Source organism: Trachurus japonicus, chromosome 11 (genome assembly GCF_045865225.1).
Source record: "Trachurus japonicus isolate A0001 chromosome 11, Traja_1.0".
NCBI classification, from domain to species: Eukaryota; Metazoa; Chordata; class Actinopteri; order Carangiformes; family Carangidae; genus Trachurus; species Trachurus japonicus.
Window position 1 is genome coordinate 23,189,832 of NC_140917.1, and position 72,089 is coordinate 23,261,920.

At 42.6% G+C, this 72,089-nt stretch overlaps 2 protein-coding genes across 2 annotated transcripts; both read right to left on the reverse strand.

The window, feature by feature from the left end:
* Positions 1–21,382: 21,382 nt before the first annotated feature.
* On the reverse strand, positions 21,383–49,644 carry trim71 (tripartite motif containing 71, E3 ubiquitin protein ligase). The gene is made up of 7 exons (XM_085791934.1): positions 47,652–49,644; positions 33,282–33,449; positions 28,955–29,089; positions 24,390–24,632; positions 23,200–23,697; positions 22,230–22,370; positions 21,383–21,960 (listed from the first exon to the last, which is right to left on the reverse strand). Exons 1-7 carry the CDS (start codon positions 48,399–48,401, stop codon positions 21,388–21,390), a joined length of 2,508 nt encoding a protein of 835 aa, XP_085648060.1. The 5' UTR covers positions 48,402–49,644; the 3' UTR covers positions 21,383–21,387.
* Positions 49,645–54,345: 4,701 nt separating this feature from the next.
* topaz1 (testis and ovary specific TOPAZ 1) lies at positions 54,346–67,154 on the reverse strand. The gene is given in 20 exon segments (XM_085791932.1): positions 54,346–54,873; positions 54,962–55,148; positions 56,260–56,463; positions 57,306–57,458; positions 58,427–58,592; positions 58,878–58,978; positions 59,100–59,283; positions 59,392–59,444; positions 59,551–59,671; positions 59,759–59,851; positions 60,031–60,182; positions 60,279–60,336; positions 60,579–60,665; positions 61,372–61,430; positions 61,559–61,623; positions 61,712–61,758; positions 62,204–62,298; positions 62,839–62,888; positions 62,985–65,664; positions 66,729–67,154. Coding segments are annotated over 20 exon segments (5,127 nt in total). The 5' UTR covers positions 67,102–67,154; the 3' UTR covers positions 54,346–54,674.
* Positions 67,155–72,089: the final 4,935 nt, after the last annotated feature.

Genomic DNA, 72,089 nt, shown 5'->3' on the forward strand with positions numbered 1-72,089 from the left:
GGATCAATCTGGATGGAAATGACAAACATTCTTAGGATCCATCCTCCAAGGCTTCGACTTTCTGTGCGTCATCCATCCAACTGATTGTCAGACCACATCTTCAAAAGTTTGTTATTTCCTGGAATCGTAATGTTCACTTGAGAATAATCGATTAAGAAGAGCGCCCAACTACTACAACTCTGCCTCTAAGTTTTGAATGTGGCATACAGGTTAAGACGTAAGACAACACACAGCCACTACTAATGGAAATGCCATTATTTTCGGAAGGGTTTTCTCAGCAAAAAACAGCGGCAATTATGCTGCTTCCTCAGGGTAGATACAGTAGGATGCTTCAGTAACTTGCCAACAGAACTGCACTAGGGCTCGATGGTTAGGGTTAGCATGCTAACTTCAGTAGAGGAGGAAACAGAAGATGAGGGGGAGTTAACATTGGTGTTTCTTGTCATCACAGGAGACAGTGGGTAAAGTTTGTTTTTTTTGCCTTTATTTGATAGCATAGGTGAGAGAGACAGCAAATGGGGAGGCAGAGAGAGAGGGAGAATGACATACAGCAAAAGGCCACCCAATGCCGGATTCAAACCGGGGCTGACTGCAGCGAGGACTATAGCCTCTGCACATGGGGCACCTGCTCAACCCACTGCGCCACACATCTTTGCCAAAGTTTAACTTGATAGCGATGTGTGATTATGAAAATTCAGTCCAATTCAATTTATTGACACTTTTATGAAAAAAACCTTTGTTTAACACGGGAGCGAGAAGCCGTTCTCCCTGTCATGTTGTTTGCAAAATAAAAAGGAGACACATTTAAAACAAGACAATAATTCTAAAAAGAGACAGCAGCAGTTTTGTTAAAGCAGAAGTAAGTGGTCCGGTCGTTTTCGCTAATGCTGCGTTCCAGGCAGGCTTTTGAAATCGTAAATTACAGCTTCAAGTCATAACTTACGACTTTGTAGCGTTTCAGGCAACCCACTCGTGTTTTTCCGACCTGTTTTACCTGTGAAAGTCACTATAACGGCCACTCGTAACTTCCGACCGGTGAACTCGTACCAGATCGAACTGGTACCACTTCACGGTCGGAAAAATACGAGTTTCCTTGAACGCACCATAACAGTCCTCGTCCCTACGTCACCACATTCACGGCGTTCCTTGGCTGCACACACAGCCCTGCATGCCGTTCTCTCTCCTCATTGGATAAAAACTGTAGGATACGATAAATGTTTTCTCTTCGGCTCAGAGCAGAGCAGAGTGACTGAGAGACCCGTGTTTCAGTCCAAACACTCTATGTAAGTGATTGCTGTTGGAAGATATAACTATTTAAGACTTATATTAACACAAATATATCACTTACTTCTGCTTTAAGTAGGCTAAAATAAAAATTTAAAAAAAGAATAGATAAGATGGGGACAGGATGGGGCAGCATGTAGCGAGCGTTCATATAGCTCTGATGGCTTGGGGGAAGAAACTGTTGCACAGTCGGGTGGTTCTTGCTTGGATGGGGTGGGAGGGGTCAGTCATTATGTTTGTATCATACTCACATTCATTAGAATTACCTGTTGTCCCTCCTTCTTTCAGCCTGTCAGTTCAATGCTACTAAATTTACAGGTCAGTTATTGGACATGTTGCAGCAAAATCTAATACAGTTTTTACAGCATGTTCTCCACTTTGACCCATTCAGTTGACTCACATTACGGTAATGGACCAGGAACGGCATGGGTGAAATGACTCACACAGATGGCGAGTTGTGGCGCACACTCAACAATGTGGTTATTGGGTATGATTCCACTCAATAATTTATAAAATTCATTTTCTACAGATTCTAACAGTTTCAGGGCACAGCTGGATGTTTCTGTAATCAAGGTCACGGTGGCGTAAATTGGATCATTAGTTTCTCTTGGGGAAAATAAAAAGATGAGATTTCCCCTCAGATATACTGTTGTAGTTCTGAAGTGGGCAGTACTTCTTCTACAGCCTGATCACATGTCTAATGCAGTAGGCAGTGAAATCCCATTGCATGTCAGCATAAATCTGACGCTACTGAGTTAAACTCATTTCATGTATGCAGCAGACCCCTCTGGGGTTTTCTAAAATACCTATTATGACATCGAAATCCCAGTAAAGTCTGGTGTTAATTTTGTGTAGAAACGTAATTTTGGACGGATGACTTGTCATTTGACTGGAGTCTTGTGCTGAAATGTTCTGATTATCAGCACATGTGGGACAGGGCATGATTGACGCTGCAGCAGTTAAGAACAAACCAATGTCTGTCTGAGGAGCTGCTAATTACTAAGAGTGGGTGATAGCAACTGTTTGGCAATTCTTCCCTAACTTACACCCGCTGTTTAGTTGTAGGAACTCCGGTAACACTTTATTTTTTTATTTTTTTAAGTATATTTTTTGGCGTTTTTGCCTTTATTTGATAGTCCACAGTATAGATAGACAGGAAAGGGGGAGGCAGAGAGAGGGGGAATGACATGCAGGAAAGGTCTGCCCAACGCGGGATTCGAACTGGGGACGCCTGTGTTGAGGACTGTAGCCTCTACATGGGGCGGCCGCCTCAACCACTGCGCCACGCACCGCCCCCGGTAACACTTTATTTGACGCCTATTTCTATAACGCATATAACCATACTTATAATGTTATAATGCAGTTGTAGCATTGTATAACTAGTTATAAATACTCAGAAATGATCATAATGCTTTATAACAATAATCATAACACACTATAAAGCATTTTATAATGGCTTATAAGGTCAAGTATTATATTATAATAGAGTTATAATTCTCTATAATGTGTTATGCTTATTGTTATAAAGCCTTATGGTAATTTAGAGTGTTTATAATGATAGTTATACACATTGATAAGCTTATTATAACACATTATAACTATATTTATAATGCATTATCGATGTGGGCATTGTCAGCAAGTTACTAACAATAATAACGTATTATAATACCTGACCTTATAAGTCATGATAAAATGCTTCATAGTGTGTTATGATTATTGTTATAAAGCATTATGATTATTTATAAGTATGGTTATAATGCATTATAGAGATAGGCGTCAAATAAAGTGTTACCGGATTTCCTTTACTGTTTGAGGTTTCATAGCTTTGACCCACTGTGGTGAATATCAGCATGAGTCCAGCGTTAATATCTTATTAAAAATGATTTAAGTGTCAACATTTTAAACTTCCTGTGTTCATGATGCCACTGATCATCAGTATTTTTTACTGTCAAAAGGATTTAACACAGTGTGTGTTTGTGCACATAGATAACACACACACGCATCCATAAAACATAAAAATGTTCTTCAGCACATTCACATTACTTGTCCTCGTTGCTGACAGCGGGACCAGCGCTGCAGCTTCTAATCTGTCAGTGGCTGTCTTGTTCGGTTTGATGGATGCATCCAGCGTCACCACATGTCAAAACACTGCAGCCTTGAGACAAAGCATATGGGAACTGTTTCTGCTGCTACAGGGTAGAGAGGTCACTGTATAGTGGATCGCTATCATTCAGGTGTACAGTAGAGTCTTGCAGTTGAGATGTGGGTCCTTCCCCCCAGTTACGTCCCAACTTCAAAAGCTCTGACGACTGCTTTTTAAGTCAAATAATCATCATGATAATGAAGCTTTTTCCTGGCTTTCCCTGTCACTCTGGCTTTATTTATGTATGCCCACAGACCTTTATAGTGACTTGTGATTCAGAAGTCTCTCTGGTCTTCATTAGAGGGTTTATTCACAACTTTTGTTACAAGGAAAGAGAGAAGAGAACAAACGGAAAAAGAAATGGACTCAGGGGAGGAAAAAGACAGAGGTTGGGGATATGGGAAGAGAGTTCAGATGAGAGAGACATTAGAGATGGGAGAAGATTTACACTTCAAATGTGCTTCTTATATTCTCCTCCACTACTGCACACATAGTAAAGGTAGAGCATAAAGTGCTTGACTGTATTAAACCGTTTGCACGCTGAATACAGGAAATCTTGAGCTGTGTATGGGTACACCTAAGTGTAATGTTTAAATATGCATAAAATCAGTGGTGTATAATTATAGCTGCAGCTCAGAATGACCACCGCAGAGAAATGGTCACAGCGTCAGTGTCAGGATAGAGAAAGATGTTTCAATGAGCCGCCCATACAGACTTCACTGCTCGAAACCCTCATGTTTCCTATTTACTCATCAGTAAGACTGAGTTTTGATGTAATAGAATGAGTGAAAACTGTATTTGAAACCACTTGGGTGTCTGTCTGTGAGACAGTTCCTGTCGTGAACGGCTGCTTGTCTGGATCCTTTAAAGATGATCAGTGGGAGGAGGATCAGAGAAACAACACAGTATTGTTAACCTCGTGCATTTTTAATGCACATTGCTTCAATATTTGATGGGCCGAGAGGCCTCACAGATATTGTGGCGTCAGCTGACAGATGTGCGCTTAACAACTCTGGGGAAACTCTCAGAGCTTTAAAGTTTCAGTCTCAGTTTTAGGACAGTGTCTATGCGTTTAGTGAGATGTGCTTTTTTTTCCTCCATGAGAGAGACTGAGAGGATGTTCAAAAAGAAGAGACAAATCAGGGTTTATGTATTCATTTATTTGTGGCTTTCCTTCTTTCTTCCGTCGTCCTTAGCTGATTTGTCTTCCCTCATCAGGCTCGTCTTTCTTTATACCTGCAGTAATTTAATGACTGTTTTGCGACACATCGGGCACGTAGTTTTCAACAATGTCCATCATGTCTATATAGTGTTTCTTTAATGTGATACAAAAGAGTCAACGCCATGACCGCAGCATATTCCAGTGTATCACTGACAGTCTCATTAAAACAGATTTGTATTTATGTCAGGGTGTCATTTGTCACATTATTTTGCAGCCAAGCCTGTCAACTTGTGGGAACAGGCAACTGGTTAAAAACTATTCAAAACCTTGTCAGTGCAGAAAGTGAAAGTTTAAATCAGCAGGCTCATTAACACTGTGTCAGCCACTGGCAATCACACACTAACAACATAAACAAATACCTACAATCACCTCTCACATCCTGTATTTGCTGATTTTGGTCAACAATAACATCTTATCATCACACAAGGTTAACATCCAAGTATTCAAGTTGTGTAGTCACTGTCCTTCTAAAAAGAAAACCACCACTGTGCGCACAACCACCTGAACTGAGTTGTGTTTGGAAACAGGTGAGATGAGAGCGATGACTGAACTGAAAGTTAAAAGATCCTAAACATCTGCTTGGAGCTGAGGGGAACTCGCTGTGTCACTGTGAATGTTACACTTTCAGATCACTTATCATAATTTGATCATTATGAATAATTAATTAATAAGTGCAGCTAATAGAAGCTATAAATATCTACTGTACATGAATTGATACTTAGTCCATAACTTGCTCTAGAATTAGAACCAGAAAGGATTTGATTCCACCTTTCCCTATTTTCCAAACCAAATAATGCATCTATGAAAGAATACAATGCATCCGATGAATAATAATCACACAACCATTTGATTTTAAAGGAATAACTTGTGGTGTGGCACTTAATCGATCAGTGATCTGTTACGCCAGCAGCTCTGTGTTTGCTGTACTCTGTTCCTATTGACTAAATCATTATCCCTGCAGAAGTGGCGACGCCACCTCAGACCTTTATCGTACCATCCGATGACTTTTAAATGTTGTGCACACATCGTTCAGCACAGTCGCTTTGTAGATCATTAACACCACTGCTCGGTGCCAACACTTCAGCACATTTTTTCAAAAGTGATATGAAAGCAATTTTCAACCAACTCTATCATCGTTATAAATTGTAACACATGGCTTTATTAATGTTTAATAATCATTTATATGCATTAAAAACAAAACAGTTTCAAATCTTCTTGGCTGACCTTATAGAAAACCAGAAACTGTCTTTTAATAACCTATTCACCTCTCTAATTAATGCTCTAGAATAAGCCATCATATCTGTGTAAATGTGAATGAAGCACTGAATTTATTACAACCAATTATTGGGTCTGAGTTAATAAGTTCATACACAGATTTAAAAGCGCTGCTTTAGCAGGAGCATCTGGATAACAACTAAAGATATTATTATCAAAAAGAAATCATTGCTAAAGTATGTATTGACTGATAAAAATATGACTTGTTGAAAAAGTGTACTGAACAAAAAAATCAGGTTTTAAAGTCTTATCTTATCTTATCTTAAAAATTGTCATCCAAACTACCTGAATGAGCAGCATGAAGAGATGTTAGTAAATCTGAGGTGTTTTAGAAAGTGGTCGGCTGGTGATATAAAGTGCATTGCAGCCATGCATTTGATCCCTGTTCATGTGTTTGTCGTTTTCTGTTTACTGTTCTGTTTCTACATGGGAAATGTGGTTTTGATACATTCAGAGAAGTTCGACTCCATCTGGCTATTTTCAGTTTCAACACACTTGTGAAAGATGTGGGGAGTGAATAAAATAATAACATTATTGTATTGACAGCACCACATGTTTATGCTTGACTGACTTGGGGGTTGATGTAAAAAACAAGAGGAGTTAGAAAATGACAAATTGGCTGGGTAAACTATGGAAAACAGACAAAATAAACACTCTCGAGAGACTGAGAGCTTTCCATGAAGGAAGACAAATACCAAATATAAAATCAATAGATAAATATTTATGCTGAAAGTGAAAAAAATGGGGATTTTTTTTTTTTACAGGAACAAGTTGTTGGATCATTAAATAGCCAGGTGCTTTTTTTTATCACCTTTCTTCCATCGTGGTGTGACTTTAAATGTGTGGAGCCAGCGGCCCCAAAAACTGAGCAGCTACTTCATTGTGTATGTAAAACTATAGCTGCAGCAGTGCAGTGCACATCAACCTTTGATGCACCTCACCACGGGGTCTTCTGCTGCCGTCAGAACAAATCCCTTTGTTCAAACAGAAAACTCCATGAATGAGTGGGAGATAAAGAGAGAGGAGCATGTGGAGGATGCAAAAAAAAAAAATAGAAAGAAAAAAAAGAGGGTTCGGGAGGAAAAGATCGTGGGTGATGTGAAGAACTTTGCAGGTGTTTGATCCCTGTTCGTGTGTGTGTGCGTTGGCTGACCTTTTCATACTGTGTGTCTACATGGAAAATCTGTCTTTGATACGTCAGGAGAAGTTCAGCTCCCTCTGGCTGTTTGCATGAGTGACACAAACAACAGCAAGAGACACAAACACGCATGGAGGGATAAATAATAACACAACTGTATGGACAGCAACATCTGTTTATACTCCACTGGCTTCTTGGGGAAGCAGCTGTCTTCGTAGAATGAATCTTCTTTCCTGTTGGGTTTTTTAGCAACATGGTGCAGTAGTTAGCCAAGTGACGTCCAGGCTTCAAAGTGTGTGTCGAATATATGTAACTTTTACCATTGTGTGTATTATTTTAGCGGTATATGTAACTGATGTAAGCCTTAGTTCAAGTTTGACAGCTTTTGCTGGTTGTTCAAATTGTAACCTACAACCTTAGAGAGAAATGATATTTCATAGTTTCTGGTTTATAACACTGGTCATCTCTGACTGGTTGAAGTTGCAGCAGTTTAACTTCTCCGGTCTGACAACTTGCTGATCTTATTTCTCTCGAATTGAATACATGTATTGCAGCCTAAAATTCTTATAGATGCTTTTTATAGTCATATATTTTTGAGGCCCATATCGATTGGTTCAAATATTTACTCAGAATAAAGATTCAATCATGTTATTCCTTGTACTGATGATATATACAAATATTTGTATTTGCCTGTTTTACATTTTAAACCAATAGATGTTGCTCTTGTTAAAATGAGACAGCACCACACAGTTTCTGGCTGGGGGCTTTCTGTGTGGTGAAGTTTGTATGTTCACTAATGTCTTGTGTGAATACGAGTGAAGCAGCAACCTGCAAGACTTCAATTAGGCCAACATAAGCGAAAGGAAATAATACATAAATATGTCAGGTCACATTTTATCTCCCTTTATAGATCACCTTTAAAAGAAGTTTATTCAGAAATCGTTATACTTTTATTTATTTATTTATTATTGTTGGAGCAATTTATTTATTGTTAGTATTTAGTGCTGTTTAGTGTAGTATTTTGTTTAGTGAGTATTTCGTTTTGATTATTCTGAATCAATTTATTTGATTTCATTATTAGATTTCTGTTAGTATTCTAGTTTATTATTTGAGTTTTGTTTCATTTGGGCACGTTAGGGGCCAGGGGGCACCTGAGATTATATAGGTAGGCTCATGGTAAGGGACCACTAGCATGCACCTGAGTGGGCAAATGGTTTTTTACCAGAGCGGGAGAGGCACAGGAATTTTCTTTGTTCTTTGTTCTTTCTCACTTTTCTGGTTAAATAAACCACGTTTTTTGTTGAAACTGGACATTTGTTTGGACATTATGTTTCTCCCATCGGAGTACACCACAACCCATGGTGCAACAGTGGCCCTTTGATTTTTATGATTTGAAGTTTGATTTGAAACTTTTATTTGTTTTGACAAATGGCTACTACAATTATTATAATTTTGTATGTGTGTGTGTGTGTGTGTGTGTGGGAGAAACCGGAGCGCCCGGAGAAAACCCATGCCAACACAGGGAAGCCCAGTACTGGTTCTGGTCATGTTGTTGAGGAGACCAGTACTGAATCCCTGTGTAAACGTCTGACAGTGGCCAGACAACAGTGTGAACTGTGCCACTGTCACAGGTTTACAGTAAGATGGCAGCCAGGATGCCCCAGAAGGAAATGTCAAAGTTAAAGTAGTTTATTTTAGAGTTGTTGTTGTTTTTCTCCTGAATCTTTTGCACATCTATATGTAGTTTTTGACACAATAGTTCAGTTTTCTGTTTTTGGTTTTACACCCTTGTGTATACTGTCGTGGAAATTCTAAACCGTTTGCTGTTGGTGAATAATGAAATAGAGACTTCGCCGGCGGACATGATTTTATTTCCTTGCAAGGAAAGGTCAGTTCGACCCAAGTGGGTGATGGTAAAGAAAAGACCAAGACAATGGGGTGACCGAAACACTTACGTATACCTGAGGAAACGCCCCCTCAGGTATGCCACACCCCTTTGTCTGCTGCAGGGGCCGGTCCAATACTCAGACAGTGTGTTTTCAATGCTCTTTTGTCTGTTGCAGGTATCGGCACCGACCCCCGAGGGTGTATTTTCACACCTGGGGCATCCTGCAGGGTTACATGTTAAGAGGTCTAGACATTAGAATACACAAATGGGTAACAAACAAAGGAGTTCTGATACCTTGGGAGGAAAGCAGGGGTTGGGGACGTCTCAAGTGATTAAAACAAAGGAATATTCAAATTTACCATTACAATACTTGCTACAATCTAGTGGACCAAGGTCTCAGGTGCCCCTCCCAGTTATGGACTGGCTAGTTGTTAACCAGTCAGGCACTGCCAAGAAGGTGATGGTGATGATGGAGCAGTCCATTTTGAGTTTCACAACCTCTACTCAAAAACTCATGATGGTGCCTATGGAGGCTACATCCACCTAAATATAAAGTCTGATCTCTCTATATAAGTTCTGTGATAGAGAGGTAACCTGTCCAGAGTGTGCCCTGGCCTTGCACAACATCAACAGGGATTGTTCCAGCCCCCACCGACCCTGAAAGCAGTTTCACCCTTAAATGATGACTGTGAAGGCTATAGCATATGATTCACATCATGTTTGACTTGTCACCTGTTTATAAATACACCAACATGGTTTAGGCAATGATAACCATCCATTCACAAACCGTTCCCTGTATCCGATCAATTTCAGGTTTCCATTATTTACTTGGATAGTGTTTCTATCTCTGGTGGTCTTCCTTGATTTAGTCTGAAATACAGTAGTGAAAATTCCAAACACACACGTCCTCGCTCTGCTTTTATGAGAATTCACTATTGAACTGTCCCTCGCATCCTCTGGGTATTTTTCTCATACGCACGAATGAAAGGACTCAAATGTCTGAACATGAGCGGGCTATATCTGTGCAGGAGATGCGGTGATCCACAGTCGGTCTCAATTTGTTGGGAGGATGGGCGGACGGGGTAATTTGCGCCAGCGAACACAGCGCCCAGAACAGAGCAGAGGTCAATGAGCTCTCACATGGCTCCATCTTGCATCTGTCGCTTTGTATGTTATCAGTCCACTGCCCGCTGTAATGGATCGGCCTAGGTGTGTGTGTACATGCACGCATGCATGTGTCTGTGTGTGTCTAATAAACGTCTGTGATGCATGATGACTAGGTAGAATGGTGGTCAGCCTAGACAAACTTGAGGTTACAAGGCCACAGCGAGTCTATAATCCCATCACTGGTTTATGTCCCCCCCCCCCCACGTTATTCACATTGAATCACATTCTGCCTGACGACGCTGCTATAGTGGGGTTGCCATGACTCCCTGACAGGAAGGTAGGAAGATAGAGATGTCATGATCCAATTCGCCTGTGGAACGGAGGACATTAGGTAATGCGATGGCTATAAGTAACCACATGTGCCACAGCTGCTTCGTCAACACAGTGTCATCGAAATTCACCTGCATCAAACTTAAAAAAATAAAAAATGAAAAAATAAATCATAACCAGCTCCTGCTGGCTAGAAGAACATGAGCCAAAGTATGACTCAGCGTGTCATCTTGATCTGTCTCAGCAGAAAATTTGGGATCATCTTTTGAGCTCAGTCAATTGCTTTCATCGAGTGCTAATGCAGAAAGGTGTGCACATGCATAGGGTTCGTGCTGGATGTTTGACGAAGTGGGACTGTCTAAGTGTGTATGTTAAAGGGATTCTTCAACATTTTGGCAAATTGGCCCATTGCAATAATCCCTATAGTTTTAGGAGTAGGCGGAGCAGAGCCGCAAGCTGTTCAGAGCTACCCTACGAAGGCTAATGGGATTTCTTGGTTTCCCTTATCAAACTCATCAAATACACAATCCAACAACTCCAAAACGCTCTGGTGGACAAGTTGTGACCTGCACATTCACCATGCTATGAGATAATAATGGAACGTTACGAGATGGAGTTGTTTTCGAGGTAAATGCTGAGACTGCTTGCCGAAAAAGTGCCCCCGACAGAAACGCGCATCAGCGGTTTTGTATGAATTTACCTTGAAAACAACTCTGTCTCGTAACGTTCCGTTATTATCTCATAGCGTGGTGAATGTGCAGGTCACAACTTGTTCACAAAAGTGTTTTGGAGTTGTTGGATTGTGTATTTGATGAGGGAAACCAAGAAATCCCATTAGCCTCTGTAGCGTAGCTCTGAGCAGCTCACGGCTCTGCCGTAAAAATAGCTTGCACTGACAATTAAAGGTAACGAACCTACTGCTATGACTATAGGGATTATGGCAATGAGCCAATTTGCCAAAACGTTGAACTATCCCTTTAACGTCTCTGCAAGTGGGTCAGACCACTGGATTGGCTCAGAAGTGGGCTCCTTATTCTTTCTCTGACACAAAGGCAGCGCCATTGTAATTTTAGGTGTTGGAGACATTCTGATGAGGGTACAATTATATGTAATGAATAGATTTGGAAAAGATCAAGTGGGTAGGAGAGGGTACATGCAGCAGGTTTCTCAGCTCGCAGAAGAAACGGGGCCCAGCAGCGACAGAGAATAAACAACAGTCGCTGCTAGACATAAGGATGGTTTTAACACCTTATCCCCAGCTCCCTGCAGAGCTGAATCTGTCTGTACGCGTCTGTCCACAGCTCTGTTCATGGTGTAAAAAAAACATGCATGAAAAAAAAGACTGACACAACACACAGTATATATGACACTACAGACATATAGGCATGATGTATTGACTTTCACATCAATACTGTTCATCAAATCCAGAACATCCATCAACAAAAAGTGTTTGTTTTTTTGTCTTTTCACTTTGCATGTTGTTATGTCTGTGGGTGAAAGGCCTTGTTATCTGGTGTGCGGGGTTGTTTTCTGGTTTCCTCCATGATGAGACAGAGCGTAAACACTTCTGGGCTGTGAGTTGGAGTCAATGTGCTTGAAAAGTCTTTGAAGAGAAATACAAGACAAAATCAATGTCTATCTCTTTCAGTCTGTCTCGCTCCCTCTGCTGCTGCTGATGCCTCACATCTGCCCCCCCCCCCCCCACCCCCCTCTCCTCTTTTCTGACACCTCCTCAACTGAGGGATGACTCTCCTCAGGACCCCGGGTTTACATGGGTTTGAAGGCACCTCTGGAGGATTACATACTTGATGTCGGAGTCACGACTATACGTCACGCCCTCCATCACGCCTTAGCGTCAAGACTACGTCAGCAGCCACACGCCACGCTCTGTACGGGAGGGGTCGGTCAAATACACCCACGCCTCTGTGCCTCAGGTTAATGTAGAAAGAACAGCAAAGCCCTCTGTTCTGTCTGACACAAAGTTTAGGAATCATTTTGTAGTCAGCTTTTTCACCTAGAAATGTTTCTGTCATTAATGTTTTCATATTTACTCCAAATTGTGTACAGAAAAGATGGGGAAAGAGTTTCTGAGATGTTACTGTAGCCTATAAGAAACCATTGTTTGATAATTCATTAAAAAAAAAATGAACTGAATGCACCAAGAAAAAATGTAAACGAGAAGTTAGTGGTACAGTGATTTTTTATATTTGTCAAAACTAAATTATTGTGAAATATTTATTATTTATTTATTTAAAGTCATGGCCTTTTTCTCTGTCTGAATCTGGGTCCAGTTCTCTAAAACCCAGACATTTAATTACAGATTATATGTAATACAGAAGTAGGCTACAGTATGTTTTCACCCCTCTTCTCTTCATCTAACTCTTTGGTGTTGCTTGCGATGCTAATGACAAAAAAAACAAGATGCTCTGAATCTGTTGGATACGTAAATAATCTACTGTTTCCTTCACCATTTGCATCAGCCAAAAAGTTGATAATACATCAGTGTTGTGCTCGTGATTTCTAGCTGCTGTCACCCAGTGGACAAAAACAACAGTTTCTGCAGGGTTAACAACCCTGCTAACTTGCTTGAACTGCTGTGTGTGGCAGTCACAACAGTAAACAGTTACCTCTGAAGCATTTTACAATGTTGCCCTTAAAGAAAATAGTAAAATGACAATCTAATTTTCATTTTCTTTGCAAACAGGAGCTCACCATGCAGCTGTCGGATTATAATAATGAACCATGAGGTTATGAAACTAAAATGTAATAACAAAGTAGCTAAAAAGAGATGAAGGAATTTTGAAATAACAAAAAATCTTGGAATTTACTCACAATGGTTATAAGAATCTCCAAAACTGTGGACAATAATTTTTTAACAAGTCATTTATTTCATCATGTCTTTGTATTTGTCCAGGATGTAAAGGCTGCAGACACAAAGGTCTTTTTTACCTGGGAGCCTCTTCTCAGTTCAAACTAACAGGTATAACTGTGAACACATCATCCAGCTCTTTGGTGACCAAAGCTGACTAACACCACCAAAGCGAAACAAACCAGATATCCCTGCTCTGCGGTGCCTTCTCAGTCTGCTGCAGCTAATTGGCTCCTCTGAGAGCCGTGTACCCATACACACAGAGTGGATGCAGGCATCAACACAAACACACACCAACTGGACCTCCCAGCCATCTGTTGGGGCCTCGCACGTACAGGTGCTCCCTGGCTCCTGCTTTCCTCCGCTCGGCGCTCAGGAGATGTTCACAGGCCCCACCAGCCGGCTGTTGTGTTTGATCACAGGCGCTGTGTCGTGCCTTGTCATTGTAATTTTGCAAAAAGACCTGCGGCTCACGACTCATCTCTACCCAAACAGCCACTTTTCTCATTGGCCTCCACCCCTTCCACCACCACCACCACCTCTTCTCTTTACCTGAGTGCTGGAAAGATACACTTCACGGCAAGAGATCTCAATCAAGCAGATGCTCCACAGCATATTTCACACAGCTTACATTCTTATCAAGTCCTCGTTGTGAGCCACCACAGATCCACTCCAGAATAATTAGCCCACGGTGTTTCTCTCAGGGTGAAATGTGAAATGTAGCACTGCTGACATCAAGTTGTGGAGGCAGGGAACTACACCTGAGTGTGTTAACCCTCCATGTGGCTGTTGGGGGGGATTTGCCTCAGGTCATGATGATCCAACTCCAATAACGTTAACTGTAAAGCCTTTGGTGAACACAAGGGAGAGCACAGGTGTAATTAGTAATGTTATTAATGGCGCCTATGCTGGGTGCAGCAGTGAAGTCTCTGACGTAGTGGTGGTGCACTTCAGTGGAACAGAGCATCATTTGTAACAGCTGTGCTTTTCATTGTCAAACTGTCCCCGGTGGGAAACACCTATGATGATAATGACCTCAAGAAATCATCAAGGCTGAGTGATTTATCTGTTGTTGTTTTTTTACTTTTACTAGGCCTATACATGCATATAGGTTACTCTTGTACCCATAGATCCCCACATCCCTACTACATCACATGTACAAATAATCTATGATAATAAATTACCTTACTCTGTCTCTGCTTATGTCCAGCTCAGGGACTTACCTTTAGGAAATTTTTTTAAATATTTTTCTATAGCTCCCACTTTGGTACCAGTTTTGTAAAAATATAGGCTGTCCTATATGCCACTTGTCATTGTAAGCGTCATTTATAGGCTCTATACATTTAATTGTCTATTCATGTTGCTGACCGAGAGTACCATGCTGTGATTTTATTTTATATTAGTGTGATGTCATCTTTTTGTGAAAATTTGATTGGTTCATTTGGGTCACCCAGCTTATTTAAGATGCTCTTTCTTTGTACATTGTAAGACTACCTGATGAAGGTCTGTCTCATATTCATGAGACCACTATATTCTTTTCATGGACCTTGTTAAGATGCATACATAGGTGTTAGGCTCAGGTATTATTTATAAAATGACTTAATAAACCCATGTAGAATGAACAAATAATGAAAACTAGTACAGAGAAAAACAGGCTGCTGTACTACCAGCATGTGCAGCTAGAGCAGCATGTCTGGTGTTGTTTTATAAATGCCCAGCCAGTCTCTTCTGTTTCCACCTTTTTTTTTTTTTTTATCGACATATCGTTGACATGACAACGTTTATAAAGCAGAGCAGCCCGTTTCCATCTACAGGCACACAATATGTTAAAGTCTAACTGGAGGTATATTTTTACCAATATGTAACCAGCTGACAAGAGGTTGAACAAGAGGCCAAACAGCCTCCAGCTCTTCGCTGACCTCTGACCTCTCTTATGGCAGCCAAGTGGAAACACATGGTTCTTCTTCTCTTCCTGTCATCTCCACTAGAGGGGGTCGACAGTCTGCCATGCACTTACCCATGTAGATGTACATGAGGTCATGTTTTTGTTTTGTTGAAAAGTCCCATGAGTCAAAACAGTCAAAAATTAAATCATATGGTGTTTTCTAAAATAAATGTAACTGATACTGTATGGCAAGAGCAGTTTAAAACAGTGTTATTGAAGGTTTTTCAGGCTTTTTGCTTTGAATCCAGATCAACCCATAAAGTGTTGCGATGTTAAACCGTTTCATGTTTTCCCATCATGCTTAGCAGCGTTTGAGGGCTGCCAACTGTGGACTAAAACTGGACTGGCCTCAGCTCAGTTTAAGGTCTGAGAAATTAATCTTGACATATTTGAAAGTGGTTCTTTAGGATTTCTTAAAAGCCCGGCTCTCTCTCACCTCCAGCACCCTAACACGCCTGACCGTGCACTTTGGTGCACTTAGTGCTGAGGTCTCCTACTGCTCATTTGAAAGTTGCTTTGAATAAAAGCATCTGTCAAATGAGTAAATGTAAATGCACTCCCTCTTGCAAATCACAAGCTTAAGAAAACATATCAGTTTTCTTTTCTTTTTTTAAACCACAAACATAAAACACATTTTCTACATAGCTGCATGAATTCATAATGTGTCTGTCTTCTCTCTTAATCCTAGTGCTTTGAAATTCAACAGACTAAGTGCAATTTTCTCACAACATGAGGAATGCCAACTTTCTTCCCCCAGTCAAACCAGTCACTGTCCAAACTAGTTTCGGACTCGCTGTGAAGTGTTTGTCTGTCTGTCTTTAGCAACTTTGGCTGTTTGCTGTGTCTATTATATGAACTGACAACAGACTGAGAAAACACAAAATGAGGCACTGATTACCTTCTGTCCTCTTTGCACTGAGAGACAATGAAGCAGCCTTCGAGGGGGATCAGGAGTGACGTGTGAAAGAGTTGACATGACATGACTCGCATGGTTACATTGTGTGTGGGATGTAACGTGAAACAGTTATATTAGTTTCATTTCACATTTGTGCAGTTCAAGAGCAAAAAAAAAAGAGACACACAATTGAAGTCAAAGAAATACAACTTTATTTAAGTGTAAACAAAACAAAAAGAAAGACAAAAAAACTGCATAGGAAATGTTTAAAGTCCACAGAGTACAGAGAGCAGCAGGTGGCCAATATATTATAGTCTCCTTTGCCTTATTTAGACTGAAGACCTGACAAATGCACTTCCACTCAGCACAGTATGTGAGTGTGTGTTAAGAGGGAGGGAAGTGTGCTGGCAAACACACACACACACACACACACACACACACACACACACACACACAGGGTTTTCACAGACACGCACACACACACACACACACACACACACATCAGCATGGATGAGGAAGCGCCAGCAGCACCCATCTAAACTCAGCTGGCCACACTGGCTCTCCCTGCCTCTTGGACTGTGAGGAGGATACATTCAGTGGATTCTGCTCAGACAACAGAGATGCAGCGCACAAACACAACGCCCACTCCACACACATCCTGCTGCTGGGAGAGCAGGACACAACGCGAGACATGAGTGACGACAAGATGAGCTCAACCACCTCAGGGACAAACATCCCAGCTGATGTTAAAGCTGGTTTATAAATGAACACGGTGCTGCATGTTCCACTAAAAATAACATGATTCCACCTTAAATATTGCTGGTGTGGAACATATAGCGAGGACTCGGAGCCATGAGGTGAGTGTGTTGTGCGTCTCTGTTGTGTCTTGTGATGCTCCCAGCAGCTGGATGTAGCGAGTGAGCATCAACAAGATCCCATCTAACCCTTTTCTTTACAAAATACATTCTAAAAGGACCAATGAGCATCGAGTGGTGAGAAGCATTTGTACTTTTTTGTAAAAGATAAAACGAGAATTGGCCAGAAAAATAAAAGAAAACAAAGATTAATCAGGGGAAACTAATCAAAATATTATTTTTTTTTTCAGATTGAGAAATAATTTGTTTTTATAATATGTAAATGGACACAAAGGAATCGGACTAGTACTGAGAGGTCATAACAAGGGGGGAAAAAGTCATTACATCATCACTACGGGACAAGTTTCAATGAGACACCTGCAGAGCAGGGCTGCTGAGAACTACCTGAGTTTTTTTTTTTTTTTTCCTTTCTAAATTTTTCAAACCTTTTTCTTCCTTTAGTTTCTCTCTTTAGAATATACAATCATTAAAAGGAGGTCTACGACCTTGCACATGTCACCTGGTGCAGCTTTGCTTTTTCTCTCTCTTAAAGCAGTGAGAGGCCAGAAAAAAAAGAAAAAAAAAAACTAGCGAGCAGGAGTGCAGTGAACTGATCACATGCTCGGCAGCCGTCACCGCACTTCCTGGATTTTTTATACAGACGAGGAGGGGAGATGATTACTCGTTGGTGCTGGAGAAACTTAGCTGCTTCTCACATGACGGTGAGAGTTCCTGTTACAAGGTCAAAACACAAAATGGCCGCCTTATGGATTCATAGTTGGAGAGGTACATCAACACTCGGCAGGAGGCTTCGGTGGCCTCCGCAGGTTACAGGGCTTGAGTGTGAAAGGACAACGTGTTAATATATCTACCCATGTTACGCATATAAGAGGGAGTTAAAGAAAATTAAGCACTAGTGGTGGAGGGGCAGTGATGTCAAAACTCTGCCTCCACTGTCTGTCAGTGACCGAGGCCTGGCTGGCTCGACAGCTTTGTGCTCTGCGGAGCCTCTAGAGAACAGGAAATACAATCGCCAAGGTCAAAGGTTAATTCCATCCAATGCAACATTAACACACACATACACATCTTTGGGTATATATTTTGGTAAAATCATCCCAATAGTCACCTAACCCACCCCTTCTGAGTTTTCAACACCTATCTGAGAGACGTCAGTATAATACAAGGACTTTTTAAAGCATGCAACAAAATGAAAAAACAAAAAAAAAGGTTTAAAATACATTTTTCCTCTTTAAGAGTGAAGACCTACGAATCTTAAAGATAGAATTCTGCAATCTTAATTAAAAAAACAAAACAAAAAAAACTGATGCAACATGAATGAACATTTCACAGAGTAATACTGAAAACCAACAAAAAAAAAAGGAAAAAGAATCTTACTGGTGAAACTAGGTGTTGGGTTCAAAGCAGCAGGGTGTGTAGACTGAGACTGGCTCACTGCCTGATGTCGCCACTAGGTGTAATAATCCTCTGATGTGTTTGTTTGATCCACAGCCAGAGTGGTTTAGTTTAAGCGACATCAAGCGTCTGAAAATCCACACTGAGAAATCAGTAAATTGTGCTGAAATCGTACTTGTGCGTTCAAAGTGTTTTTAACTCCTTTAAAAGAGGCTGTTTCCTCTTTCCATCACCCCTCGCGCACAGTAACAAAGTACGAATGGAATCTGCATGTTCATCATCATCATCATCATCATGAGGTAAAGATAAACGGGGCACAGCCCTCTTAAGCGCATCCAGTCAGAGAGCGAGGATTTGTCCCCAGCTGCTCTGGCTGAACTTCTGTATCTATGATATAATGGTCCAGTGACATTTATCGTCTACTACAGCGTGGTCCAGATGCCAGCCCTGTTTGGCACAGAACGCTCACAGATCATTTTGGCACAATGCTTTCCTCTGAAATATTTGGTTTCTTGGTGATAAAAAAAGGCATAGTTTACCAGGCAATTTACAGTAGATGCAACAAATCGAAAAAATCTGTTCAGGGCTGCGAGATGGAGCGATGACCATGATGTAAGTTTTTTAATTCAACTTGAAACAGTACCATGATCTTTGGTCCTAGAGCTATGGGACATGTACTGCACTGTAACACACGAAGATTCAAAGAATGAGGTATATCTGTAATGCATAAATATCCAATGAGGTATGCTTAAATAAAAGAGTACAAATGAGGTATTCAGAATGAGAGTAACAAGTTGAGGTATTTGAATGTTAAAATGCACAGTAGCTATGAGTGACATACTTGAGGTATTCAGGAGTTGAGGTATACGAGAAAAGGAGGTCAAATGAACGCTGAGGTACAGGATATCTAAGATATGAGGATGTAAATCCTGATCATGTGCAAACGGACCCTCTCCTCAGAGGGGAGAGCCTGTCGGTGACTCTTTTCATGGGTCCCAGGGTTCTTTGCTAGGCTAAGGAAGTGGCTGGCAGAGCCTTAATTGTCTTAGTGCTTCCAGTGGGACACAGATTGAACAAAGGGCAAGGGGATTTAAAACCCCACAATGCTTTCACCACAAAGAGTAACTATCTATTAATAAGATTAGACTGGGAAACAAAGGCTAATACGAGATGCTACTTGGAGCCTACAGAGTGTCTAATATTGAAAAGACGGGGGAATCATTTGATGGGCTGATGCGATACGACGCAATGGGGAGAAAGGGGGTTTTCTTTGGTGCGGGTATCCTCTGTTCTAGTCAAAGTACTCATGCACAATAACCGAAGCACACTTTATTCTCCTCAGCCTAACAAGGACAGTGCTATGAACTCAACTCTGTAAGTTTTGTGAACTTCAGACTTCCCAGCAACATTGATTATTTAGGAGAAAAAAAATTTAAGAGGGGGAGGGGTTAGTTTCTTTAACTGCCAAATCTACAGTTGGCCATTGTGCAGAGATTCTAACTTTGGTTGACTCCAGTAGGTGTATAGACCTCAATCTTTAGAGGAATTGGCCCACTAGCGCTGGAGATGTGTCCACAGCTCCGCGCAACAATAAATAGGGCGGGGCTAAACTGGACTGGACTACAGGCCCCGGGGCTGAGGGGAGTGGCTTTCAACCACAATCTAAATCCAGAGGATTGTAATGGTGTGAAGGTCTGTAATTTGATGTCATTAATGTCCTCTGGACGGCCAAATCTACTTGTGAGGCTTTTGTCACACAGCAGGCCTCATTAAAAAGGTGTCATTCCATTATATGATTAAATCTCTACGTTAAGATCACTAATAGATCCAGATCTTGGAAGATTTTTCTCTAAAATCCTTTGGTGGGTCCTCTCTTCTGGAGGAGATGCTGCTCTTCTTGCATACAAATCTTTGCATCTTAGTTGTTTATGCAGCTGACTGGATAGCGACAACACAGGTTGTCTTACTCTGTCCAAAAGTTCATCCAGTCTAATGGGACACGGTTTGGAGTAAGGGTGTGTGAGTGGGTGATCAAACAGTTTGGGTAATTTTATTACAGGGCTTATTTTGGGGGATTTTTGGGGATCATTTTTGATTGATTCCCCGAACTTTATATTTTAGCTCATCAATTTTTTCATCAAATCAGCGTTAGCCAGTAAAGCTAGAGGGAGAGCCTGAAAAGTACTGATCCTTTTAAATCAGTCCTACCGTGACCTGAGCTAATTTTGATTCTATAAAGTTTGGCATCGCTTTGCACACTCTTCTTAGGCTGTCATGACACTACAAACTCCACAGAGCCACAAAGAAAGAGACAAGGATCGATGCACAAGCCAAACACTAACTAGTCTAAAACATGAAAAGGACACTACTGTACCATAGTTTCCTCTTCCAGCGAAGCCTTCTAATGAGAATAAATCATGCAGCCTCTACAGTGGTCTGAGTATTGTCTCAGCAACAACATTCAGGAGGTTCACTTTAACTCATATTTCAAAAAAAGCACAGCAAGAATCCATTAATCCTGTGCAAATATCAACTGAAGAGTCTATTCTTTTTTGTCTCTCTTAAATAACAAACTATAGAGTTAGACTTTCTTCTTTGTAAAACTTCACGGACTAAAACCTCTGCTCACCGACTATGAGTACATTCATAAAGAGCTAAATGAGGTAGGTGTGGAGCAGAGGGTTAAGATTTCAAGAAAAGTGAGAAATTCCCTGAGATGGATACTCAAGGAGAGTGTAGAGAGAGAATTCAGAGCAGCTGAGACCGAGGAAGGGAAATATGGCTCTTTTTCTACTGATTATCAATTTGTAGAGGTCCCCTTTGTCATACATACCACAGATATCTGATTTGGAGAATATCAATGTAAACAAAAAAATCATCTATAGTTTTAATTTCCCTTCATTTCAACGTGCTCTCAATCCTCTCCGAGCTCTCCTCCTGTTGTGTCGGTTGATTCATTCTCTCTCCTCCGTTTCCTTCATCGAAAAAACTGCAAAAAGGTCAAACGGAGGGAGAGAAATTTGTTTAGAATTTGAGGATGCGATTATTTCCAAAGTCGACGACCACAATGACTCCGTCGGGCGTCACAGCCACACCGGAGGGGCGATCCATCTGTCCAAAGCCACTCCCCTGTGTGCCAAATTTGCATAAGAAGTTTCCGTTGGGCTCAAACACTTGGACTCGGTGGTTGCGGGAGTCCGCCACGATGATGCGGTTCTCCTGGTCCACGGCGACGCCCTGGGGCCGTAGGAACTGCCCGTTCCCGGTGCCCTCCGAGCCCAGGAAGCGAGCCGACTGGCAGTCCGGCCGGATGACCAAGAGCCGGTGGTTGTTGAAGTCGGTCACCACCAGGTGGTCTTCGTGGTTGAAGGCCACTCCTCTGGGAGAGTCAAAGTGTTTCCACAGGGCCCCTTCGAAGCCGTACTTGTTGAGGAAAGAGCCGTCGGGGGCGAAGAGCTGCACACGGTGGTTCCTGGTGTCTGAGACTAGGATCTTACCCTCGGAGTTGACAGCCACATCCCAGGGATAGTTGAACTGCCCATTCTTGGTACCCTTTTCCCCAAACTTCAGCAGGAACTGGCCCTCAAAAGTAAACACCTGTCAGACAAAGCAAATGTCTTAAAGCCCAATGTGTTTACATGTGGAGCACGGGGAGAGTAAGCATGAGGAGCCGTGTGTTTATACATGTATATATGGGTTTACAAAGTATCAGAAGCCAACATGCTTTTATAACTTACACAACTTTACTTTTTTTCCCACAACTTTCTTGTGGCTTTGAGACCTTCTGACAAATATGAAACGATGGACTTCAGCTATTGTGCAACATCACAGAGTAGGAGTAGTTTTGATTAAATGGGTTTTCATACCTGCACACGGTGATTGTCCTTATCAGCCACAATGATTCGTCTCTGACTGTCACATGCAACCCCAGCTGGACGATCAAACTGACCGGGCCGAGAACCCAGAGAGCCAAACTTATGGTGGAAGGCACCACAAGGCTTGAATATCTGGAGAGGGAGGGGGGACATTTTTTTAATGTTTACATTAGAACCATCACGATGAACAAGCTCTGATCTAAAGTGTTAACATGAGGCTGCCTGTTAAATAGGAAGGCCAGCCTCTGAAGTCTATTTTTTTTTTTTTTTTTTTACATACTGCAGACTCTCTGCTTGGCTTTTTATAGGTACTGTAATAGTGCAATAAATATTTTCAGCATTTAGTACCACAGTTGTTGGATACGACTCAAGAACATGAGTGTACAGTAAGCCGTCCAAAATACTGGCATTTTGTTCTATTAAATGCTGAAATGGCAGTAATTCATTTATTGCCTGTTTTCATCATTTCAGTGGCTACAGCGTTTGCATATGTGTGTGTGTGTGTGGTCATGTGGAAGAAAGAAAGTAGGAGGAAATTAGATTCATGTGCATTCCAGCTCAAAGTTTGTTAAGCAGACTCTCTGCTACATAAACACTTCAGCAGAAAAATCAACAGTGTGAAGCCAGCATTAACTAATGATTAATGAGAGAATGATAAACTTCATAGAACCACTCTAAATGCAATACAAGTGCAGATCTGTGGGGCATCTATTTGTCATGCTGAGTAGAGACAGACAGTAACGGGTTAGAGTAGAGAGAAGACAACGACAGAGTTGCATTGAGAGTATTGAATAATGAAAATAAAATAGACTTCTTTATATTTGCTTTAGCTGCATTTAATGGCTTAATTCATTTTCTCATCAAAAGTTTCTCATCATTTTCATAAGTTCTGTAAAAGAAAATTGATTCGACACCAGCAGATACAGAGAACTTATCAGAGAGACAAAGGGCCGTGCTGTACCTGTATACGGTTGTTGCTGCGATCCGCCACCACCACGTATCCTTCCTTGTCCACGCTGATGCCCCAGGGGCGGCAGAGCTGACCGTCTCCCTCCCCCTCGCACCCGAAGGACGAGACTTGGGAGCCCAGGGCGCCGTAGCTCCGGCCCGACTTGACGATCACCTTGAAGGGGCTTCCCTGGATGTGCTGGTTACACACCAGCGCCGACACCAGGTGCTCCCCCTCGCTTTTGGGCGCGTAGCTGACGGTGTAGGAGCCGTTCTGGTGGTCCGTCACCTCCGCCGCAGACAGGCTGCCGTCGCCCACCGACATGACGATCGCGGACACCGCGTCCCCGCCGGAGAGACGGGGCTCGCCGTCGTGGTCGTACCCGATCACAGTAAAGGAGGTGGGCTTGCCACGAAGTGCACTTTTCAGACCCTCGCCGTGGGCTTTGGTGACCGGGGCAAAGGCTCCACTGCTGATCAGGCCCATGGCCTGGATGGCTATGTGCAGAGCCTGTGGGGACGGTGATGGAGGAAGTTATGACCAGTGTTGGGCACGTTACTTTGAGAAAGTTATTAATTATAGTTACTTTCCCCCAAAAGTAACTGGGTAACTAATTACTACATGATAAAAGTAACGAATCACATGGAAAGTAACTATTGCGTTACTTCTTTATAAAATGCTCAAATATGTCAAATTACTTGGACTCCCCTCCCTAACCCCCGTTTATCCAACTAGTGCACTAACCAACTCACTCAGTATTCCTCAACACAGACAGGCTCCACGACGCATCGTATCACTCCGCCTCCTCCACACGCTGCTGATCTAAACAGCTGATAGGCGGAGTGATACAGCTCGACGCGGAGCCTGCCTGTGTTGAGGAGTACTGAGTCAGTTGGTTAGTTCCAGATAAACAGCTTTTTTCAGTTGATGAACTGAAACAAAAGTGTCCTACCCTTAAACGGGTATTATTATTTTCTGATGGGACAGCGAAACAGCGCATTTTATTGTCATAACAGCTTTATAACGGGGGAAACAGGAACTGTTTTGATTATTCGTTACTGAAAAAAGCCCTTATTTCGCCGTCATTCCCATCACTGGTTATGACATGGACTTACAACTAGTAATAGACCAGGGTGAGTAAATGTAATTATATCTGGTGAAAGGCATCTCATCTTAAAGACTTGACCACTTTGAGCACTCACCTGGTCTGGAGGAGTGAACATGAAGCGGTCGTCCTCCTGGGGCTGAAGCAGGCCGCGGAGGGCCTTCAGTTCGTGGATCTGGGTGAGCATTCGCTCCCTGGCCAGCAGCACGTCCAGGTGGCGGCCCTCGTCCAGCACCTGGCTGACGGCAGCGATGGTGCTGTCCAACTTGGTCAGACTCTGGTGCAGCTTCTCCACTTGCAGGTACAGAGACTTGGCCTTCACCTGACGGATCTTCTCCACCTAAGAGGAGACAAAGAATATGAGAGATAAACGACCAGATCACACGTTTACTGTCACCTGTTTCACTAAGTTAATACATGGTTTAGATGTTTCATTGATGTGTCATTGCAAAATCCGTCCAGGCGCCACAACACAGGCAGTGTTGCAAAAGTTTCTTGAATTTGAATTAAATCAAAGTATTCTTGGGCTGTGGTGAAAATGTAAAACAATCCAATCAAATAACTCAACAAAAAGTTTCAAAACGGACAGCCCAGATTTAAGTAATGGAGATAAGACTTGGTCACAGCAGGTCTGCCCACTGGGTGGCAGCAGTGTGCTCATTGGAGCAAGTCTGCCTGATATTCAGAAAGAAGAAGAAAAGTGTTTCACATGGAGCCAGTTTCCTGCTTATCCATGTTGATTAGGTAACAGTTTGTCAGTATTAACCAGTGAATCCAGTGGAAACTGGGTCAGGTGGAGAGAACTGAGACTGAACAAGACATAAGCATCAACTGAGAGTATTAGATTCATATACAAGTGGACTTACATAGAGGTTTAGATGGTGGGCACGGGTATAGTAAAATTAATCTCCATGGTAAACCTGTACATTTATGTAGCCAATCATTTTTGTCACTAGTATGAAACTCTTCTTACTTCAAATCACCTTTATTTCTGTCACTTGAAATTCAATCACATAAAACATTTAAGACAAGGTCATACAACATATCTGAATTATACACTGATTCAACACTTGATCAAATCAAAGGACATCATCTACGTCTGTTCTGTAACACCTCTGTGAAAAACAGAGCAGCAGCAGAAACAATGTACAACATACACAAAGTGTATCTGTGTAACAGTCTGGCAAAGTGAAAAAAAAGGCCAACCAACACTTAGCTGTGACACATTTCTGTTATCATGAGAAGCAGGATAAAGTTACAGTAGAGTCAGTGAGAATAAAGCATTAAAGAGGGTGGCAGAACCTGAGAAGCAGGGACTGGGCTTTTACTTAACGTCACCTAACAATAAGAGGACAACACAATAGGCTGACGGCCTCTATGGTTGGAGGGACTTCTGATAGTGGGGAGAGACTCTGAAAAAAACAAAGGGTCCAAAAGAGAGAAGTCTTTTGTTAATCCTTGACATAAGTGGAACTGCAATTTGCATCTGTGAGACTTGAGTTACACTTTATAGTCACTGAGAACAAAGACTCAAGTAAGTTAGGCCTCCTGATGGACAGATGACTAGTTTTAGTTCCTCTGTTGCAACACTCGCTGCCAGAGATGGTATGTATTTCAAAGAAAAGAGACGCCTCAATGTTCTGCAATGCAAAAACTTCCTATGGCTTACAACATCACATGCCACAACTGCTGTCTTATACATTCACAAAACACGCCCCAGATTCAGACGCATTTACAGTCTTATGCTTTACCCATGAGTCACATTCGGCGCCTGCACTGTCACGTCAGAATCTAGTTTGTTGACACGTGGCTGAGTCACGGCGCAGCACCTTCCTGCCTTCGGTTTCTGTTTTCCTGTCAACACAGGTGACCATCACAGCGGCCTAAAGAACAGGAAGCCAGCGAGAACCAGCAGACTCGTTTAAAAATACCGTGTACGGGGGCGTCGTTTAGCTCAGTGGGTAGAGCAGCACCCCATATGCAGAGGCTACCGTCCCCGCTGCTGCGACCCTGGTTCGGTTCTACCAGTGGCCCTTTGCTGCATGTCATTCCCCCCCTCTGTCTCCCCATTTCCTGTCTCTCTACAGCTGTCCTAGCAAAAAAAAGGCCTACAAGCCCAGAGATATACTTTAAAAAATAACATAAATACTGTGTATGTTTGGAGGTTTAACCAACCTTTTTACACTGGAGAAGTGGCCTCGCAGATTACACTGGTTTCCATAGTACCACATCTTCACAATAAATGTTTTGTTCCATCGGCAGCTCAATGGCAAAGAATATTCAGTTTATTACAATGTGAGAAAAGCTGTATGTAGTGACAATTAAAATGTCTCTTTTCTTTTTATAAATTTATTTTGTTATAGTTGAGTGTTTTTGTAACAGCAGGGGTCTCTCCATCACACAAAATGACTCAAATAACAATCTTCACACTCAGCTTTTATACACAGCCTGAATTTTTTAATCAAGTGTAGAGTTCACATGTGCAGACTCAAAGTGAGCACTGTAAAACCTGCTTACAGCGCACCACATTGTCACCTACCTCTATAAGCTAGGCATTCAAATTCATGAAATGTATACCAGTCAGTGAACAGGTCGGGGTTGGGTGTGTGTGTGTGTGTGTGTGTGTGTGTGTGTGTGTGTGTGTGTCTGTGTGTGTGTGTGTGTTATGGTTGCCTATAATGGCTTTATCAGGCCAGGGATAAAGAGAGCGAGTCCTGTAGTGGTGTAAAAAGGATTAAAGAGGGAACATGGGTAAATGAGAAGCTTCTTTGTGACACTTTGACCTGCACACACGCTCACGCTCACTCACACACTCACACACACACACAAAGCTCTGAGGTCCTGAGGAGTAAGACTTAGATCAGTTTTTACAATGTCACCGAACCTGTTCTTCTGTGGGAGGGGGGAGAAACAGAGCGGTGGCCTGGTGGGCGCTCTGTTAAATTACTGGTTTTTGTTCGGCCAGGAACAAAGCAACATATTTGCACGTGTGCGTAAATGTATAAATGCACATACACACGTTAATATCTGGTTTCAGCCACGGATCATATGATGGCAATTTTATGTTTGCAGACTCATACTGTTAGAAACTTGACTTACAATGTATGTCCTGCTGTGTCCTTTTTGTGACATTTTGTCATTATTCATTTATTGCCTACAATTTGGGGATTTGGGAGCCTGGTTATCCAGGGGTGAGGGGCCTCCAAGTGAAAGATCTTTCTTTCACCCAAAAACCCTCTTCTTCTCAGGGTAACCTTAAACCTGCGAGGCCCTTGCAGAGGGTTTCTAAAGAGCAAACTGAGAACCAAACTGTGAGCTCAACAGCTGGCTCCTTGATTTGGTTGGCTTAAGCTAGGCTTAATTAACTTTTAGTGACAAGCGTATGACTCTACTAGAAGCTTGAATGTGACGGCTCACCATCTCACAAGTGATGGTTCGCCGTCTTCCACAGTACTGTGCATTCATGTGACTGAAAAACAGTCTGTTGGAGGCTACTCAGAAGTGACGTGGAGGCAGGTGGCTGGATCTGGTTAGATACTGTATGTTATATACAGTACAGTGTGAACAGTTAAAAAGTTTTTTGTCACATCTTGAAAATATTTTGGAACGTTTTAAATGTGATAAAGATATTTTGCGTAATGCAGGAACTGGCTCCCATTCAGATGCTTTTCAAATATAGCTAAGGCTAATTATCTGACTTTTTGACATGGGTGTCAATCCATTTAAGAATCTCACTCAGTACGTTTACATGACACTTGAAAAAAACGAATTATTGCCTTAATCTGACTATAACTGGACAACTGAAGTGCATGTAAACACCTTAGTCCGACTGAAATCGGAGTTGAGAACTCCGATTAAGACACCCAGATAATGCGATTGGAATTCGATTTTCTCCGTCATGTATACACCTTAGTCGGAGTATAACTGGACAACGCATGTGAGCTGCTCCACAACAGTAGAGACGGCACAGAGAAGCCGCCCAACCCGGCAAAGTAAAGTAAAAAAAAACAACGTCAGTGCAGATTCAATGCATTTCACACAGCGCGACCAGCAATAGTGTTTTATTAAAAGAAAAAAGAAAAAAGAGAGAGAGAGCGAGAGGGGAAAAAAGGAAGCCCGTATCCTATTCTCAGCGCATCCAGCCCAGACTGACGCGTCTGGTTGGGAACTGCAGTTGAGAATTTATTATTAAGCTTACTAAGTTGTTTATATTCAGTTTTTTAGGAGGTGACAGAAAAGTCAACAGGACAGGCGGCGTATTAACCTGCTGAAACAACAGGTGACGCCGCATGAGGGGGCGGACGCCGTCAGTTATTCGATTTTCTCAGTTGCATGTATATTGAGACAAGGACAGAAGTCCGACTTGACGCCAAAATCGAATTTTGACCATAGCTCGATTAAGCTCTGCATGTAAACGTACTGACTGTCACTGCAGCCGTGATAACAACCCTGCTCTGAGGGTGCCACAACAACAGTCCTTTTGTCAACAGAACAGTTCATTAGCACCTGGGTGAAAAGTAGAGAAAACACTGTGCCTGTTAGTTATTGGCCAGTTGTACCACAGAGACCTGAAAACCAGTGGCCGGACCAGAACAAAACTGAAAACAGGTTTGTAAAACAAACATTGACTGGACTTTGATCAACATGGAGGAGGCAGCTCACCTTCCACAGTAGTTCACACTCCCGCTCCTCCAGTGCCTTCTTGTGTCTCAGAACAAGGGCCTTCACCTCAGTCTGCACCACCTTAGCCTTGATCTCCACTTGCTCGGCCATGGCCTGGACTTTCTCCATGCTCAGCTGGGGAAACAAAACACGGAGAATTAACCTCGCTGATAGGGCAGAAAATGAGTCAATATTTAAATAGTGACACAGAAAGAGAGACAGTGGATGCATCGTGGTGTCAGTCTGCAGTGGGGGGGGATCAGACAGGAATATCTGGCTCTAACACACCGCTGCCTGCTCTGTTTTATGGCTCAGATGGGATACGGATGACCTCCAGCGACAGGATGCAGGGGATCAGGAAACATTAAAGAAAGGACACTGTATGTGACATCTTCCTGGCAACACCTGCTCTTTATTTGTGATCTATTCCTTTCTCACATTGAGCGGCGCCTTCACAAGGGAAAAGGAAACATGGGTCAGGAATAGGAAGTCACTTCACGCTGCACAGAATGACGCAGCTTCCTACTGGACTAAACCCTCACTCGCTCACTCATTGTGTGCACTTTAAGATTCAAAAGCAGGTTTTCCTTTCCACAGAAATGCAAAAAATGTCTATAACATGCATATATTTAAAAGTGCATGAGCCAAAAGTTGGTATATTTGGTTAGATTCTAACAATGTAAGAATGGATATTTTTTTTTTACATTAAGTCAATAAACTATTCATGGTACAGCTTATACAGTAATAAAGTTCTTTATTTAACAACTGCTTTAAGGAAATAAAAATGTAAATATATGTATAACCAATGTTTTGATTTTGGTACCATTATCCAGGCGATGCAGTGTCAAAATGTTAAGTTACTTTTGGTCTTGTGTGTATAGTTGGACTATGTGTGTGCTGAGCAGGGATCTCTCTACACAGGATGATGTTGTACAACCGGGACAACAATGAAACATAAAGTTTCTTCATCACCTTTGTAAAAAACCAAGGTGGAATTTTAGGCCACACAGATTTACCTTTTTTACAACCAACAATTTAGGGCTGATTCACATTTCTCTCTTTGTCTCCCTCCCTCCTCCCCCCATGTGTTTTATCTGGCTTTTCCTCTGGCGTTTTCGGGGAGGTCACAGGGTGAACCGGACCTCACAGGGACGAAGGGGAGGTGGGATAAGGCTTCCTTTGTGATATTGGCCGCAGGGATCAAAGGTCACCTAAACCTCTACAGGTCATGATCTGCAACCCCTTGTCTCAAGACACATACCGCACCCACCCCCACTGCACCACGTCACAAACAAAGCCTGGCAGCATGGTCCTTTTCTCTTTCACCTAGCCATTTGAGGCCGGCAGCTAAAGGGTCAACTATATCAGGCCCCCAGAGAGGGAACAGCAGGGAGGGGATACTTTCTGAATTGGGACAAGGATGAAGGAGGTATGTCACTATCTTTGTCCAGCTGCTCATAAATGTCTTTTCTAACTGAGATTGTATTAATTTATTCCTATCCCTCCATGTTTGTCTTCCTCTTCCTCCATTTTTGCCCGTTATTCCAGCTCAATTCCTTTTTCATACTTCTTCTCACATTTTGTTTTCTGTCCTCTCCTTCTTGGCCTCATGATCTCTCTCTCTCTCTCTCTCTCTCTTTCCACCACAGCGTCGCCATCTTCTCTATTTCCGTCTTTTTCTCCATGTTCTCAGAAGAGCACAGCTTGGAGCACAAAGAGGGCCAAACTGACCAATCACACCGCAGAGAAAAGAGCTCTGGCCAACCACGAGGTCACAAGTCCAGGGTCAGGGGGTCAGGCAAGATAATGGGTGTGGAGTGGATGGAAATTTCCTACCTCAGGGGACAGGGGTGTGTTTGTGTGTTTACGTATTATCTGGCGTCAGCACTTACTATGGTGGCGACCTGGGACAGAAACAGACAGACTCACACCGACCATCACCAGGTATTACCAGATGACTCAGCTGCGCATAATATATCCTGGATCTTTTCATTACATAAAACACGCAGCTGTTGACTTGATTTCTGTTGGTTATGGTGATCGGGTTTAAGCTGTGAGACCTGGTCGCGGTCTGAAACGTTGCTGCATGTGGCCTTGAGTCCGGCGTTTGACCTTAGAAGGCCCGCGCTGCGATATCTTGGAATTTGAAGAACACCCAGGGTGATTTAACTCCCCATCCATTAAGGTACAAAGTCAGAGGACGGTCAAACCAAGAGAGCGATAGGTGAGGCACGAGCTCCGCTGAGGGGATAGTACGTGTCACCTGACCTCGGAGCAACACCTAGTGTTTCATGTTTCAGTCAAGTCTTTACCAAGGTCACAACACGGGCAAAGCAGACACATGAATGTGTGCATGTGACCTATAACTGCCCCGCCATAGGTTTATCTCCAAGACCGCAGCACAAAAAGGTGAATGAATGGTATTTGTTGTTATTGTTCAGTTTATAAAATGTTTATATAACATAATCTTAAAATTAATTTCACAAGAATTGGTATTTGTTCAAATTGATTTTAGCTAAACTTTCTTTAAAGATTTTGCATCATACAGAGTCTGCAAACCTTCATCAACCATTTGTCCATCTGTGGTGACAAATTCGAAATAGTTCTTCACTAGGGATGTCACGATTACTTGTTTTCACAATTAATCACAGTATTATACACCACAATTAATTAATCGTAAAGCTATAAATGCTGTCACTTTCCAAAAAATCGGAACCATAGAGGCAGATCATAACAGAACATAACATTGAATTGGTAGGAATGTTAGTGTGTCATTTGTAATAAAAAAAAAAAACGATTAAAATGAACTTAAACATTTGTTATAGACGAAAATTAATAACTTGAATATTATCCTGGGGGAATAATAATTAGTCATATTTTGATAGATACTTAAAATATTTTGTGTAACTAATTAGTAATGTAATTATATTTTGACTATATTTGATTTTACACCTTAATAGTGTTGTGAAATTAATTAATGCATAATAATCGTGATAATCGTAATACCGTGATTGTTACTCTGACAATAATCATACAAAGAAAATCTATAATAGTGACATCCCCATTCTTCACATTATTTACTGATTCGGTGTGATGACTGTAGGTGCAGCATGACTCAATAAATCTGAGTTACATACATTTCATGGACTGGAGTTAAAGGTAGAAACTAATGATTGTATACAAAACTAATTTTGAATTGAAATTGTCCATTACTATTATTGAGTTTTCCTCTGGGTACTGACGTTCAGGAGCAGACAGTGATGAGATGAGTACAACTAGGAAATCTGCTGCTCATCGCAATTGATAGCCAATATTTTTCTGTCTTTTTCTGTTGACTAATTAATAAGCACAGGTTAAACGATTCCATTCAGGTCGGTGATATGCGTCATCGTATGGACAAACCTAGACTCATCAATGGAGATCAAACTGTTTGTGAAACCTCTCATCTTTTCTCCACTCATTCATGTGCCATTGTATGAGCTGTAAACTAAAGGGGGAGGCCACCCCATTCATAATTACGTAAATGAAGAGAAGCAGAGTGTGTGTGTGTGTGTGTGTGTGTGGTAGTGAGAGTAAGAGGTGGGGTGGGGGGGTTGTGAGGGAGTGAATGAGGGGAGGGCAGAGTGTTCCACATCTTAAAACGAGGAGGGGAATTTTTCCCTTTCTCTGAAATCCTTTAAATGCCTCATCTCCCCTCCCCCATCCTCCTCTCCACTCCTCCTCCCCTTTGACCTTCAGCCCTGCCCCCGCCAGACCTCACCCCGTGCGACCCACCCCCTTTTTCAGGGCCAGCTGGACACCTCTAACCCCAGGCTTCCCAGCAGCCCAGGACTGGTCACTCTCAAACACATTCAAGCTGATCACCTCTAATAGCCGGGCACTCTGTGCTGAGGGACGACGGAGAGACACAGCTGCTCTCGGCGGCTTCTCCTTACTCTCTTCAGGAGATGGATGAGTGTCGATTTGTGTGGTTTGACCTTCATAAGGATGGTCTTTTATGGGAGACCTCAGAGGATTGTGCAGGGGAGATTTTCCCTTTGTTTAGCAAAAACCTAAATCAGTTGACCCATTAGAGTCCTATGAAGAGACACAGGACAACTATAAACAACATCTGGCCTTGTTTCTATGTTCTGTGAGATTGATTTTATGCTAATTCTTAACATCATAAAGCACAAACACCAATCCGGTATATATCCAATATAACACCAGTACTGGGAGTTGTTCTATACAGGTTGAACAGTCTTGGTCCCCGCCTAGAGGGGTAGAACGGCCAAACAAAATGAATAAACGACTGGGGGACATTTTCCTGCTCAGGTTCCTGTCTCACCTGCACGGCCTGTCGTCCCTGCTGTGCATCTGCCAACAGCTGGATGGTGATGGCTCTGCAGTCCTGCACGGCGTCTTGCAGGTAAACGAAGGTGTGGCCCATGTGCCGGCCCACGCTGCACTCCCTGCAGATGGGCACCGAGCAGGTTTCACAGAAGAACAGGAACACCTGGGAACACGGATCCATTAGTTAGTCCATTTCGTGAACGACAGCTTGAACCAATTTGAATACAAACTTCATTAATTAAAATGTCTGATGCACCAACAACTGACAAATCACTGATTCTTTTCCCTTCAGAATCAAATAGGTCAAACTGAGAAACCAAAACATTTAACTTTAATCTTCAAATTCATAATAGAAAATGTGTCTTTGCAACTGCAGCCTTTGATGTCTCATCAGTGGGGTATAAAATGTTCATTATTAATAGATCACTTTGATATTTTGACTAACTGTTCAGCCCTAGCTTTAATGCTTCCACTTAAAAAGCGTGAATAGTCAAAGAGACACTGAGAAGAGCTTAAGAAATATTTTAAATTCCATACTGTGAATAAAATAGTCCAAGGTGACCTCAAAGCAGCGGTAAATATTGACCTGTAAATTTTACTCTCCTTCAGACCCACAACAACTGCTGCTGTGGTATTGACCAGCAGTAATATGATAATAGACAGTGTTTACTAAAACAAGACACAAACACACATCTGTCATCATCCCACTTCTCCCTGTGACTCACTGCTGTGTTTTACTGTTGCCAGTCACTGAAGGCTGACAAATGAAACAGAAGGGGTGAACACATTAATCACAAAGTTAAGTGTTGCCCCTCACCAGCCCTCTCTCTCTCTCACATACACACACACACACACACACAAAGCTAATTAATGAGAAAAGACGCTGAATGATAATCAAGTCATCCATATGCATGTGTTTCCAGGGTGGATCATTCAGCCTTCAGTACCCTAGAGAGCTTCTCTCTTCCAAAACACAGGGCTAAAGGAAGCAAGGAAGGACTAAAGGCCACCAAACCTGGATCAATATCCACTCTAGACATCTGGGGATGAGGGCTGTATGAGGATTTTACCCCCATCTCACATTTTTCAAACCAGTTCTTACCCAGAATCTCACAGTTGGCGGCTCTATTGCAAAATGTATAGCTTTACCTGAAAACGACTTAATATGTCTTTTCTTAGATTAAATTGAGCTCCTGTGTATTGCCATGATGATGCGTGGTATGTGCATGACAGATGGAGGAAAACAGCAGTTCTGGTTGACAAAAAAAAAGTCTCTCGCGCCCCCCTGGGATAAGAAGAGTAAATGTCATTTAACCTTTTGTTGAGAAGACCCTAAGCTTTGCTTTAAACCCCTTGTATGAATGCTGATTGGTTGTAATGGAAGGCTAATTAAATATGCACTGGTCATCATATCCCAAAGAGACACCGGATCAATGGCCTCCAATAGCAGGAGACCTGAGTGGATGGGGAGGGGCCTGCAATCAATCCATCAATAATAGCAGTTCCCCTGGGGAGCTGCATAATCTAATGAGACACACACACACACACACACACACACACACACCTTTATCTGATTTCCTCCTTCTTTCTCTTTAAGTTTCCCTTGGATCCTTTTCTCCTCGTCTTTTTTTCTACAATCTCTCCTTCTGCTTCTCTACTACACTCTCCACAGATCTTTGTCCCGCTCCTCTCTCTCTCCTCCTGTCCTATCCCACCCCCATCCACATCCCCTAAATTCCAAGGGGACGGGACGTACAAAAGCGAGGAATGCAGCCGGGCTGGAGTGGAGGAGGAAGGTGGAGGTAGCTTGTGATGGACACACAGGGCTGAAGCAGATGGGGGAGAGGGAGGGACAGGCAGATTGATGGTACAAGGACAGGATGGACTCATAATATTTAAAAAGGACAGAGATCAGCAGTGTTTAGATCATCAAATGAAGGACCTGCAGTATTGACGATTACCTGACAGGTTGTTTACTCCGCTATTAATTTTAACAGCAATAGGAAACGGCTTCTGACGTGAAAACGCTGACTTGCTCAACTGTCAGGGTTGTAGGCCTGGCGGAGCAGCAGAGGGGCCTCAGCTAAAGCTAATGGAAAATGCTAATCATCTTTATTACGCCCAACACGCCACACATGGAACACTGTGGCAGGTTGGGTCCAATAAAATTTGCTAATTTACTCCGAGCATGGTAGTTACAGTTGCCCTGAGCAACCAAATGGAACAACAGCCGACCATTCGAGGCAGTTTGGTTTGCTCCGAGTGGCAGCTACTGGTTTTTTTTGATTAGTAAGAAAAATCCCTCATCCCTCGCCGAAGCAAACGCTGATTTAACATTTACACTTCAGACAAACAGTAAGAAAAAGTGAGACTGACGATTAAAAAAAAAAAGGAACAATATGGTTGGGGGGATGATTTTCCTGTGCATGACCAACCAAACTTCCATGTGGAGTTGAAATCACTCGAATACATTTCAGTTGTATGTGGGAGATTTCTGTGTGGATATTTGTGAAAATGTGTAAAAGGTATACACGTGGTTTTATGCATTTATCTGTTTTCCTTTCACTTGTTTGAACTACAAATGATTGGACTGAAATATTGTAAAATATATGAATGGCTCTGTTGAATCAGATGAACCATACCTTCCCTATACTACCCAATGTTCATTTCAAGCCATGTTGTTGCCCTGACAACTACCACTAAACCTGAGGTCGTGACTAACTGGCAAGTTATCTTGTTTGCACCAAACAGTTGAAATTATATTATAGCTATATACACACACATTGGATATACAGCACATTAAATAGATCAACTGAACGGGAGAAAAATTATCTCAATTTATTCAGACATCTATATTACACATAAGATTTTATATGGGCCATATCGAGATCAAATCAATAATATCTTGTGTATGATCTCATGTTTATAGGAGAAATGACAAATAACAGGATACTGCAGACACTGGAGTCTTGTTTCACTGAACTAGATCCTACGACAAATAGCTGCAGGTTTTCAAATATCTTGATCTATCAATGTGATCTGCAGTCTATGTATCATCAACAGCTCCACGGTCCTTGAGGTGAAACACACCGGCTTGTGCACACAAGGTTGTAGATTACATAACACAACGACCTCTTGGAAAACTAGCCAATATTATTGACTCGCACAGGACATCGGCTCTTCCCAGAGGTCTTCATGAAAGGATCCAGTCCCTTCCCTGCCTGCCTCCGTCTTTTATTAGTTTCTCCCTTTCAAATCCATCATTAACAAGCTTCAACAGCCATTCCCCCAATATACATTTTCCAGTGACGGGCTGTGTGGCTCTACAGAGGGCTTTTAATTTGAAACTAGAGACGCATCACAACACCCATGTGAGACAGAAGAGAAAAACAAAAAGGATGCAGAAAGGCCTGTTTGTTCCATCAGGCCTATCCGTTTGTACGGGCCTTCTCTGTGTCCGTCACTGTGGGGTGCACATAACAGTATGCTACACACTTTTGTGCCATGTTAAATCAATTCATCACAAATGTTTTGTCAGTCTGCGAGTAAAACACATCATCCCAAAACAGGAAGCCAGGAATACTGCGGCTGTGTTACACATGTGCTGCTGGAAGAGACCAGGCATTTCACAGCCATGCCATGCACTGGACACGCCAGAGACCCTCACACATGTAAGAAAACACCAGACACTTCCAGTGCACGTGACACAAAAATGTGAAGAACAAGTTAAAAAGATGTGAAATAGGCGTGGTGTCACGCTAACAAAGTTGTAAATTCCTCAGAGAACACCCAGGAGGGAGGCCTTCAGTCAGTCAGAGCTGACCTACCTCCAGAATTTATTTATCGCACATTAACATTCAACGCACTCTGATTAAATATACAAGCGCATGCTGAGGGACGTGCAAAATGCACAACAAAACACAGACGCACAATACACACAAAGTGAAATTCAAGCTCAATGTGTGCTGTGTGTTTTTGCTGCTGCAGACGGCCTGGAACCAACATCCCATCACCAGCTATAAAACTCTGAGCAGCAGGGCTCAGCTACGCTGGGGGAAGTGAGTTATTGTATTTCATTAGTGCACCGGATGTTTCTCATTCTTCTTCTCTGGCCATTATGCTCCCCATTAAGAATTTACACTTAGACACACCCACCTGTGTTGTGTTTGTGTGGGTTTGGAAATGTCTTGTCATAAATGAAAGGGATATCTCTTTATCTTTGTTGCTGGTGTAATTTTGGAGTAATTTTAAGATGCCTCTTACAGAAAATTGCTAATTATAGTGGATATATTTTTTTTTTACATTTTATACATTTAAAAGTAAGAAAGAAATATCCATAGAACAATAAATAAAATAGAAGTGCACTTAAGAGAGCACAGACTTCCACCAAAACAAATATCTAACAAATACGCTGGAGAAAAAAATTAAATCAGGTAATATTATGAATATTAAAAAATGAAGCTTATATTGCCGGCGTACAACCTGAAAAGTAATAGGCACCATTAGTAATTAACCCTAATTTGAGTTAATAGCCTTTGCCTGATTGTAAAATTGTTGATAAATGCCCTTACAAACACTTCAGGTTTGTGACGTAGCAGAGACACACAAAACCTGCAAAGGACAGAAACACTACAAAATGCAGCTACTTCAAACGGCAGCATGTTATTGCATTTTCACATTTTAATCTGGTAAATGTACCTACGTATGCAGATATGACACAGTTAATCTTGACAAGAGCAAAATACTGGAATCCTGAGGGAAACAACACTGGAGTAAATGCATGATGGCTTTGTGCTCACACGCCCTCCCCTCCTAGGCACTGGGGGAACTGGGGGAGAGGGCACGAGCTCAACTAGCCAGTAAAATCACTCTGCAGCATTCGTTGCCTGCATGTGCAGCCGAGTGGGGGGAAGGGACAAGGGCCATGTAATGTCACACTGTGGTGCCAGAGAAACCAGGGCTGCTCTGGGAACTGAGAAAGCACGTTCTTTGAAAGAACTACACCATTTTTTCCTGAGAGTGAGACCCTCAGTCATCTGCAGTGGTCATATTCAAATGCCATTTCTCAACAGTTTCCATCTCCCTCTGCAGCTTTTCTATCACAGGCCAGAAAAATCTATTTCACATGTAGACTGCTCTAGAGAATGTTTTGCAATGCCTTTAAATTCATGGCTTGCAAGACTTGAAACTTGATCTATGACTGGAAACGAATGGAATTTTTTGTGTAGGAAGTGAAATGAAAATTTAATTGAAAACAGAGTTTTAGGAAGAAATTGTTATTCTGGAATCACACAAGGCCTGCTCAATGTGTAGATCTACTCCACATGCAAAAGGCATTTCTGCAAGTTATTTTCATCTGAGAATTTTTACAAATTGCAAACACATTTCCTGATATTCATCTGTTACTTGATGTCCAATTCAACCAGACACTCACAGATTATATGGGAATAAAAAAACTTTAATCTGATTTCAATTTCTGGTGGATTATGTGAAATTGATTAAATAACGCACATGTATACACATATAATCCTGTTAGTGAATTCTGAAGTAAGAGGGAGAAATGTGTGTTTTTTAAAAAGATGAAATCAGACTCTTCTCCTTTTTTTATTTCATTTTTGCAGTAGCAACAAAAAAAGCCCTTGCCTCTTAAAATACCAAGAAACTGCATCTAAATCAGAACAAACAATTGTGTTGTAAAAGTAAAAGTGAATTTAGCCTATATTCCATTTTAAATGAATTGTTTTCATTTTTTAAAACCTAATTTTAGAAAACCTTAGTTTGAAGGGAGATATGTTTTTCCTATCAAAAAAGAAAAAGATGAGGATGAGAATAAGATGAAAACTTCTTCAAACACTGAAATATATAGACAGTTTTTGTTTCGTTTTGCAAACAACAGATTTGAGCGTGGGAGCGTTAAGACTCTTTTTCAAAACCCTGAGGTCTTAACCCTTTGTGCCCTGACAAACTTGCAGCCTGTCAGACACAAGAAATGTCAGAGACATTCCTGAAGGATGATACAGATGATACATGTTCTGCAGCGTGAACCAAACAGAACTAAGAAAAGGAGTTTAGCTTTTTATGAAACCCTTTGTTTTCCATTTGTTTGCTTATTTAAGCATGTTTTTACATGTATACACAGAGTAAGATCAAGCCCCTGAGCCTGAATCCGCTTTTACAACAGTCCAACCACACGTCCACTGCTTTCCTTTCACTATCCAACCATTCTTAAATTAATGATTATAAACACAATAATGACAGCAGTAATCAGTAAATACCGTTTCCTGTATGCAGATTTGAGGATTAGCAAAGGTGGTGCATTTATGAAACACCAAAGAGACAGCACCAGCCCTAAGCCAGTCTGGTGCGTCAAGGCCGGATAATCTGTGGCATAACCAATCCCAGCATTCCCAACAATCCCATGAATACCATCTGCCAGACAAAGCTCCTTTTATGGAGCTCCCAGACACCTCCTCTCATCTTTTCCAAACACCCGCCATATACTGTTAACATAGTTTTCTCCTTCCTTCTCTGTTCCCTCCATTGCTCCTTCTCCCGTCGCTGCGATTTGCCTCTTTCCTCCTCCGCCGCTGCCCCGCCCTCCCGTGGCAACCCCTGTTGGCTTGTTGCCACGGACACAACACTCACACGGACATGCCTGCTGATGTTTTGAAACTCTGCCAGATACAACAAGGGGGGGGCGGTGGCTGCGAGGCGGCGATCTGATTGGACGACCTCGCGAGCGGAGAAGGAAAACAAACCACAGTCAGCTGGCCTCCTTACCAAGCGAGCATGTGACCAACTGTCGTGTGCTTAACACTTGAGCGGAGAAAAAAAAGAAGAAAAAAAAAGAAAGGAGGAGGAGAGGGGGAAAAAAGGAGCGGGGCACAAAGAAGTAAAACAGGGGAAGATAAAAGGTGCAGATAAAGTTCAAAGGGAAAAGTAAAAGAGTTCAACGATAATAAAGAAGGTGATGAGGAGAAGAGGGGGAAAACATGAGAAGCAGCCTTGGAGGGACTGAAGGGCTGAAAGTGAGAAGCTGTGTGAATGAAATGTGGAGCAGCTGAGAGGTAACAAATGTGCGTATCTCTGTGCAGTCACTGGCTATTCTTAGTTACCGTAACATTAGAGAGCATAATAAACAAGCCATGTGCTTAATGACCCTCCATCCATAACAACGCCGCTTTTCTTTCTCTCATCCCAACACACTCTCTCCTCAGCCTGATTGCTCATATACGTCAAGAAAACGTAAGCAGTACATGAATAGGCTTCATGTACATGACGGATTTCAAACAGTCTTTGTTTCGCACATGAGAGCCTTCATATATATATATACACTGGCTGTCTATTACACACAAGTGCATGGCTGGCATGCCAACCTGGCAGCCTAAAGAGCATGACCTTCACAGGAAATGGTCCGATTACATAAGCAAACCAAAACAACAACAATACCAAGTGGCCGTCACATGTGGCACTACCCAGAAAGGAAAGCAAAGTCATGACGTGATGTATTTACACAACACTTTGGATCATGGTAATGTAGTGTAGGTTTCCCTGTTGCTCAACAGTGGCCGTGTGCTTTTCACCAAAATAAAATGAAGAACTAATGTTTAGACCAAAAACAACTGTGGGAGATGACGCTTCAGGCACCAGTTAGACGATCACACAACCCAGTGAGGCCAGTTTGCACAACAGATCCAGAAGTCTGAATGTTTATAACACTGAGACAGGATTTAACAGCTGCTGATCTTCAGGTTAATTGAAGAATTATGGGATTTACACCAAGGAGTAAATAGTGAATTTAGGGCAAATTTTCAGATTGCTTCCATACATAAAAGCAGACCAAATTTGTTTTATGTCTATTATGAACAGTTATTTTCAATTTCATTTTATTTTTTAAACAGTTATGTAATCACAGGGTGCCTCAACACCTTATGACACCAACTTTCAAAGTAAAGTAACCCTAAAAATAACCAACTAGAATTGTGCCTTTGTTCATATTTGAGTCACGGTGCGACACCTTTCTGATGCGAGGGGTCGACTTTCTACTGGATGACACTGTATTTTGTATTTGACCTTCACTATGGATGTTACCTTCAAACACATTAGAGGTCTGCTCGTTTTGACCCAGTTCTGTTGTCTATCAGTGCAATGTGTTACATAAGTGATCAAATGTGCTCAATTTTCACACACAAGTCAATGGCTGCCATGAACAGTGAGAGAAATACCTTTAGTTAATGGACTGTAGAGTTGTTTTTTTTAAATGGAGTTTGATGCTTCGGTGCAGAATACACCCAAACTGCACTAACTGTGCCAACTGTTTATTAGCACAGTCTTGGCCCTAATATTACAAAACCACTTAAGAGTTGACACATGGCTGGAAGCTGTGCAGTGTCCCCCAAACGGGGTTGAGAGCTTTAACGATAAATGTGTTAACAGCACAATCTCATTGAGTGAGGTCAAATAATGGCCAATTAAAACCCCATTTGTGCCCAACCACTGAGTAGGAAGTGGCAGGTTCCAGCTTTTCAATGGGTTTTAAATCCCGTTGTCAAAGAGAATGTGATAAATGCCTTCCTTTCTATCCATTAAATTTATGTGGCCCAAAGTCCTCAAATGGACATCAAAGCTGGGACACACACACCTACACACACACACACATATACACATACACTCCCCCTTACCCTACATGAAACACGTTCACAACACACAGGAAACAGGGAATGCTCTCTAATTACTGGGCACATGCTGCGCATTAAAACCCTGGAAGTCCAACTTCATATAATCCAACTCTGCTGGCTGTGTGGAAACAGACACACACACACACACACACACACACAGGCAAAAAAACTCCTCTTCGAAGGATAACTACCTACAGATGGGAGATACTCTTGGAAAGGAAAACGTTGCTGCCACACACTCACACGGATACTTCCAGGAGTGATGAAATGTAATCACTTGCCCCTCAACAGCAACAGCTGCTAAATCATGTTGAGGAGGCTTTCTGCATCTATAATGTCCATCGTCTCTGACACAGAGCAGCCAGGGAGCGCTGATGAGAAAGGCAGGAGTCGGCAGAGGAAATACCCAGAGTGTGTGTGTGTGAGAGAGAGAGAGGGAGAAGGGGAGCAGAGTACCCAGGAGGTATAAACTCAAGTTACAGGAATTCCTCTGGCCTTGTATCAGCGTCAGTGTTGGGTTAGGTTTCCTTACAAACATTCTCTGCTAGCGAGCTCCAGAACGGGGGAGTAAAAACTAATGATCACAAAGCCTGCACAGCATGGGTCTCAACTGACAGTCTTCCTCCGCACAGCTAGAAAAAAAAAAAGGGCCGTAAAATTTCACAAAGAAAAGAGGAATTGAGGAAATGTGTGATAATCCACAATAAAATTCCTAAACCCTAAACCCCTCCCACCCACCCGGCTGCAACTGATCATCTCATGCTCTTCCTTAGTTCAAAAATGCTTCCCGCGGACTCTGAGAGACAAGAGCATTGGTCGGCCGTCAAACTCATTAGTTCAACTCCACCTCTTTCTTATAGCATCGAGCATTTTAGGCCCTCATTGCCCAGCAACCACTCTCTGTCCACGCTCATTCTCAGTGCAGCAACCCCCCACCCATTCCTTACTATATAAAGACTATATTGTGTTTGTGTGTGTGTTGCCGGGAAGCCGTGCGCGTTCACTGCCAGGCATGCATCTATGGCGACAACAATTTAATCTAAAGCACATAGTGACAATTTGTAGGATTATCATATCATTAGCTGCCTCTTAGATGGAGCCGTGGATGTGTTTGTATGTCGGAGAGGGACACCACAGCGAGCAGAGGGCACTCTTTTGATGTAATCCAATTTTCCATTTCCACTTCAGACACAGCGTGGAATCCTCCCCGACCGCCGCCGGTTCATGACTAACAACTGACATTTATGCTCTTTAAGTAGGCCAACATATTCACTCCTGTGAACATACCATACCCTATATATTCTTATCTGTGTGTAGCCGACTCTCTTGGCTGCACAAGGAGTCCTTATCTTCCAACTGAAACTCTTTTATTTTACCAGCGATCTGTCCGTCTCCATCATTTGGGAATCCACATGGCTGTGCAGTGTCTCATACGTTCTGTTTCCAGATGATCCTTCGATTGAATTAGCGACGGGTTAAAGATGACATGTAGGCCTATCGGTTTGCATAGAATAGGGAGAAAACTTGAGCCAAGGCAAATAAACATGATATCCACCTCCCTTTACCCTGTGCTCCAATACAATGGTCTTCCCAGAATCACAAAATGAGCCGCTATTAATAAATCAAAACAACCAAACACCATTGAAGCTATAGCAATTGTTTAGCAACCGTCAGCATCACCTACTAAATTTGACTATTTCAGCCAATTAACATACGGTAAGTGATGAACAAGTGTGCTTTGTTTGTATAAGGCTTGTTAGGCTACTGAATGTACTGTTCAGTTGTTATAAGAATGTGATTATCTCTCATTATCATCATTATCATTTTGAAGTGGGTTAACTGGAGTCACAATTATTATCCATTTTCACAGATTATCCATATTTAATTTTTCCATTTTGTATAAAGAGTGCCCCACATGCTTTTTAGGCAAACGTATGGTTTTTCGAAAACACATACTCTATTATTATTACTTTCAATACTGACAACACATTCAAGTTGAACAGGAAGCCCAAGGATTCAGAGTGGTGCGGCAGGTTACTGTGTCAGTGTGTGGAGCTAACGATTGCCGGGGCTGTTAGTTACAATGTGGAGCATCAATTAGGAGTCATCAGTCAGATCGTTAGCTTCAAAATTAGCATGCACATGATTTACCAGTTATGTGTCACTATTGCCACAAGCAACATTGCAGGGCTAACAACCGTGCCAATCACACATTAACGTGTCATTTTAAACTGTCACATTAGGCTCACAATTTGCTATTAGTGACCTTTTTCCGCACACACTTTGCCAGGTAACGAACAGGTGTGGCTGAAAACACGATTGTGGTTGCAAACGTGCAGAGAAGCAGGAAACCAGGCGCACAGCGGCAGGTCCTACAAAACCTTAATTTGAGGTGGTTTCTATGTGTCCTGAAATGTCTCTGTTATTGTTTGCAGTTGCTGATGTGTTGTAATAACGCTCACAAAAGCAGTGTTCATAGGGCAAAAATCTATCTGTAATACTGACTTTTTAAATTAATATAATTCACACTTCTGCTCTGTCGTGCTACACGCTCACTATATGGAGTGGCATGTGTGTGCGTGTGTGTTTGCTTGGTATCAAATTAGGTGTCATGCATCGTGGGATTTCAAAAGGTATTGGCACCAACTACCAAATTTCTGGTATTGTAACATCCCTGGTGAGCAGAGACCACTAGCGATCTCCTGGGAGAGGAGGAATTCCTGGGCAGGCTTACATAACACTGCAGAGGGGACAGACCCCAGCTCCAGGAAAAAACTTGGTATGAAGCCCATGACACACCGAGCTGACCTCAAAGAAGCAGCCCAGACAAAAATGGATGGAGCACCTTGTGTCTTCAGTTAGAGAGTGGCACTGGAATACAGAGCAAAGGCTACATCTGACGGACAACTGACTTTATACTCTGGGCATGCATTAAAGGAAATAACCAGTCTGTACTTCATGTTCCAAAGAAAGACTGAAAATATTTGAGGAAATAACTGCACAAACCTGTCAACTACTGTACTGTATGTGTGTGCTACTTGAAGCCTTTGAACAGGCTGATGGTATAGGAAAAAGAATGATGGCTACAATTACAAATGACAAATAGCAACAACACTGTCAGAGGAAAGCATGTGATCCTTCACTGCATGCAATAAACCACTTCTTACAGGGAAGGTCTCCATTTCCTCCCTAGTAACCAGGCCCACAACCCATAAAACTAGACGACAAAAATATCTTCAGGTTTTGCTGGACAATAGCATTCAAAATAGTAACATCTCTCGCAGCTTGCTCAACTGTTTGAGAGGCGATGTGGACTTTGAGGATAAAACAACAGCGATGCAAACAGTGGAACTTAAGGAAGTGACATTTGACTATCTCAACAAGTTGTTCGAGAGACTCCAATACAAACTAAGAGATGGCAAGTTGAGTATTAGGTAAATTTGTACTGCATAAACAAACTGGGGATTAACAGAACAGGAGTAAACGGATTAGGAGGATTTCCCCCCACGCGTCATTAACAAATATGAAAATCCCAAAAAGTGCCAACAGGCCAAAACTGGCCTTAAAGGCTGACTGAGGAATTCTAGCATATGATGGATGTGGAGCCGGGTGATGGACAATGACTCTGCTTGCTCGGTGCTCATACGTAAAGAAAGACTTGCCTTCTCCTGTGTCATTCCCTCCCCCAGGGCTGAAGCACCATGAGTGAGTGAGGCATTACTGGGAAATAAAGCCCTTACTGGAAAACTGAACCCACCTATTTACTGGCAACGGATGGGGGTTGCGCACAGAAGGGGGTTGGGGGGGCGGGCGACTGAGAACTTAATTTATTGCTTTAATACTGAAGACAGAATTAGTCATTTATTGATTTTGCTACATTCAGCACAGTTTAACATGAAGAGTCTGCCAATTAACAACACTGCAAAAAAGTGACCCTCATTGGTGCAGGTTTATGGAAAAGGCAACACAACAGAAACCGTTGAGACGAGCTCTGCTGGTGTTGTTACATGAACACAGGCCCATTGTTGGTAAAAGGTGTTTTCTCTCTTTGCATGTGGAACTCTTGTACACAATCAACACGTATGTTTACTTGACTAACAACTCCTCACGCACAATCTTTCGCATCGATTACTTGCGTTGCCCTGTGGCGTTTTTTGAGGCGCAAAATATGGCTTGGAGGAAATACCTTCAACAGTGTTTGTTAGGGCTCAAGATACCCACAATGCATTTTGGTAGGAAACAAACTAAATGTAAACATAAGTTTCGTTCGTTTACATAAAACTCCAACTTTCATTTACATACTAAGCTTTGACGAGAAAACACTTCCTGAGTTCCCTCTGTGTTTACATGCAGCTCTCTTTCTTCCTGTCCAAGTCTTTGCAATGTATTTAATTTACAGAATAAAGAGTTTGAGAAGACTGGTAAGTGGGATGATCCACCGTTTTGTTTGAAATTTGGGAAAATGTGGTTGGGAGGAGTAGGAAGCAAAACATAATTTCTGTGTAGTCTCACACAAGAAAGAATATTTCAGCAAACTGAAGCTTCCTCATGTTCACTGGGCGTCAACATGATTTTATGAGGTTAAGTTAACAATGAATGCCATCTGTGTCACTCAGATGTTTGACTGTGTGAACAGGTGATAACGAAGACACATACTGCAACCTTAAAGATTGATGTGTAACCCCAGTCTGTCAGTTGTTATGTGAAAAGGTTAACGTACAGTAGCTGCAACCTTTGCAATGATTCTACAATATTTTATTCACTGAATTATTAACTTGACTAATTCATTTTTACTGTGTGATCTCTGAAGTCAACGTGTGCCAACATCACTCACCACTTGGCAGACGTCATTTTGCCAGTTTATTTTGTGACAAACTAATTGGCCAAAACATTTTTCTATTTATGCTCTTGTGGTCAAGATGCGTGCTCCCCCCGGCAGCAGGGAGAATTCCCATCAGCTCCACAGAAACCAGAAGTGGTACAACAATGACATTTGGAGACCCCCTGCTTATGTTATTTGTTATTCTTCCTGACCATATGACTAAACCAAGAAAAAGCTGGTTTCCTGTTTTACAGGCCTTTGTAGTTTACTTTTCCCAGATCACATGGTCAAAAAAAAGAACTATGGGCCCCCAGGTCCAACTTGTCTTTCCCATTATCAGAGAAAAGCTAGATCTCCATAATATGTCCGTGGATAGAACGTCTAACGGTCATAGAAACATGTGTGCAGTTACTACGGGGGCCTCTCTCTGCCCTGAATGGATGGTGTGGTACAGATTAACCAGACTGCATGTGTCTATGCCATAAGTGTGTGTGCATGTGTGTGTGTGTGCATGCACACACGTTGGGTCAGTGTATGTGTGTGTAAATCCAGCTCAGCACACGTGCCTATTTGTCTCCAGGGAACTAGGTGAAGAGCCACTCAGCTCCCTTTGAACCTAAGGCCATATGGCCCCCAGTATGGGTCTATACTACACATATAATGCTATTACACTAAAGCAGTGTGTATGGATGTGTGGGAGTGTGCACATTAAATAAAATGTTACACATTACACTTTTAACACCTCCGGACCAGCAGTAGGTTTAGATGCCAGGACGCCCCAAATTTGGTTTAAAGCCATGTGGTGTTTTGTGTTGTGACATGCTGTTTATTTCCCATTTCTGTCTTGGTGGTTTGCTCTACTCACCTCATTGTCATGGTGTTGGCAGAAGCTCATGCGGTCCTGGAACAGGGACAGCAGGGCGAAGTTGTTCTGCAGGGACTGAGCCAGAGACACCGACACCCCGACGCCCGACTGGCTCTGGTTGCTGTTGGCGTTGACCCGGCCCAGGTGGAGGTTCTCCCCCAGGCGTTCAATGAAGTGGTCCTTGGTCAGCCGCACCCTCTGGTGTGCCCGCACACAGTTGTCACACAGGTACTCCTGGCAGTCAAGGCAGTGGGAGGTGGCCGGGTTCTCCTCGTCGCAGGAGCTGCACTGAGGCTCGCCCAGGTGGTGCGGATGCAGCAGGCCTCCGTGGGGGTGATGGAAGCCGGAGGAGCCCCCGCCCAGGCCGCCCCGGTGGTGATGGTGGCCGTTCTTGTTCTGGATCTGCTCCTCGGAGCTCACCACCACGTCCAGCAGGTTGCTGAACAGGAAGTTGGAGGAGGGCAGGGAGTCCACCCCGGCCTCGGAGATGGACACCTTCTGGTCGCAGGTGGGGCATCGCAGCTTCAGGGGGTCTCCGGGGCTGCGCTGGCCCTCTAGGCACTGCCTGCAGAAGGCATGGAGGCAGGGCAGGACGTGGAGTCTCCTGGTGGTCTGGCTGGAGGAGGACGAGGTGTGCGAGGAGGATGAGGAGGTAGACGAGCTGGAGGAGATAGGAGCAGAGGAGCCGCACAACTCCTTGCAGAGCGGGCACGTCTGCAGGTCCGAATCTGGAAATGAAGCCATCTGCATCTGCGTTACCGAAAAGACGGGAGGAGGGGGGGGGGGGGCTCAGTTTACAAGGGGCGCAGCGATGAGGGTGAGGTCTTCATCTGGGGACACATGGGCCCGTTGCGTTGTGTAGAAAATAATGTGCTAATTGAGGTAGATTCATGAGGTATTAAAGTCAGCTCAAAAGTGAAAACGGTGCTCATCAACATACAGATTTGTCTCTGTATTATACAACTCTGACCTGATGCAAAAAAAACAAGGAGGTAGACAGTTCTTCAAAGATTGTTTCTGAGGTAACGAAAAGAAGAAAAAAATACTTAGGCTGTTAAGATCAATTCAGGTGTATAAGGCGTTTCAGGGAGAAGCATCCCCGTCGGTCGGTCTTTCAAATAAAGACCAACAAGGTGACAATGGACGCTCGGTGTGAATATAGAAAAAGTGTCCGATGGTGGCTTCGTAGTAGAGGCTCATAAAATAAACCCGAAACTGGAGTGACACTGGATCGGCGTCGAAGTACAGGGGGCTCCGTCTCTCCTCCCCCACCGACTCGGCAACATGACTACGGGGCTACGCGCTTCTCAACAGCACCGGGGCGAGTGCCGAAATATTTCAAATCTTTTTTCTTTTCTTTTCTTTTTTTTCTGCACTCCAATTTGGGGCCGTGTCGTCGTTATGTTTCGCAGTTTGTTTGTTTTGTTTTCCCCCTCACTAGTCCACCATCAGTGTCCGTGCAGGCGGCGGCGTCGGGCGCAGCCAGCGGTCGGTTGGTAGACGCAGCGCGAGCCTCGGAGCGCGAGACCGTAAATTATTCATCAAAGCAACGGTCTCATAGCGCGAGCCTCAGGGTCGTTAGGGCATCGAAAACAAACACGGAGAGAGTCCAAACATCAGACAAGACGTCTACGGGAAGCCTCTGTGGGTGAGTTTACCGGTCCACTGGGTGAAGAGGCCGCTTCCAGCTCCCCCTCTCCCCCTCTCCCCGTCCAGTCCGCAGGCTGCTCTCTCCCTCCCGGCTCCGCTCCGCGCTCAGGAATGCGCAGCGCTTTTCTCCTCCGGCGGCGTGGAAAGAGGCTGTGGTGTAACCGCTGGGGGGGGGGGAGAAAAAAACTCGGTCCAGCGACCGTATGGACTTTAACTACGTCCCTTTACTTGTTTCTTATCGCCGTTGTTTACTCTCGAGTGAAATAACGTTAACATAAACAGGACGTGTGCGCTCTCGTGGGCGCGTGTTGCTCGGGCTGCAGCTCCTCGAGCCGCTCTTATCCGACTGAGAGGAAAAAATGGATCCAGTCCCACTTCCGCTCGAGGGAGGGCAGTGGGATGACGCTCGTGCGGGGGGCGTGGCCATGGGCGTCAGTGTGTCACGCTAGGGATCCACTGGCGTCAATGCGATTTCTTGCCGGACGCGACGCCTCTGAAAAAACGGACGCTTCGGTAGGCGGGAACACAGACCGGCGAGTTAACGGACAGTGGACAAGCAGACCCCCGCCCCCCCGAGCTGTTCTCTATCTCGCTCCCCATTGGACAGCGACCCTGCGTCGGACGCATTCATTTGCATAAAGTTGAGCTCCGGTCAACTTTTGGACGCGCCGCAACTGCTCGAACGGACGCGCCGCGTACCCAGAATGCTTTGCGGGCGCGTCATTAACGGTTTGACGCGTCCCATAGAAATGAACAGGCAGCCGCGTCGCGGCGGACGAAACGAACGCCAGTGGATCCCAGGCGTCAGTCAGCTATGAGTGACAAGGTGAGCGCACAGCTTCGCCCCCAGGTAAAAAACCTAATCTAATTGTTTCAACACTACAGTGGGCAGGTCAAATGAAATTAAAGGAAACGCAATGGAATGAAACCCGGAGTCATTTATTATATTAAATTTACTGTTCCCACAGGATATACGGCTCATAAGTTAATTATGATTGATAGTCATACACAGTGGTGTATAAAAGCCTCCAGCTGGAGGACTGATGGAGGTTAACTCATGACTGCTGAAGTTACTCGACAACTTCGGTAACCAGTAGGTCCCCAAATATTTACTTCATTTGGAAGTTTTTTTGTTTAAATATTTTTGGGCCGTTTTACCGGACAGTTGAGAGAGAGACAGGAAATGGGAGGCAGAGACTAAACTGAGCTAGTTTAGTGAAGGTAAGGTAGAAATTTTTCAACTACGATGTACTAGTTGTATTGTTCTGTGTAACCTATAGTGACAAAAATGTAATTCCATGACATCCTCTATTTTTGTCTGCACTGAGAGCAACAGAAAAACAATAGAGAGCAAAAACTCTCACATCTCTATGGTACACCACAATTTTTTTTCCATTTTATTATTATATAGGCTACAGTATATTATTATTTATTTATTATTATTCATTAATCATACTCTATTACAAATACTGCTTTCTTTCTTTTTTACTGCTAGGCTATTGCTATTTATTATCTGTGCTATTTCTTTGCAGTTGTCTGATGCTGTAACCTTGTAAATTTCTCCACTGTGGGATGAATAAAGGACTATTTTATTTTATCCTCTATCTATCTATCTATCTATCTATCTATCTATCTATCTATCTATCTATCTATCTATCTATCTATCTATCTATCTATCTATCTATCTATCTATAAAAGTAAAAGGTGTTTTAACAAGTGTCTGATTTTGTAATCATACATTGAATCTAATCATATGAATGCAATAAACAGCAAGTTTATGATACATTTCAAACCAACACTCTAAGTGTTAATGGAAACAGGTTTTAAAAATGAGATATATACTAATGCATCCTGTTGTGTTACATGTATCTGATTTCCTGAACAAATGAATGAGCCTGAACTTCACTGTGGCGGTGTTAACACAGGTTAGTGACTAGTGAAGGATTCATGGACTTGTATGGAAACATACATAGAAGAGGGAAAGCTATTCATCTGCCGTGGCTCTGTCCTCAGAGGAACTACAATAACTGAAGGGAGGAATAATTCCCCAGCAAAAGTCATGTGTGTTGGCAGATCTCAATCTCAGAAGCATAGCATTTGATTAGACCACACAAGTACGTCAAGCATCACGTTATTATTTTCATCCTGGAGAGGAAACTGGCTCTGGGATGGATGAGAATATATGAGAGTTTTACTGTAATGCAGAGAGAGGCTGTATTTTATATGGCTGAATAATCACCATACCAACAGAATATAGTGTACATGCGTAAACTTAAAGGGGACATATGCTCATTTCTGCTTCTTGACATGGTACCTTGATGTTTAAAGTAATGTTAGTAACATGCTTTGGTCAGAAAAACCAAAAGATTGAGCACAGCTGGGTTCTCTACACACCAGTTTCACAGCCCTGCTCTAAACAGTCGGGTTAGAACCTTCGCTCTGGTAGCTGAGGTAACCATGGTAACCATGGGAGCGAGGGCTTGAATATTCACATCACCCGGCTTGTGATGTAATAAGCCGGGTGAAATTAAAACGGCTTGTTTAGAGACACATTTTTATGGCAGTTTACAAAATATTGACGTAGTTGTCAAAACTTATGTTTAAGGGGTGAGGAGGCACTCTGGATACGCAAATACACATACTAAAGCTATGAAAAAGTGAGTTTTGCATAATATGTCCCCTTTAAGTAATGTACTAAAATCCACAATACAGCCAATTCACTGAAAGAGATACATGTGTTTATAGCTGTGAGCAAAAATCTCCCTCAGCTAATACTTTAGAAATCACAACTTCTCAAAGGAACATTTGACATTCAAAGGAAACCCGCTTTGTTAAGGTGAATAATAATGAAACCAAGATGTTTTTTCTCTTTGTAAAAGGACAAAGTCAACAACGTCAAATGAAGACGCACAAGCATAGTGAGACAGTGGTTGGTGGAGCAGGACAATCTTTTTCTAAAAGATTCCCAGTCAGTTCTGTGGGGCCACGGTGATTATCTAAGTGAGATCATATGAGACACATCAGTTGACACAGGTCACCAATGTTACCCCATTTATCCCAGAGTTAAAGAGAAGAACAACAGTGACCTGGACAAAAAGCGCTGACGGTGAGTTGATTTACAGCAACCTCTCGAGGAGATTAAAGAAAGCGAGGGCAGATGAAAGGATGAAAGGTTTGAAAAGATGCCAGAGGTTATGATGATACATCAAAGTAAGAAAACAGAGTGGCCCGTGAAGCGTTATGTTTCACAGAGGCCTTTCATACAGCTGATGATGTTGCTGGCTGCAGTGTTACTGTGTTAACTGCTGCTGGTGAAACATCGTGCCTGGGATGACACGGGCTGGGGAGGAGAGGCCGGTTAAGGTTACTGAGAGACAAAGACAGCAGTCACACACGCTGCTCTGTTTGGATTAACTGGAGCTGTGGATGACACACACGCTGACGTCCGTTTGCTCTATATAGTCATTTCCCATTACTTACAGAATCTCAGTAGACGTTTCCACACCACGTGTGGGTCTGCATGCCCCCGAGCTTTACTCTATGAATACAAGGAATAATAAACATTTGTCTGTCCTGTCTGCACTTCCAATAAAGCTAATCAGTTTACGGTAAGTGAGAGATGGCAGATGCAATAAGCGAAAAACTAAAAAGAATAATTATCTCCATTAGTTGTTTTGGTTTTTTTGCCTAAGATCAATACCTTGTGAATAAATCAAAGAAATCAATACCTCAATAACTTTGAGTTTATAGAAATAAGAATAAATATCTCAATCTTAAAGCTAACATTACTGAGAGGCAATAAGAAAAGATTAAAATGAAACTTTTTTTTTTTTTTTTAAAGCTTTTCAGCATTTCAGAGACCTGTAAATATCCCTGTCACTGCTCTGTGTGTGGGACAATTTTTTAGGGCCTGAAGGTTTTGAATTCCTCAAGTTGAAAAGTCATTTCACCATCATATGAGAAGGTAGTGTTACATTAGTATAATCTCTTGCCTTTGAAAACAGAGTAATCTTGACATTTGATGATAATCACCCTGTCACAGCTGAAGAGAAATGGGACTGAAAGCAGCACAGGTGCAGTCTAGTAGGCTACAACCACAGCCACGTGTCTCCTTTTATCTGCATTTGCTTTTATTTCTCATTACTCTGCCCGATAGCTGCATCTAATCATGCTTTATGTGACTCATCGACTCATCACAGTCTAGTACTTCCCCCTGGTGGTTCAGTGGCTCTGTAGCACCTTTGGGCTTGCTGCTGATTGTAAAAAAAAAAAAGACTGAAACACAGCATTTTAGAAATAAAGATAAACATGTGATTCCAGCTTTTTCAAACTGTTTTACTTCCACTTGCAACAAAACAAAATAAGAGAAGAAAATGGCTGGTTATGTCAGGATGGTGTTTGATAGCTTCACTTCAAGAACACCGGCCTGTTTCCTACATGTGTATACCTGTCTGTCTTATAGACTTGTGGCATTTCAAGGTAATGCTGTTATCAGGCTATTTAGCCAATCAGTGTCACAGCAGGACGTTCTGATGAAAGGTGTCACCCCTTCGCTTCGGATCAATACTCCAGTAAACAAGCCTCTCCAGCTCCCTGCACCAACACACAGGTGCTGCTGACACTCTTTACAGATGATTTGTTTACACTGTGATGTGCGCCATGACATCAAATAGAGTGATATCACATACATATCCTCAGTACACAGGAAGGAATGCATTTAGGTTGTTGGACGACTGATCGCAGCTGTTTCAGGATCAGTTTCAGTTTCCTGTGTAATAAAACAATAGTCAGACCTTCGGGAGCAGAACTTTCTTTTTTTTATATATATAAAAACGTCATACACAGAAAAAGAAATCACAGCTCTTGAACTGGCAACAAGTGAGGTTTTGACAATCGGTAAAATAATACAGTAACATAATACTGTCAAAGACTAAACACCATTATAAATATATACTTATTTACACTCAGATAGTATATACATTTAAGAAAACAAAATCTAATACCATTAACAACCCCGCAAAATTATGCTGGACTTTTTTTCCCCCTGCAAATATTAAATCACACAAACACTGAGTGACTAATCAGCTAAAACAACTCAGGAAACAAGAAGGAATTAACAACAGAAAAAAAACAAAACAAACATGTTTAGTTCTGGCGTCAGTCTTTGGTGGTGATCGTCTGATTTCTTTGCTTCTTTGTCAAACGTTAAATGGAAATACGACCATTTGCGTGAACGTACAGCCAACAGTAATTTATGTGTGTTCAATTTCCTGATTTCATGGATTCTTTTCCACAGTCGACCTGTGTCTGGTGGGGAAAATGAGGAGTAACGTTAAATACTTGTGGGGCCTGCGGGGGGACCGACCGTCTGGGTCAATGCTTCCACATCTCATTGGCCCACAAATGATTGTGGCGGAGCCAGCGTCGGGCTGAGGAAACGTCAAGTGTAAAAACTTGCTCCTGTGAGGAGTTCACTGCTGTGTAGTGAACAATGAGTTTGGGCTGAGGGATGCAAGCTGCAGAGAGGAGGCGGCTGCCTGCTGAGAGGTACTCGCTCTCTTCGCTTTCAGTCCTGGAGGAGGAGGAGGAGGAGGAAGCAGGAACATCACACACACATCCAGAACACTCAATTAGACACACACAACAAACAAATGTGTTACCTTTTGAGAGTGATACTGAGGCAGGCGGTGGTGGTCTCTGAGAGGTGGAGAAGGGCTGGTGCGTTGACAGTGATGAACATCTCAAAGGTGAGAGCCAGCTCCACCTCCTCCAGTCGCCAGGGAACGATCAGCGCCATGGCACCAGGGGGAGCAGAGACCTCTGTGTAGTAGCCCACACTCAGGGAGTCTGATGAATACACGTCAGTGTCACAGTTACATTTTAAATGGCAACTGTTCCTTTAATCTGAATCCTTTAAAATGAAATTACATTTTTTTTTGTTAAAGGGATAGTAGCATTTTTTTAAAGTGGGGTTGTATGATCTACAAATAGCCCCTAAGTACTTTAATTGCAGTAGAAGACTCTCTGCACTCCTCCCGTTAGCAACGCCAGCTCATAGCCCTGCCCAGAGATTTACAACATACATTGTTATGAATGGACCCAAAGAAACGGCCTATTTTTGTGGCCTAAAAGAGGTTTTATGTGAAAAAAAAATACACAGTTCCATTGTTCGCTATAATATAATTTTTCCCAGCCCTTCAAAGTGCAGGAAAAACACAGTTTTTATTTGGACCTAACCAATTTACGTATCCCTCCGGCCCAGGGTTAGCGCCCGCCAATCAGCAGTTGGTTAAGTCCAAATAAAAACTGTGTTTTTCCTGCACTTTGAGGAGTTGGAAAAAATTATATTATAGCGAACAATGGAACTGTGTATTTTTTTTTCAGGTAAAACCCCTTTTAGGCCATGAAAATAGGCCGTTTCTTTGGGTCCATTCACAACAATGCATGTTGTAAATCTCTGGGCAGGGCTATGGGCTGGCGTTGCTAACAAGAGGAGTGTAGAGAGTCTGCTACTGCAATTAAAGTACTTAGGGGCTATTTGTAGATCATACAACCCCACTTTAAAAAAAATGCTACTATCCCTTTAAGGGATACTTCACCCAAAATCGATAAATCACCAATCATCATCTGTAGTAGTAGCTCCCAGTGGCTGCGCGAGATTTGCTACGAGATTTTCATGGAGGTATTTGGATGTTTCATAGTGTGTGTTTTGGACGATTCAAAAGTGAGCTCTATCCACCGCCATTATATGAAAATCCGTTGCCAGCAGGACCTCCCCTGGAACTCCAAAAGCGTTTTGATAAGTGAAAGTTCTCCAAACCCTTCCTTGGCATGACGGTGAGTAGACAATTGGTGAATTATCGATTTTGGGTGAAGTATCCCTTTAACATCAGCAACCCTGATAAACTGATTTAGACCCCAAATAAAGCATTGGCGGCTACAATCCAGCGATACTCACGTCTGAAGACTTCCCGTGCACGGAGCCAGAAGTTTTGTTTGCCCAGTTTGTGTAACAGTGTCTGCAGCACAGCGTGGTCGACTGACAGCTTCTTAGAGAACATGAAGTCCACTATGTCTGAGGCGACAGGGAGGATCTGTCTGTCCACACACACTTGTAGATGAGAGTTGAACAGAGCACCGTACCTGGAGATATCAATCAAGTCTGGGGAAAAAGCAGGAGAATAAATGGCTCAGAATAATGTTCATCTCTGGAACAAGACTGAGAATAGAAGAAATAAAGGAAAAAACAAAGTGCAGAAGATTTTCTTGGTGTCAGACATTCAGACTCTTACCACTCTCTTAGTGGCACCACAAACACACTCAGCCACTCGTAGAGTATAAAGGTGAAGAAGGATAATTTTCCTTTGAATATAATCATTCTTTTCTACAACTCTGTAGACCAGTGCTGATAATTTTCGAGGCTACACTCTCAACTGTGCCCTCATATTTATGAGGGCTTTATGCGCTGCAACCCCTCTTTAACATCCCTCTTGCTGACAGTCTGTTCGCCTCCTGCACTGATATTCTCAGTAACTTGAGTTTCTCTTCTGTTTTCCTTTCACATCAACCACAATTTCAGACCCCATTTACCATATTTACTTCTTTTCCCATAGATCTCAATGCAGATGTCACTTTATTCACTGTTCCCATTGAAAGCAGCTGAGCAGCCTTTGTGACTTAAGCTCCTGCCATCTGTGCGCCAACGTCAACCCACTTTAATCTTTGCCGCTTGCCATCTTGACACAAAATCAGAATCAACTCTGCATGCTCTGCATTTTTATACACGCCACAGACCATGATGGGATTTTAATTACTTGCATTTACATGCGGTGCAGCTGGGAGCATCTGGATTTGCCAGGTTTCTCCACTCAATTACTCTGGGTTTTCCTTTATTACTCGTCTAACCAAAGATGTTCCATTGCTTGAGGGGTCAATCACCTAAACGATACATTTATCTGCACCTCAACGTTTAAATGTATTTATATAATGGTTGCGTTCGCTCACCATTCGGCTCTTTAATTCCAGGGAGATTACGGAGAATGTCCAGTGTGTCTCGGTGAGACGTCTTCCCAGCTAGACTCATCAACACACAGCTCCGACTCTCCAGATCCTCGGGCTCACATGGCCATGGGCTCGAACTCAGGAACCAATTGTTTTCTGGATTGACAGATACATAAACAAAAGGTAAACACAATTTACAGAGACAAGGTTTTGGACACACACCTGAGGCACTGAATTTCTCTGTAGCCGACAGCTACTAATATAGTAGATGTCTAATAGAGTTTGATTTCAGGTCGGTTAATTGTTTTTGTTTTTTTTATCTATCTATCTATCTATCTATCTATCTATCTATCTATCTATCTATCTATCTATCTATCTATCTATCTATCTATCTATCTATCTATCTATCAATCAAATGCAAGTCACAGGCATCTGGTGCATACAAAAATACAATTTCTTTTATCAGATTTTAGGAACTTAAATTCAGTTAACTGATGTCCAATGACACAAGTTCTGCCCGTATATAATGTTACCATGCATTATTTTCAAGTAGTGTGTACACTTCACTACAGAAACAGTGTCACTCCCAAAAGAAACTTGGACTTACGACTTTGGTTTTGGTTGAAAAGCCCAAAATATTCCCAACCACAGCAGCAGAACAGAAATTTAGAAATAAGACAACATACAAGAATATTACACAATGGGGCACATTTAGAGAAATAACATATATATGTATCAAGTATTTCATTATGCTGACATTGTTAACAAAAAATATATACTTGTTCTTCATTGTAAACGGACAGAAATCTGTTTCTACATTCACGTGGCTCGGCTGTGGTGAAACTACAAATGTTGCAGCAGCAAAGACCTGGGTGGCATCATCTCCTTTCCTTTTGTAAAAGAAGGTCCAATGCATCCTCCTAATATCCGGAGATAAGAAAGGAAGCACTGATGGTCCTCTACTCTAACCCGCTCTTATCACGGCTGCCACTTCGATACTTGTATAAAAGTCATGAAAATGAAAAGTCCTGAGCTAGGAAGACTTTGACTGCAGCACTTCAGTACTGAAGCTTTATGGAGTTCATTCAGCCTGTGATGCAGTAGCTGCCCATTTCATCTGTTACCTCGAAGTGTGTTAAGCGCTCCTTCCACGCTGTTGGTCCAGAGGAAGAACTCAGTGGCCAGAGTGATGAGGCGGCAGCGTGAAGCACTGTCCTCGTTCCCAAACAAACCCTTCAGAGTCGAGTAGCTGACTTTTGAGTTGGACAGCACCTCCACCACCCTGCGACCCTACACAAGACACACAACACACCACACTACAGAGCTACACCCACTTGCTAACATTACAGCTCCTATTTCTCTCCTGTACAAAGATTTTCATTGCACATTTGCAGTTTTTCTGTTCTGTCAACCAGGTTTCTTATTATCTTCATGTTTTCTCTAAACTATGACTTGTCCCAGGTGTCACAGCTATGATGAAATGCATCTGAATATTCCAGTATTGAGTTTGATATTCATTCAAAGAATAGGCCATCTATGATTTATCAGTCCATTTCATCATTCATAATAATTTACCTTGTCCCACTGACGTGTTTTGTGGTATCGCAACATGAGTGAGACTCCAATTCTGCCTAAAAAACTCAGGATCGGGCTGTCTTCATCTTCATTCTGACACACTGAAAAAGTGAGAATAATTAAATCACCAGGATCTATCCTTCATTCAAAGTGAATTAATGAGAAAAAATACGTTAAAATAAAATTCTTCTTTTGTATGAAGCCACTTTTTGTTTATTGTACCTGTCTCAGCGAAGGCAGCAAAGGGCACCGACAGCTTATCTTTGCTCTCAGACAGGAGCGCGATGGCGATGGAACCACTGATCTGTTCCAGTTGGTTGGGATGATGGTTGAGATGATTGTTGCAATGGCACATGGACCTGAAAACCTTTCCCATCGCTCTCCAGTCCTCCTGCTTGGCACAAAGCTGACGGGCCAAGTATTAAAAAAAAGCAGTAACAATAAAGTTTAACACTAAACCGTTTACTTTGTTTTGGTAAACTGATGGAGGTGAGCAACTGTGATAAGAACTGACCTCGATTTCCACCAGATTCAGGTACTCTGGAGCGCTGCTGGATAGCCTTTTATAGTAAACATGAAGATCATCATTCAGCTACTTGTAAGACTTCTCAAAAAAAAAAAAAAAAAAAAACACACAGCATGTGAATTGACTGACGGTGTCTGTGATATGTGTGAGCAGAGGAAACTCCTGCTTACCTCTGGCTGCTCGGTGAGGTTGGATTGACAACCTGCTGGAACTCTGGAGTGTTTTTCACAAAGTCAAGCGAATCCAAACTCAGACCTGCACTGGCCATCTATTGACACACACACACAATGAATCCCTCCAAAACAGATCATATTGCCTGCCATACAGTAAGAAAAGTGTGTAGGGACCAAGATACCTTCAATGTGAGCTGCATGAGCTCAGGTACAGAGCCTGTGAGACCCTTCTCTCTCACAAAGATAAAGAGGGCCAGCAGGAAATCATAGGTGGGCTAGCAGGAGAGGAGGACACAGAAAAGTTCAACATCTCTTTCTATGTCCAGAGGAATATAAAGTCATGTGAAAATGACCATGATGGTGCTCATCTCATACAAAAACAGAACATGTTCTGCTCTCAGCGTGAACTGCAGCATGACATCACTGTGACGAGGCGGACAGAAACCACACTGACCACTATCTTGTGGGCCAAGCTGACGCTGAGGACTGAGAAGATATCGGACACCATGCCGGCTTTGAGCAGCGCCCAGAGGAGTGTCACGAAAACCGGCATGGAGAAATACACTCCGGGTGGGTTGTTGAGGTAGTAGCCTGTAAACACAGCTTCTGGAGACAAAAGGAGACGTAGCAAAATGGTCACAGAGCGACAAGAAAGCAGGCACCAGATCAAGCGGTGAAGAATATGAATAAAACAAAACTTACTTGCTTTCTGGAGACACATTGGGTTTTTGATGAACCGTGCCACAGTTTCAACACAGAACTGAAAGAGAGGAAATTATGATGTGATGTCGCCTCTGTGTTCAATATAAATCAGAAAGCTGCAGGGAAGCATTACTCCACTTTGCATTCACAAGGTTTTGTACAACAGCTCTATAACCAACTCCTCTACTTTATGTGATCATGAAGGAGCGGTACGGCTCAGTCTCCTCACTGCTTCTTTGTACTCAGGGTTTGGCGTGCTGCGGTCAAGCTATGAAAAGATGAATTGTACTTTGTGCTTACCTTCTCATCCCCCTCCACGGGCACATGCTGGTAGCGACACATCTTGAATCCACAGGACAACAACTCACTGAAGTACTGCCTGCAGTACTGAGGGTTCAGAGGAGGAGAGAAGTTGCTGCATGAGTCAAAGTTTGACTCCAACAAACATCATTAACAAACTGATGTCTCCCACTTCCTCCCTCTAATCAAATACACATGGACATTATCATTTCTGGGAAACGGATCTCAATCAAAAATCTCCATCCTACAAGTTTGTCACTAATTTCAAGTCTACTATATTAAACAATAAACTATACATCCCATAGATCATTTATATTTCATGACTGAATTACTTTTATTATCCATCTTCTGAGGTAATTGCCAGTAACAGTAATCTCAATTACTAAGCACAGACCAGGCATAACAATTTTATTTAGTCATGATGTGCACTTATCTATAATTTAAAATGAGATGTGACACTAACTTTTAAGAGAATGAAAATAATTAAAAGACAACTGGGGGAAAACGGTGAAACAATCTGTTGTTTAGTTTAGTTTTACTTTTTTAAAACCCTAGCAGAAGGTGCAGAAAACCCACGGCCATCTTGTCACCTGTTTTTTGGGTTTTTTTTTTTTTTTTTTACCAATCCTGAGCATCCCAGGTAATTACACCTATTCTCTACTGAGGAAAAGATTGTGGAATAAAATAGTAAATCTTCCAGTTTAAGGCAATAAATTGTTAAAATAAATTAAAAATCATAAAGATGTGTGTTAGGAGAGCGTAGTGATGGTCTTCATTCATTTAAAATACTTACAGAGTTGGATTTCTGGCGTCTAAAATCTGTCATGTTGGCAGGGATTGTGATCCGTGACACTGTGTAGAGAGCAAAGGCGGCAAAAGAGCAGCCACACACAACAGTTCTTAATCTGCCAGAGGAGTAATGTTGTGTTTGCATGTGCAAACAAAAACTGAAATCAGTGTTGATGCCGTTTTCCTCTCACCATTTCTTATGTTCATAAGTGACGGTATGTTATGCGTGTTGTTCACTGTTGGGATGGGGTGGTTCCTATTACAGGATATAAACACAATGATATTCAAAACGCTGACAGGTTGACAGGACACTTTAAAATGTTTCATGTGATGTAAACAGGTACCTTTCCATGCCTCCGTTTACATGATTGTTGTTGGCATCAGATTGACCCTGTTGTAAAAACACAAAGCAAGTGATGCAGAGCATTTTGTTTCAATGTCTAAACCTGACATACGCAACATATGAAGTAAGACGTTAGAGGTTGTTAATGTACTTTTCACATATGATGAACAGGGCATTAGAGATTCCTGTAAAATTATAGAGATTAAACACATTTTATTTTGAAAGGCACATGATAAGACCTTTATTTTTTGATAAACTTGATTATCATTTTGTAATGTTATTGTGCCTTATGCTTTCTTCCCCCTTTCCTTGTCTCTCTGACCTTTAACTTTGAGACTGAAACTAGTAATATTTTGTTTCTTCACAACTGCAAGGAAGATACGTTGCTCCAGTGCTTGTAGCCCTGCAATAAAGCGCTGAAAACCTCTCCTGGGAAGTGTGGTCCTTGGCCACTATGACACAACGCAGGGCTACTGAAGAGGCATTACATTACCATGGTTCTGGTTTGCGCGTCTGTTGCAGGCCATGTGCTGTTTTGCTTTTTGGGAGTGGTGCTCTGAGGTCTCCAGGATCTGCCGTCACTCTCCTCTGTAAAATACACACAACAAAGAAAATTTTGGCAAATTCCATAACATGATATACAAGTATTGAACGCATCAACAGCCTGGCATGGGGCACGCACATGGAGGCCATGGCGGTAGAGTGAATTACTCATTGTTTTGTTTTTAATAGCTAGATCCAGGTCTCTCTAAAGCTCTCCGAGTGCTCATTGGCTCTTAGACAACTCTGCTGATTGTTCTTTTATTCTTTGTGTTACTGTCACTGTGTAATGCTGCTGCTGCACTGTAATTTCCCAGCTTGGGATCAATAAAGTATATCTTTATGTGTTCAATAATGTCATTTCACATAACTTAATTTATGGTCATATATCTTTTGATTTCATGTCTGTAGCCCCATTAGAAATATGTTTACTGAGAAAAATGTTGATGCGTTCCAATACTTATTTTCCCCGCTGTAACTGTCTGTATATTGTCTTTTGACATCTGTTGTCTTAATACAGCTCATCATGGCTGTCTGCTGTTGAAATATTAATTACATAACAGATTCTGATTGGTGCACTGGCCATACCTGTGATGTCAGGACTGTCGCAACGAAAATTTACAATGACTGGTGTCGATCTGAAACACACACAAAAAAAAACACAGTGTCAGTGATGAGGGCCAAACCGATTCATCTGTGATTGTAAAGAGATGGCAGCAAATGTGAATCCTTGCCTTTGTTTAACCCCCGGTGATGCTCCGCCTATCCTTGGCGACACCTTTTTAACCCTCGCAGTAGGTCCGGTTTTAGGGGCGTCACTGACCCTGGTAGGTCCCAGTTTGAGCAGCGCTCCTTTGGGTAGGTTTTCAAACAGCTCTGGGTCGTCCTGGACCACGTCAAGAAGCAGGATGTCCTGTTCATAAGCTGTGAACTCATCCAAAAGGCCAGACTGAGCACAACCAGCTGCCTCCGCTTCTGTCTTATCACTTTCACTGCCCTCTGTTTCAGATGGACTCGATTCTTCGTCTCCAGTAGAACACGGTTGCTCCTCATCGCTGCTGGGAGAGGGGCAGGGTCCGGTCACAACACCTGAGGGAGGGCTGCTCTTTATTTTTGGAGCAAAGGGAACTTGTTCAGAACATATGTTACCCGGTTGAAGATCATCTTCATAGTCACTTTCATCCTGGCTTTCCTCTCCCATAGCATCACTCTCATCTCCAACGCTGCTCTGAGAAAGAGGACTTGTAAGTTTTGAAGAGGTTCTTTCCAATTCTTCATTCTGCCCTGATTTTTCACATTGCTTGTGGTCAGGAGACCCCTCGCAATTTCCATGAGGGCTGTTACCAATTTGTGGCACGTAATATCCAGGTAAGATTTTGAGTTTGCTGGTGTGTTTGTTTACCGCCTCCTCCTCTTTCTCATCTGCAGAGTACTGGCTCTGGGGCGGGGAGCTAAACAATTGGTGCTTTTGCGGTGTAGTAACAGGAGAGAGCAGTGGTGGGAGTGTGAACTCACTCAAATTAGTTTCCTCACACTGTTTCTTGGTACCGCATGGTAATTCGCCAACAGGACGGGCGCGATTAAACGGGCTTGTCTTAAAATACGGCTCCAGTATCGGTGGGCTCCTCTCTATGAAAAAATCTTTATCGCTGCCTTGCTCGTCTTGAGGTAGGAGGAGCGAGGACTCGCGTGAAGGAAAGGAGTCAGAGGTATTTGTTATTGACGAAGGAATGGGCGAGGAACCGAAAAAAGTCATTTGGGTTTCTTCGCAGTGGAACAGGGGTGTTTCTACGTCTTGGATAAAACAGCCGAGTGAGGAGGATGTTGGTGACGTGCTTGCAGAGTGACCCTCAGCCAGCTGAACACCTTTCACTTTCTCAAAGCGAAACAACGCGGGTGGGTCAGAGGATGGTGTGGCGGGGAGACTACTCAAACCACCGTGACTTACGAGAGATGACAGGGGAGAGAAAGCCGCCACCGTTACCCAGTCGCTCAGGCCCAGTGCTGAGGGGGAAGGAGTGGACCTGAAGCTGCTGGTTTCTGGCCTGTTAGCTGACGGTGGAGTGACTAGTGATGCTTCTGCATCCATGAGGTGAACTGTGTTTCTGGAAGAAGGTGAAGACACGCCTCCGTTGCTCTTGGTTGCGATGCGCTCTCCATTCTTTTTTTGCTCGTCATTATTTTGGTGAGAAACCTGAATGGTTGTTGTTGCACTTGAGAGCAGGTCCTTGGTCCGGCTGCTCGGTGAACGTGACTGATTTTGATTCACTGGTGGTTGAACGGGCTCTGTTGGACAGGCTGTGCTGCCAGCATTCCTGTTAGAGAATGGCCAAGGCATGTCCGTCCGTGCACAAGAAGATTTTATTTTTTTGCAACAGACCCTCACTCTCGCGCAGGTGAACGACTCCGGGTCATCTGCATCCACGTCGCTCCCCTCACTCGGCAGTTCTGAGGGGATCTGTTCTGTGTTTGTTTCTCTTGGTTGACCTGTCCTACCACAAGGCTCTGTGTGGACTTCTTTCACAGCTGGCATATAAGTGCTGCAGCTCCCAAATGTATGTTCTAGGCTCGGCTGCCTGCCACCAGGCATCCCACCACATGATTTGTTTATGTTTACTAAGTGGGTTTTTGCTACTTCATCACAATTAACTCTTCTTAAGTGTTGGGAAGGAGGCAAACTTCCACCTTTAACATTATCCCCAAGCTTCATTCTTTTGTCTCTGTGAAGCTCTGCTCCTATGAGATCACATCCTGGTCCAGGCTTCTCCTCAACATCTCTGTCCCACATGCTCGTCCTGTGCAGCTCCCCTGTGTTTTCCTCTTTACTCAGTAAAGTAGGAAAAATTGCAGCTTCACTTGTCCAACCCGTGACGAAATGATATGTGCCACGACTCGATATCTCTGACTCTGTGTACTTTTTCAAGTGTCTCTGGTTTTCAGTCACACACCAAGACTGACAGCTGCTTGTGTCAGATTTGCTATTAGCCAGAGCACTATCCTCGCTTTCATGCTCGTTATGCCCAGAACAAGCGGGCCTAAAAAGAAATCCGTCTCTTTTTTCCTGTTTGAAGCAATACACAATTTTGGTCTTGAGAACATCCGGTAACAGATAACTACACTTGTGATTGCACGCATCACATTTTTGGGCTATATCGCAAAGTGCCACCTTTGGGTACTGGTCAATCCATACGATGATCTTCTTAGAGTTTTCACTCTCTGGGTTCCCTCTCTTACTCTTTAACTCAGTCTGAGTCTGAGACTGCCCAGGCCCTGGGCTAACCCTTCTCTGACCTTGCTTACCCAGTGTTTTATTCTGAGGGGATTTGTATCTACAGTCCCCACAGAGACGGCAGCGGGTAGGTGTCACAGGTCTTCTCAAAGACTCTTCTGAACCAGCATGTCTTGGGGTTGTGTCTGCAAGTGGAGACAAAAACGAGTCAAATAGTGGCAATTGGATTTGCATTTTGGAAGATACACCCATTTAGGTGCTTATTATGGGGTGGTATACTATGGAGAAGTGACATGGCAATGCTCATTGCAGATTTCAAAACACATTAACAATTATTTTACAAGAGGTTCGGTTTTAGTGATTTAGACGGTTTGTCAAAAATACATTGGTTTAACTTCCCAAGTTCCAGTTAAGACTAGTACAAAGACACTTCACCAAGGCCTTCAATAGGAAGTATCTGGAACTGTGGAATAAACTAGGGAACCTACACCATTGCATACCAAAACATTAGACTGTGTTTTAATCTACCTTGGGACAATATGATAAGTTTAATGGAGAAAATGGCACCACCCACAAGGATAGGTCCAAACCAGTTAAGAGCTTCCCTCACTGCTAACTGTGCCAGCTAGCATCTTATTTACAACTGTATAAAACAATGTCTGTGGATAGTGACACCTATTTTAACATGGGCCCTGGCATTAATGCAAACATTCAACATTTCAGGTCCTGGAGTAGTTGCAGGCAGGATTTAGCCGCGTTAGCCGCATTAGCTTAGTGTCTGAAATCGTCCTACAGTCCTTGAACAGACAAATAAAAACTATTTTCCCACATGTTAGCTAAACGCTTTTACCTACCGGTCACTTCTCAGTTTAAAATGCATAAGCTGGAGTGCAACCCCGGTACTTTTTAAACTTTTTTTTTAACACTTAACTTACACGGCTAGGTTAAACGTGTCCCCCCTGTTAGCATCTGTCCCGTATGTGCAGCGGCGGCGGCCGTGGAGGAGCAGGTCAGCTTTGACCCCGCCACCGTGACCAGTCCGGCTAACAACAGGCTTAACACAGACAATGGCACATGTTTTACATTTTATAACCTGGCCCAGACTTACAGTCTGACTGTGCCTGTGTCTCCCGACCCCGTCTTAAAAAACACGAGTGGACCTCAGTGTGAGGTGGAGTGGACATTTCCATCATGGCCCCGCCTGCACCTGTCTGTCCGTGTGTGTGTCTGTCTGCCTGGTGATACGTACCTCCTCCACTGTCGGCTGTCTGTCGTCTCATCTCCATGTCCCCTGCCTGTCCGCACCGTCGGCCCAGCGCGCCTACACCTGGCCCGTCCTCCTCCGGCTCTTCTCCCGCGGCGGTGTTTCTCCGCACCACCTCCGTCGCATCGTCCGGCCTCCAGTGGTCTGTAGAAACACCGCAGACCGGTTCATCGCCGCTGCCAAAGACAGAGGCGGTGTCTTTCACCAACGACGGTACTTGTTCTTCCACTCCTCGCTTTTCATTTCCCGGCGACTTTTGCAGGCGCCGCCGCCGCGGCACCAGCTGTAGCCCGACGACGTCTTTTAACGCCACTCGGTTGAGTTTGACCCGACTGGAGGACGGAAACATGCTGACCATTAAAACTAGGCTACAACTAGGGAGTGGGTGTGCTTTGCCGCCCCTAATTTATGAACTGCAAGTTTACCTGGGAACGAAGGTGTGCTGTCATCTACTGCGCATGCTTCAGGTGTTTCAATTAAAACATGCAAAGTCATAAGCAAACCTGTAGCCTGAACATGATAACACAATCCTTAGCCTGTGACCATGATAACACAATCCTTGAGGAAGAATAGTAGAAGAATCAATGGGTGAGTCAAAAAAACAAATAAAGACAGAATGAACAAGACAAGAAGACAAATAAAAAAAATAAAAAAAAACAATATCTATGAGTGAAAAATACAGCCCAAGAAGGAAAAGCAAAATCAAAATAAATGTACTGGGGCATGGAAAATATAATTATTAAAGATATAAATACTGCTATTTCAAAACACTGATTATAATTGCTATTTTATTTAGGATAATCACAGAAATCTGCTGTGAGATGCAGATGACAAAAAATACAAAACAGCTGTAACTGCTCTACAGTACAGAAGGAGCTGAAGTATTTTGTACACACACATGCAGATGAACAAATGTATAGGCTAGTTGCCAAAAGAGTGATGTTGGGATTGAGTTCTTTTGGATTTATTGATTGGAAGTCATCACTTGGCTAATGCAGCCAATAAAGAACAGGAGCACTGGAGAAACTGACCTATGCGACATATGTGTCATTCATCAGAATGGTGTGTATGCTTTTTGCCTTAAAACATAATCATGTATAATCAGGTTTTACAGAGGGTGGATTCAACAACTTGTACAATAAAAGACAAATTTAATACATTTCATTTTTGCATCAGTTTGAGTCATGTTTTCTGCTTCACCTGTCAGGACAATCACAGCTGCCACATCTCACTTTTAGACATTAAAGCCATTACTTTGGGGGTAGGATCTGAAATATAAGCTACAGAAGGCTACACATTCACATGGAGGAAATCTAAATTTTAACAAAATATAATGTATGTTCTTCAAATCTTATCATGTCGATCAGAGCGATAAATGTGTCTTTGGTGTGTGTGTCCAAGTCGTCTCATATTTGAAAAGGCTTCAGTTTGAGTATTTCTTCATGAATCCAGTACCTGTAAATCAAACTATTCAAGACATTATAATGTCATAATTAATGGGGATGATTGGAAGAAATGTATGGAGACCATAAGAAAGAAAAAAAGTCATTAATGGACACTAAAGAAAAACTCCTAAAATTGAGCCATGTGGGATTCTGCCATCAGCACACATACTGTCTGTTGTGTGCAACTGTAAATTATCTTTGGTGATTTAAAATTACATCTTCAAATTTATTATTTTGAAAAAATGGACTCCAACAAATCTGTGATTGACACAAAAATGAATCACTGGACAGACAAACATTTTCAAACTTTATTCATCCTCAATTTTTCTCTTTTTAGTTCCACAATTGAAAAAAGATAATAGATAAAAGAATAAAACCACCAACAGAGTTTTTTTTGTTTTTTTTTAACAATGTATAGGTTTTTCAATGTTGAAAAAAATACTTTTCTAGAATACAATTATTTCTCAAATTATTGTAGTTGTATGCTTTACATGGGGTGTTATTTAACAAGTATGTTACACTGTTTTTAACTGAATCATCTTGGACATATTGCTGGAAGAATTGGAAAATATTTTATATTATGAACAATGAATTGGTGCGATTCATGATGAACACATAGATAAGCGATGATAGATGGTGATGGAGAGACCCTGGTGTTGGGAAGTAGCCGGTCCCTTGATTGTGGCGGCCTGATTCACAACACCAGCTGTCCCGCCCCACCGAGCCAGCAGATGGCGCTCTGACGGTGGAAGTGGTTTTCCACTGGGAGGGAGAGAAGTGGTTCCATCTCATTGCGTCCTCCCCCGGGGGGTACGGAGTCAGCTCTCCCTCTTCTTCTCGCTCCTAATCTTCGCTACATCTGTGACAGCTGTGGAGAGAGAACATGCAAATGAGAATCTGAGGAAAAAACATTGGAGGTGAGGAGAGAGACTCTGAGGGAACTTTCTCTGGGCTCCTCTTCATCATAAATCCAGACACGAGGGAATCGGGGAGTCTCTGCCCCACCTCTCTACACCTGACAGGCGTTAGACCACCCACAACCCCCTGCTTCAGCTCTGGCGCTTCTGCTCTCCACAGCTCCAACAGCATCCTCTATGCAAATTTTATAATCACACCACAGCAACGAGGAACGTGTGTGTTCGTACAGTGAAGAGGGATATAAGCTTTTACTTAGCATATGAAATGAGCTGGGATTAGAATGAGATAAAGAGCAAAGTGAAGAGCAGAGGGAGTGTTACCAGAGAGGTCACTCATAATTTTGCTTCTGTGAAGCACTTTAAATCTTCCTGACTGCTCTCACAGGCATTGGAATAGCACGCTGGGCCCAGCTGAGTGATAAAAGAACACCAGCAGTTTCACCAATTATTATGCACTTGAAATTAAAATGTTGTAGAATATCAGCATGATAAAAAAGACATAAAATCAGGAGGATTTATTTATAGTAGAGGAAGAATCACATATCAAGCACGGGAGTCCAGACCAGAGAAGCTGAGTCAAATCTGTAAATGTTTCAGGCTTTTTAATGTTTCAGGACCAATGAGCTGACATGTTAGTGGCCGTGAGCATTGAGGTTGGGCTGCATTATTATCAATACAGGGCTTTAATCGTTTTCTCAATGAATCAGTTAATTGTTTTGCCAGACAACTGAGAAAATATCACAAAACCTCAAATTCAAGAAGAAATAAAGAATAAAATGATTTCTTTTCATTTTTTTGGTGGTCACTTTATTAATTTATGAACTAATAATTTCAGCTCTATATTGGTGTGTTGTTTCTGTTATGGGATGGCCTCTGTAATGACTACATCACCCTGACTCCAGTGGTTCGTGTGCAAAAGCCTGTCAGACGCGTAGTGGGAACTAAATGTCAACTTGCGTAATTTTAAAGAAAATCCAGAGCCGATAATCTTTTTTCAAATACACGGTGAATGTTTGATCTATGCCTTCATTTGTTCACTGGGGGAAACATATTTCTATAACCTGAAAACTGCGCCGAAAACAGCTTCGTCTTGGTGGTAATTGGGTGAGAAGCTCAGAATAGGAAGTGAAAGAGGCACAGATGAGCGTTAAAAGCCGCAGCGCGTAAAGGAAGCCCTGCCTGTCATTATCAGAGTTAAATGTTGACAAAGACACATGTGAAGCAAAGCAGTTGTCTCAGCAGGTGATGGGAAATAAATGTCAGTTTTCCTCAGGTGTACGTCTTCACACAAATGAAATGTGAGTTTAAGGAATCCTTTGTTTGCTCTGCGGCTTCGCGAGTGTGTTTGTGTCCACTGAGAAACAGCTCTCTGGAGAGAAAGCATCTTCTTTTCCATCGAGAATAATTCTATACGCTACAATTCAGTGGACCCTTCTGCAGATCATTCAAGCATATGCACATGACCGTACAAAAAAAGAAAAGAGAGAAAAAATCAAACAGGAATGTATTTCAATAATGTGCTTACAGTATGCTTTTTAAATATTTCTTTGTTTAGATTTTTTTTTACATAGCATTTGCATGTGAGTGGATTTAAAATGTGTGCTGAGTGTTCCCACCAAAATGACAGGACATGTTTAGCTGTGTTGTTAAGTGCAAGTGCTGCAATTACATTTGATTTATTTAATTGGCACTGGCGGAGAAGAAGGTTGTGCTTCAGGAATAAATATTAAGGAGTGGTGGACAAAAAAAAAAAAGTCATTGTAAGTAAACCTACATTTAGATTATTACTGTGGTATTTCCTCCTCCTTTTTTAAACAGCCCAGCCTTGATAGCAGACATTAGACTGTAGTGCTGGAACGGCAAGAATCTATATTCGTCTTGCATTAACATTTCTTTGTCTTTCTCTGGACCGGTGTGAAGCTGACGGGAACGCGAGCAGCAGCTGAATTCCTTTAAATAGCCCTGCCTGCCTCATCATATGGTTGCTATGGCAGCCAGCCCCTTGTTTCAAGATAACGTCCACATGCTCAGAGAGACCTCCTCCACCTGAACACTATAGATCCACACCGCTGCTCAGCGAAAAGAAAGGCATTCGCTGGAGCTGTGCAGCCACTTAACGGCACATATGAATAACGTTTTGCGTGTCTACATGTCCACGGAGTGAGGAATAATCAATACCTGAGCAATGCGTTTGTGTGAGAGATCGATCCGGCTGAAGCTTCTCTCGCTGAGTGATTCAAGAAAAGCGCATATTGGAGAGGGGAAAAAAAAAAAAAAGATGAGAAGTGTGTGAAAGGATTTGAGGGAGGGTAGAAGAAAAAAAGGTTAAAGAGGCAGAGAAGGAATATGATGGGAAAATCAGATGGTGGGGGGAAAAGGAGATCAAAAGTGAAACAGATGAGTGAGCAGCTGGCACAAGAAATGGGGTGATAGAGAGAGAAATGAATGGTGAAAAAGGATGAATGATGTGTGACATTTTTGAGGGAGTGAAGGAAGTGAAAGATAGCTTTAGATAGGAGAGTATAATAGATGTCGTTTTCAAAAACCTCTTTCTTTTTTTAATAACTCCTTCTCCCAGTTCTTTTTATTTTTTTATTTTTTTACTACCTCTTCCACATCTCCCCCTCTCGTTTCTGCCATTCCCAGCCCCCACCCTTTGTCTGGCATCCTGCTTCTCTCTGCTTCAGTCCTCACCCGAGATCTCAATTAGTCATATGTTTAGCTGAGGGTCAAACAGGACGTTAACAGAGCAGGACTGTGGGCAGCTGGTGTGTGCGCGGGTACATCGACGTGGACGTAGCTCTCAAGCTGACTTTGTCCTGAATCCCTCCCCTAAGTGCACTCAAAACTATTGTGAGGCTCAAAGGTGTGAAATCAATTACAGGGAGAATGAGGGAGAGGCGGGCTTTCAGGGTATCAGCAGGTTTCACAAAGCCAGATGTAAAGAGCTTTTTAATGCTGCCTCAAACTGAATTTAACATCAA

Excerpts from the sequence above, each read along its gene's own strand:
- trim71 (XM_085791934.1), bottom strand. The coding sequence starts at position 48,401 with ATGCAGATGGCTTCATTTCCAGATTCGGACCTGCAGACGTGCCCGCTC. Across the intron at positions 24,633-28,954 it reads AGTGTGAACTACTGTGGAAG|GTGGAGAAGATCCGTCAGGT; the intron begins GTGAGCTGCCTC and ends GTCTCCTCTTAG. Across the intron at positions 22,371-23,199 it reads GCAGCAACAACCGTATACAG|ATATTCAAGCCTTGTGGTGC; the intron begins GTACAGCACGGC and ends CTCCCTCTCCAG.